This window comes from Zingiber officinale, chromosome 4B (assembly GCF_018446385.1).
Source record: "Zingiber officinale cultivar Zhangliang chromosome 4B, Zo_v1.1, whole genome shotgun sequence".
NCBI lineage: Eukaryota > Viridiplantae > Streptophyta > Magnoliopsida > Zingiberales > Zingiberaceae > Zingiber > Zingiber officinale.
Window position 1 is genome coordinate 138743456 of NC_055993.1, and position 72089 is coordinate 138815544.

A 72089-nucleotide genomic window follows, 5' to 3' on the forward strand; every position below is an offset into this window, starting at 1 on the left:
CAAAAATAAAATTATGAGTACTTAGACCCTAAATAAATAAAATCATACTAATTTTGACTTAATTAATCTTGATTTATATTTTCAACATTCCCAATATTATTAAGCTTCCATCTTCGAGTCTGCAACCTGTCAATATGAGATTCTTGCTTGTGAACAAATGTCCAAGCATAATATCAGACAGGAAGGGGCATCTGCATGCATTAATAAGTCCAAAATATAGTGTCTAGAAAAGTGGGGTGGTAATCTGTATCCAGGCAAACAAGAAACTAGCATTCGAATACATCTCTTTTATGACTAAGTAGTTTAAAGGAAATAACCGCAAAAACTCCATAAAAGGTTCTTTCTCAAGACTGAGTTCTTTCATATCAGATCTTTAGTGTTAAATTTCAGATTCAAACAAATAAGAAGTTAAATAGGAACCAGCCTCTTGTTTCCAAAAACTGCTAGCTACTACTTGCTGATTGATGCAAACTTTTAGTCAACATGCACAATGGTTATTGTGTGTAACTAGCATTTAACTAACATGTTGAAAGACACATCATGACCAGTACAGGCCAAGGCCACTTTTACCAGATGATTGTGGAAAATGATATTTGACAAGAAATTTATGTCACAATTGCTAAGGATCTCCAGACGAAAATATTCAGCCATAGGCTCATTTCACAGAAAACAAAGGAAATGCTACTCAACTTTGTGTTTCTTACTTTCTCAAGAGGGAAATCTTTGTGTTGTGCACTTTCAAATTGATAACAATATCAGTCATGTCAGCCAAGATTCCCTTAGCCATATGCATATCAAGGCCAAGATTCCCTTGCTCTTAGACCATATCAAAATTGATTGGCAAGGGATCCATCACTCTCCACCAATGGCGGAGAGTGGCCCATCCTCTGGTCCACGTTTTGCAGACTAGAGGATCCTGAGCTGTTGTCGGAGTGCTCTTCCAAGTGCAGTATGCTCCAAGTTAAAAAATGTTGTCATGAAGTTGCAAATTCCAATGTTTAAGAGATTATTGACAATCACTTCTTGGCTTCCTGGTTGCGTACAATGGCAAGGAGATAGGAACAAGAGAGATTATATATATATATGTCTGAGAAAAATAATCAATTTACTATTTCATATTATCATTTGCAGTTGGTCTCAAGATTAATTTAATGTTGTTAATCATTTTAAGTGTCACCCCAAATACATAAAGAACAAGCTGGTAGAAAATGTAAACAGATGGAACCTATCAAAAAAACTTATTGCAAACACTTCCTGATTTAATTTTAGTGCTTCAGATCGTGGGACAATCACATGAAGTACTAGAATGGAACAGTTTCCACAAAATCATGTAACTTAATAAAATGCCATTGATCTATATACTTACCAATGCCAAACTTCGAAATCCGAGGAGATACAGATCCAGTGTTTGCCAGAAGAGTTTTAATGGTATTACAGATGTTGCGATCATCTCCAACAGCTCCATCAGTTATGAGAAAAATTTGTGGAACTGAACTATTTGTACTTGATAATAAACCAATTATCTACCAGAAAAGAAACACTAACAGAACAATCCATATTTTAAAAAACTTTTAAAATCTTTTAAAGAACACTAACAGACACACTAACCACCATAAAATCTTTTAAAAAATATTATTAAAATCTTTTAAATATTTTTAATAAATCATTTAAAAAATCATTTTATTTTTTTTAAAAAAACTTTTAAAAATCTTTTTTTTAAAAAAACTATTTTATTTTAAATTAATTAACAGGAAATTAAAAATTAATTAAAACATAAATCTTAATTAACCTTAATTAAAACTTAATTAATTTAAACTTAAAACTTAATTAAATAATTAAACATATAATTAAAATTTAATTTAATTTAACCTAATTATATAATTAATAATTAAACATTAATCTCAACTTAATTGATAACCTTAATTTCATTAACTAAACCTAATTAAACTTAATTTAAAATTTTAACCCAATCAACTTTAATTTTAACATTAATTAAAATCTTAACATTACTTTAATTAAAAATTCAATTTAATTAAAAAAAATTCATTCTAATTAAAAATGTAACATTAACTCAATTTAATTAAAACCTTAAAATAAATTCAACTCAATTTAATTAAAATTTAACATAAATTTTACTTTAATTAATAATCTAACCTTAATTAAGAATTTAGTTTAATATTAATTGAAAACTTAATTTAACTTTAATTAATAACTTAATTTAATTTAACTCAATCAAATTGTTTTATCAATTAACATATAGCTAATCAAAATTTAATTGTAACCTTAATTAAAATCTTAACTTTACTCTAACTTATTTTAAATTAAACTTGATTTTACTTAAAAATTTAATTAAAACTTAACTTTAAAATTTAACTGAAACTTAACTTTAAAACTTTAATTTAAGTTAATTAAAATTAAGACATTAGATTAAGGGGGAGTGTTAGGGGGAGAATATGTTTTTATGATTTTTCAAATTCTAGGCTACTTCCTTAATTATATTTTCTAAAAATCCCATTTTTCCTAGTGTTTAAAAATTTGTTATGGACTTAGCCTAGGTGTTTCCCTTAGTTAGCATGTACCTATAGTTTTTAGGCAGCTCCCATCTCACAAAGCACATTAGGATTAATTTGTTTGCGTATTCAAAAATATAAAATAGTGTGAGATGCATAAGGTGTTGTCGGATACTTATATCTGTTAGAATACAAACAATTTGTTGTCGGAGATTTTTAGGGGACTTAGTTGAATTTAAAAATTACACAGAATTTAAATTCAACTTACAGTTGAGCTGATATGAGCAGATGATTTCAAGCTGCCAACAGAGGCTAATTTTTATCCAAGTGTCAGTGACTGAGTGAGCAAAGCGTCCGAGCAAAGAGGCCGGTCAGATGAGGTAGACAGGCCGAGCAAGAGAGGCCGGTCGAGTCGAGCGGACAGACCGGGCGACAGACAGGTCGGGCTGTCAGAGGGGCCGACCGGGTGGAGCAGACAGGTCGGGCTGTCAAAGAGACTGGCCGACCGAAGATCCCGAGCGGACAGAGAAGTCTGTCGATCTGACAAAGAGATCGATCGAGCGAGCTGACCGAGGCCTGCGAGTCACAGTTTCCTTGAAACAGATTCGCCCACCTCCGGTTGTGCTTCGAGGTTTACAAGGGTCGTCTGAGGAAGGAAAATGGAGAGTCTTTACTTTGCTTGCTATCTATCTTCTTCCTATGATCGGGGCCTCCTTATGTAGGAGCTCGGATTAATGGCTACATGGAAAAATGTTGATTGTTCCACTTGGGTAAATTTTGCCCTGATCGGTCAGGTGTTCGTGTGTGCAGGTCGTGCTCGCACACAAGTCAGCTTGGTTCAGTGAAATCCAGACTCTGGATTTGCATCCCCCTGCGTACCCATGCATGAGAGAGAACCTCTCCCCATGCATTTGTTCACATCCTCAATGTATGTGAATCAATATAAACCAACAAAAATGCCTTGAAACTTTCAATCTGGGACTAAAGTCTCATTCACAATGGAGCCTTTTTCCTCTTCCATTTCTTCTCCATTCACTTATATTTAACAATATATGTGTATCATTATAAGTCTGAACAAAAAATACTATAACACATTGATTAAGTTAAACAATCCTTCTTAATAAATAGTTAGTTGGATTAATTTTTACTTAATTTAACTAACCTAATGAATGCTACTATTTTTTGATAGTTAGTTAGGTTAGATATTTAAGAATAAACTTTTAATGATTATTTTTAAATTAATATTAGATTAAGGGGGAGGATCTATTTTGAAAAATCTTTTAAAAAATTACTTTGAAAACATTCTTTGAAAAATACTTTATAAATGGTTTAAAAATTATTTTGTAAAACTTCTTTAAAAAAACTTTAAAAAATATTTTGAAAAAAGTTTTGAACATTACTTTGAAAATTACTTTAAAAATATTCTAAAGATTACTTTAAAAATATTTTAAATATTATTTTAAAAATTACTTTTAAAATATTTTACAAAATACTTTGAAAATTTACTATGAAAAAGCTTAGAAAACTACTTTCCAAATTACTTTGAAAATGACTTTTAAAAATTGTTTGGAAAATACTTTAACAATTATTTTTGAAAATAGTTTGAAAAATATATTAAAAAATATGTTTCAAAATAGTTAGAAAAGTTACTTGATAATTACTTTGAAAAATCTCTTAAAAATTTTCTTGAAATTTTTTTAACTTATTTTTGGAAATCTGTGCAGCTCTTCCTCAAATAGACCTAAAAATCTTTACTAGATTACTTGATGTATTTACTTATCTTATATTTTGAGTGGAACTTATTTACATGTTTATTTTTTTGTTGAATGTCAAAGAGGGAAGATAAGAGTTTAAGTTACGAAAAAGTAAGAGTTCTATAAAAATTTTAACTTAACCATAAAATGATCAAGTGAATAAACAAAATGTTAAACTATTTTGTTCTTTTAAATTATAATCATGTTCTTTGTTATTGCAAAATTTTCTAACTTTAACCCATATTATCATTGTATTAAAAAGGGAGATTGTTATTGCAGTTGATACCAATGATCAAACTTAGGTTTTGATGAATGATAAATGGTTAAAGTTAGGTTTTGTGTAATCTATTGTTCTTACCAAGTGTGTAAAACTTGATGGGTCTGGAGGACCTAACACTAGGCTGAAATTTAGCTAGGTCTGTTGAACCTAATAACTGGTGGGAAGTCCAGATAAGTCAAGGAGTGACCCGATATCTGGCAGGAAGTCCAGTTGGGTTTATGGGACCCGACAGCTGACCGAAGTCTAGTTGGATTTACGGACCTAATAACTGACGGGAAGACCTGGTGGGTCAAGAGACGAGTCAAGTGACTACATATAATAAGTAAAGGTAAGCAACTGGAGGAGAGATCCAGTGATGATGCATTTTCGATTGAGGGAATAGTAAGCGTCGGCCCGACCTAGGATTTCAGCGAAACTCATGGTCAGGATTGGATAGTCTAGAGACTGCCAAATATGTTACTATTCATTTTTCATATTATTGGTTGTTATGCTAACCTTGTTATGCAAGAAATCATGGGGCTGAAAAAAGGGGGCTCCAGGTGCTTGGACACGGTCTAGGCGCTCGGAGGTCCCAACTCTCGGAGGTAGTCAAGGCGCCCGAGCAAGAAGGTGAAGCAGCGCGCGACTGGCTGAGGTGTCACACACTGGTTGGCTGGTACACGTCATAGTCTAGGTGCCCGGACGGGTTCGGGCGCTCACAGATGGATAAAATTCAACGGATAGAACTTCACTGAGGTCACGCCACGTTAGCATTGTGGGGGCACCTGGGACCACTCCAGGTACCAGGACAAGATTATAAAAAGAGGATTTAACCAACACCTTAAAAGAACATCATTCGCTACAACTTTCGTTCTTGTGCGTTGCTTCGAGAAGGCTCCGACGATATTGAAAGGTTGCTCCAACAATAGATGATCAAGTAATTGTGTTCATACTTCCTTCTTGCCAGTAATTTTTTGTTTTAGATTTAATTTTTAACTGATAGTGATTGCCCAATGAAAGCACTCAATGAGTGTAGGCCTTGGAATAAAAGTCGTCGAAGGCTCTGAACCAAGTAAAAAATACTTATGTTAGTGCTTGCTCTTTTAACTTTCTCTTTTCTGCTGCGTTTGTTTTAACTTGTGATTTTAGAAAAAGTGACGAATGCTATTCTCCCCCTCCCCTCTAGCATATTTTTGATCCTACACAACCTGCACCAATAGATACTTGATTGGGAAAGTCCTAACTAGAGGTTAGACAAGGGTAAAGTCCTAACTAAAGGTTAGATAAGGGTAAAGCCCTAACTAGAGCATTAGGCAAGGGAAAAGTCCTAATTGTAAGTACTCCATGGTAGTTTTGATGTGATCAAACAAGTCAAGTTAGATCTTGTTGTGTTTTGATATCCTTGTGTCTAAGTGTATAGGAACTTAGGAGCACAAAAGGTTGAGCGAAAGATGTAGCTAACGAGAAGGACAACAAGAGAGAGAACTAACGGGCTTAGTGCGTTTGAGGGATGATGCACTGTAGAAGAGTACGCTGGCGGATGAGAAGGAGGTGCACAACGTTTTTGAGAGACAAGAAGCCAGAGCGAAAGGTTGCTAGAGAAGGTCGGAAGATGGGTTCGAGTGACCCCTATTCCGGATGGTTGAAATCACCAAAGTAAGCAGGGCGCCTGGACCAGAAAACTTATCGAAACATGTGCTGTCTATGGGTGCAGCGGAGACCGGCAAGAGGGGGGTGAATTGCCCAAAAATAAAAGTTACCCTCCTCAAAGCTTTTCAACTCTAAAATAAAGCAACACTTAATAACAAAACAAAGTGAGAGAAAGAAAATGAAACTCAGCTATTTGACTTGGTTACAACCGAGACGGTTGTTAGTCCAAGGCGGTGGAAAGGCGGACTAAGAGAGTCTCCTTCTTTGAAGGCGGAGAAGTCTTTTACACTTTGAGAGCACAGAGGTTGCTTAAACAGTAATTACAGAGTTGATTCACGTTCTCATTCGTTGTCTTGAATAGCTAACCGAGACCCCTTTATATAGGGGTTCTAGAGCTTATCAGATAACCTGAACCTTTGTGATCAAGTTTGACTCGAGAGGGATCGGTCGACCGATCCCCAGGATCGGTCGACCGATCCCCAGGTTCGGTCGACCGAACCTGCTGTACCTGCCCAGTCTTCCGTCTAGGTGCAGTCTCTAAGGATCAAGCTTTGGTTCGGTCGACCGATCCTTATGTTCGGTTAACCGATCGGCCAATGGTCTCCAACTGAGTTGGCTCGATCAACTTGCTCGACTGAGTCTCTAGATTAACTTCGGTTCGATCGACCGATCAGGAGGTTCGGTCGACAGATCATCTTTACCAACGGTCAGCTTCTGACGTGGCATTGGCGGTTGGCTGCTGATTGAGAGGGGTTCGGTCGACGGATCAGGAGGTTCGGTCGACCGAACCATTGACAAGTCAACTTCCAGTTGACTTGCTCTGGTTCGGCTTCTTTAGGTGATTTCGGCCATCCGGAATAGGGCTCACCCGAACCCAGTTCCCGACCTTCTCCTCGAGTAGTCTTCCGTCCCGGCTTTACGTCCCTCGAACACGGCGCATGTTCTTCACGCCCACCGGGTGCACTCTTCTGCAGCTTTCTCGTCCTTCGGACGCACCAAGCCCGTCGGCTCCCTTCCTGTGCCGTCCTTCTCGCTAGCTGCGTCTTCCGCTCGACTTCCTGCGCTCCTAAGTTCCTGCACACTTAGACACATGGATCAGACAAACAGGACCTAACCTAAACTTGGTTAATCACATCAAAACTACCACGGGGTTCAACAATCTCCCCCTTTTTGATGTGCATCAACCCAAGTTCAGGTTAGGGTAAAACAAACAGATAGTAATTTAAAGAAATTACTAAATTAACAATTCAGGCATAAATTTGTAATTTTAAAATAAATTACAACATGAAAATTAAAAAAAAAAATTAACTAACTCCCCCTAACTAAACTTATCTTTATTCCCCCCCTTTGATCACAGCAAACGGGGTGAAAACAAATTTCAAAAAATGAGTTAGGTTTAATTTCAAAAATTTCTAAGTTAAAATGAATTTTCAGAATTTTTTAAAAAAAATCTAAGTAAAAATTTCAAGAAATACTTTTTCTAGAGAATTAAAAAAAAATTTAAAGAATTTCTAAGGAAATATTTAAAAACTTTTCAAAGCATTGTTTAATTCTAATTTTTAATGCTTTTATCAGAAAATTAATTAAACATTTTTATTTTGATATTTCGGCTTCCAGGTCGTGGCGAGACACTAGACCTTCTTGGTTATTGGAGCAACAACCACTTCCTTAGACAAACCTTCCATAAAGAACCTCAATGTTTAATTTTCTCACTGTAAGCTTTTAATTAAAAGAGAAATTTAAACTAGTAAAGATTTTGGAACCCAATAAAGGTTCCTACCTACAGGGTTGGTCAAAAACCTAGGGGGTACATAGTTTCTTGGTATTTTCCTAAGTTGACCCTGATGCTTCCTTATGTACCAATTTAATTTTCCATATAACTTTATTTTTGAATGTGGAAAAACATTTTTAAAATATGCATCAGTTTTTAATTTTTTAATTTCTAATTTTAAAGATTCATTTTCTGATTTCAAATATTCATTTTCTTTTTCTACTTTATCTAATTCTTTAGAAAGAGCTTTAATAAAATGAAAGGACTGTTTAGGGTTTAGGGCACGTACCTTACTTACCTCGTCTTGCGATGCTCCCCCTTCATCACAGCTTTCTTCTTCTTCTGTTGTTCCTCCCCTTTCATCTATTCTCATTTCTGAGATAGACGTTTCTTCTAGCTGATGGTTGGCCATCAGTGCTAGTCCCGAGAATTCTTCGACTTCGGATTCGGAGGACGATGAATCATCCCACGTGACCTTTAGGTTGTATTTGGGTCGAGCTGGCTTCTTACTCTTTTCTTTACTTTTACTTTTCAGTTTTGGGCAGTCATCTTTGATATGTCCTTCTTCGTTGTAATTGTAGCAAAGAACCACCCTTTTCTTTTGCTGGAACTTTTTCGACTGCTGTCACGCCCCAGAGGAGTCTTTGTCCGAAGAAATTTCGGCAGCATCTCCCCTGTACGGCGGACAATATGAAACTTTCTACATATCACATATACATCATCCACAAGCGGCTGGAATGATAACAAAAAAATAAAAATAAACACCACGCAGTTTATAAAGATATTCAGCCTCTGGCTGTCACAACCACGCAGTTAATAATAGTAATCAATAACAATAGGACTCTGACTCGAAATCCACCCTACTCCACTACACTCGTAAAGCTCAAATCCAACGAACTCACCTCTTCTGCCGTCCAGGCAGGCACGTAGTAGAATGAAATCCAACATCATATCAAAAATCCATCAAAAGGTATCACTCCATACAATATCCATAGGAAAAATCCAAAGACAATACTAAAACAAAGTCTGATATAGCAAAAGGCCAAAATAAAACAAATAACGAACTAGTAGAGAACTGACTCTACGTGCAGATGGGGGCTAGCGACTGGAACTACTCCGGACAGTCTCAACCTGAAAATATCAACAATGGAGGCGGGGTGAGTCCAACACTCAGCAGGTACAATTGATATACAAAGTAGGGAAACAACACCTAGCACTAATCATGCGTACAGTCTCCTGATAAGAAAGATAAAAATGCATCTGAAGTAAACAGGAGAATACTGTACTAACCAGGTCCTGAGTATAAGGTCAAACAGTCCGAGGGATAAGGAAATCCTGTATGCATGTCAAACATAGGTATCCAAACAATATCAGCATATAAATGCAGCAAACACAAACACAAGCAATAAATGCATCATGCATATGGTGCCAATGATGCGTCCTGGTCACCCCTGACGCTAGTCGATCATCTCACAGAATAGTGAGGCCGAGTGAGTAGGGCTGTGACAACCGTGCACTCTGTCGTCACTACTCCTGATGAGTGACCGAGTGAACGGGATGCTGTCGGAGTACACCTATCCTCCTACCCCAAATCATAAATGGGGGAGCGCAATGCTCTCAACTCCCGGTACACGATGACGGGGAGGAATCCCTGCCGGATAACACGTTGTGTCTCACTACCCATGAGCGGACCAACGGTGCCTAACAGAGTCCCTGCTGCAACACACTCTGCCTGAATCGACCAATAACCCATGAGTGATGGTGTGTGCAGATCCATGTAACTGGCGATGTGCTCAACAATAATGGAGCGGACTATCGCACAGCATGCAATCATGCAAATGATGCATGGTAAATATCCATAAAAACATCCTGGCCTAATCCATATATATAGAAAAGTGCACCCTAGGTCAACGGATCATATCGAATCAAAGGTACACAGAAGGTATAAAAACCTAGGTCCTGAACATGGTGAAGCATGGTATATCACTACCCCCTATAAGCATGTATAAATAAATAAAGTATACATGGGATGCAAATCAAGCAATCAATCAATCAATCATGTATCAGATAATGGGTAGTGACTAACCGAAAGAAATAAAGGACATAATTAATGCAACTTGTTAAATTCACTACTATGTATATCAAATGACATAAGTCAAAAGTACCCGCCTCCAAAAATAGAAAGGTCCAATCTGACTCCAAGATACTCGTCTCGCGTCAAAATCCTGTGTCATGAATAGAAATATATTTTATTTAGCTACAACCATATAAATAGCTAAATAAAAATCCTTTACACTAAATTAGGGCAAAACCTTAATCCATAAACCTTAACCAACTAGGGTTAGCTTCCTAAACCCTAATTCGTTCCACTATACAATTTGATCAAGGTCTATTTATATATATATATATATATATATACATCCGGCCTAACAAAATAAATTCGAATCAAATTCCATTTCTTAACCTTTCCTTCAATTCAATGCATGCTACAACAAAAGAAACCACTGCACTACATCTTACCTCAATTTCCACAGTCGTTCTTGGTTGGAAATCAAAGAATTTTGCTGGAAGCAGTGACTGCCGGATCCAAGAAAAACCCCACAGTAATTTATCCTCTTCTGGAATTCTAGTACCCTGTTCGGACCAAAAATGAGGTAAATAGGGGAGATCACAAATCAGATTCGAGATTCAACCACAGTACAGAATTAAATCACTATAATCTCAATACCAACCATACTTACCTCCAAGATCTGGCTAAAACACAACTCGGTATTGTCTTCGGCACTACCAAGCAGAGACACAAGAAGAACTCGTCACTGCTTGCTCCTGTCTGATACTAAACCCAAACAAATACGCACCGGCAAGAGACCCAAAACCAGATACACTATCCTGATCAAAAACAGAAATTCAAACCAAGAATCCAACAAGGGTAGGCTGCTCACCTCACTACTGTTTTGTTCGGATCCAACAGCAAGAGAAAACCTAGGGCACAATGTAAGAAAACCAGAAGAAGGCGAGGCTAGGGCTCGGCTCTGCCCCTGGTCGAAGATGTGCGCTGGTGAGGAAAGAAATAAGGGGATCGCAAGTCCGAGAGGAGAAGTCAGCCGGAGAAGTAGGACTGAGGAGAACAGCTCGACCAGCGGCGACGCGACAGCAACACACCGAGAGGGAGAGGTCAGGTTGTGCCAGGAGATGCCGAGCACTGCTGGGCGCTAGGGCTTTTTGGACCGGCGGCGCTGGGTGGAGTGGCGTCGACTTCTTCCCTTGGTCATGGATTAGGCACGAGGGAGAGAGGAAAACCGCCGGGGTCGCCGGTTAGAGCTCCGGCGGTTAGGGCTCGGAGATGCCTGGCGCGCGGCGAGGCTCGAGCACTCAGGTTCGGCGAGGAAGAGAGAACGGCGGAAAGAAAATAAAGAAAAGGCAAAATAAATAAAGAAAAGGAATTAAGAAATTCAACTTTTCCTCATTTAAATGGGGTAGCCTAAACAGGCTTTTCCGGACCCCGTTTTTATCCCCGTCAACTCGTCCGTACGAGCTCCGAAAAATTCCCGAAAAATGTCCAAAAATTCTGGAAAATTCCCTTATTCATATTCGCCTATTTCCGGTATTTTACAACTGCGATCTAAATTTATTAGATTTAAAAAATTTATTAAAGCGTCTTACCAGTAATGCCGCTTCGGATTCGTCGATCGAGGCTTCGGAGTCAGAACCGTTTATTCTTACTTTTGAGGCAATGTTCTGACTAGACTTCTCTACTCCATTTGGCTCTGCAACTCGAGATTCGTGAAGTTCAAAAGTAGAAAACAAATGTTCTAGAGTACTTACCTCGAAGTCCTTAGAGATGTAGTACGCATCTACTAAGGAGGCCCACTCGGGAGTTCTCGGGAAGGCGTTGAGCGCGTACCGGATCGAGTCCCGGTTCGTTACTTCTTCTCTAAGATTGGTTAGTTGCGTGATCAACTCTTTGATCCTTGCTTGGAGTTGCGCTACCTTCTCGCCTTGGTTCATCCGGAGGTTCGTAAGTTGAGTCCGGAGGATGTCGCGCCTCGCTAGCTTAGCTTCTGAGGTACCTTCGTGAAGCTCCAGGAATTTTTCCCAGAGGTCTTTCGCTGAGTCGTAGCTTCCGATTCGACTTACCTCTTGTGGTGGTAGCACGCTAAGCAGGTGGAATTCTGTCTTTCCGTTGGCGACAAAATCGGCTTGCTCCTTCTTGCTCCACGTGTTTTCTTCTTTATCTTTCGGCGCTGCAAAACCATATTTCATTGTAATAAGAATATCAAAATCCGTTTTAAAGAATACCTCCATTTTTCGCTTCCATGTAGCGAAATCTCCGTTGAACTTCGGGGGATGAATGTTTGCGCCGGCCATTGTTCTGATCTTTGTGCTTCAGATGACGGTTAGTCATTCTGAGACTGTTAGACTCTGATACCACTTGTTGGTGCAGCGGAGACCGGCAAGAGGGGGGTGAATTGCCTGAAAATAAAAGTTACTCTCCTCAAAGCTTTTCAACTCTAAAATAAAGCAACACTTAATAACAAAACAAAATGAGAGAAAGAAAATGAAACTCAACTATTTGACTTGGTTACAACCGAGACGGTTGTTAGTTCAAGGCGGTGGACAGGCGCACTAAGAGAGTCTCCTTCTTTGAAGGCGGAGAAGCCTTTTACACTTTAAGAGCACAGAGGTTGCTTAAATAGTAATTACAGAGTTGATTCACGTTCTCATTCGTTGTTTTGAATAGCTAGCGGAGACCCCCTTTATATAGGGGTTCTAGAGCTTATCAGATAACCTGAACCTTCGGGATCAGGTTTGACTCGAGAGGGATCGGTCGACCGATCCCCAGGTTCGATCGACTGAACCTGCTGTACCTGCCCAGTCTTCTGTCCAGGTGCAGTCTCTAAGGATCGAGCTTTGGTTCGGTCGACCGATCCTTATGTTCAGTTGACCGATCGACCAACGGTCTCCAGCTGAGTTGGCCTGATCAACTTGCTCGACTGAGTCTCTGGATTAACTTCGGTTCGGTCGACCGATCAGGAGGTTCGATCGATCGATCAGCTTTACCAACGGTCAGCTTCTGACGTAGCATTGGCGGTTAGCTGCTGATTGAGAGGGGTTCGGTCGACCGATCAGGAGGTTCGGTCGATCGAACCATTGACAAGTCAACTTCCAGTTGACTTGCTCTGGTTCGGCTTCTTTGGGTGATTTCGGCCATCCGGAATAGGGCTCACCCGAACCCAGTTCCCGGCCTTCTCCTCGAGTAGTCTTCCATCCCGGCTTTACGTCCCTCGAACACCGCGCATGTTCTTCACGCCCACCGGGTGTACTCTTCCGCAGCTCTCTCATCCTTTGGACGCACCGAGCCCGTCGGCTCCCTTCCCGTGCCGTCCTTCTCGCTAGCTGCGTCTTCCGCTCGACTTCCTGCGCTCCTAAGTTCCTGCATATTTAGACACAGGGATCATACAAACAGGACCTAACCTAAACTTGGTTGATCATATCAAAACTACCACGGGGTTCAACAATGTCATGATCTGATGTGACACGGATAAAATTCTATCCATGTCCAAGCGCCTGAAACTCTTCCAGGTGCCTCGATCAAGGCTATAAATGTAGTCCTGACCTCAGAACCAAAGTACTTTAAATATCATAAGGGCTAAATTAAAAATTTGTCAACAAAATATACTTTAAGAAATTTTTTATTAACCTAGTTGGAAGCAACCTATATTGGGTCTCAAAATCATGATTAAATTAAAAAATTCATTATACATGTTTTACTTTTAACTTGATTTCATATTTTTACTTAGAATTATCAAATAAATTATTCTGCATAATTTTTGTTAAAAATTAATTAAAATTAATTTTTTTTTGAGAAAGAGAATTTCATTACTCATCTATAGAAAAAATTTTAAAATTTTGACTATTGTATTATTTTTCTATGAATTATTTAACAAAATTTGTATCTTCTATTTAAAATATCTTGTAGTGCTATTTTTTTTTTACAAAATTTAATTTTCTGTTAAACTTTCTCCTTTTCTCTATCTATATTTTTTTAAAAAAAAATTTAATCGTTGATGAATTTTCTAAGAATTATTTATCAAAATGTAAATTTTTAACATAATTTTTAAAAAAATTCAATTATTTAAAATTTATTTTTTCTGAAAAATTACTTACTATATTATATATTCTCAGAAAATATTTCATGATTTTTCAAGATTAATAACTATTTTAAATTATTTTTTGAAAAAATATATATTTATGCTAAAAAGAATTTATTTCCGCTTAAAATAATTTTAATCATTTGTGAAAATTTTTATATCTACTTTAAATATGTTTGTTAAACTGTTATAAAACTTTCAATTTTTTTTCAAGTCTAAAAACACTTTTTAAATTATCTTTTTTTTTTCAAAAATAATTTATAAATTTAAAAAATATGTCTTTCTCAATAATTTAAAATTTTATTTTTTTTTATATTAGTCCTATTTTTTTATCCCTTCGACTCTATTTTTTCAAAGTTAAATTCTTCCTTTACCTCTATTTTAAATGTGATCAAAGAGAGAGAATTAAAGGTTAGTCTAAGGAAGGGTAACATTGATTTTTGCATATTATTAAAATTACAAAATTTATTTCAAGTATAAATTTTAAATTACAAAATTTATACTTATTACCTTACTGTTAGTTAAGTTTGATTTACCCTAACTTAACTTGGGTTGTTCATATCAAAAAGAGAGAGATTGTAAGTACACCGTGGTAGTTTTGATGTGATCAACCAAGTCAAGTTAGGTCCTATTGTGTTTTGATATCCTTGTGTGTAAGTGTGCAGGAACTTAGGAGTACAGGAAGTCAAGTGAAAGACGCAGCTAGCGAGAAGGACGACAAGGGAGAGAGCCGACGGGCTCAATGCGTCCGAGGGACGAGGCACTACGGAAGAGTAGGCTGGTGGACGAGAAAGAGGCGTGCGACGTTTCTGAGGGACGAGAAACCGGAGCAGAAGGTTGCTTGAGAAGGTCGGAAGATAGGTTCGGGTGAGCCCTATTCTGGATGGTCGAAATCGCCCAAGTAAGTGGAGCCAGAATGGAAGATCTAGACCCAAACGAGTGGAGCTGGAGCGGAAGTCCCGGATTGAAAAAGTCAACATAGAGTTGACTTTTGGGTCCAAGTGCCTGGATCAAGTCCAGGCGCCCAGACTGTTGGTGCAACCTTAGGTCAAGGTTGACCTGGTTGACCCGACTCGAGGTGACGTGACTCGAGTTGTATTTTGATGTTTGACTTGGGAAGATTGTCGGTGCAACCTTAGGTCAAGGTTGACCTAGTTGAGTTGCATGTTGATGTTTGACACTCGTGAGAGAGTTCTATTCTTGATATGAGACAAGAATAGATGTTTGGGAGATTATTGGTGCAACCGTAGGTCAAGGTTGACCTGGTTGACCTGATTCGGGAAAAAGTCCAAGTATGGAGACTTGGCACGGAGAAGTCCAAGCAGGGAGCTTGGCACGCGAAAAGTCCAAGTGTGGAGACTTGGCACGGGAAAAGTCCAAGTATGGAGACTTGGCACTGGAAAAGTCCAAGTATGGAGACTTGGCACGGAGAAGTCCAAGCAGGGAGCTTGGCACGTGGGAAAGTCCTAACTGGGATGTTAGGCAGTGTGGAAAGTCCTGGTGAGTGAAGCCAGGCAGTGGGAAAGTCCTAACTGGGATGTTAGGCAGTTGGAAAGTCCTGGTGAGTGAAGCCAGGCAGTGAGAAAGTCCTAACTGGGATGTTAGGCAGTGTGGAAATCCTGGTGAGTGAAGCCAGGCAAGGGAAAATCCAGATGGATCAAGGATGATCGGACATCTGGTGTTGGAAAGACCAAGTGGGTCAAAGGGATTGACCGGACACTTGGTAGGGAGTCTTAGCAGGTCAAGGGAGTGACCAGATGCTAAGCATGAGATACCAATAGGTCAAGGTTGACCGGATATTGGTGTGGAAGGCGTGGGAATTGGTTTGGACAAAAACCAAGAGCTGGATCGATCAGTGGATCGATCCAGGTCATCTGATCGGTCTGGAGACCGATCAGAAAGCGATCAGTGTGCCTCTGTGAGCTTACTGATCGGTCTGGGGACCGATCAGCATGAATCCTGATCGGTCTCCACGATCGATCAGAGACGCAGCCACCTCTCTGTAAGAGAGGTGGGATCGGTCCGGGGACCGATCAGACTGGGGCCTGATCGGTCTCTCGGACCGATCAGGATAGCTCCAGACCGATCAGGGCGATGCCTGATTGGTCTGGCCCTAGCCGTTGAGAGACAACGGCTAGGCTATTTTTGGCTCCTGTGTTTCTGGCCTTTTGGCTTGCAGGTTCGCAGGTTATATAAGGGTTCGAGCGACTCTACAAACTAACACTTCTCCGAACCTTCTTCTTCTTTCTGCTGCGGAGCTCTGCTGAGTTCTTGAAGCGTTGAAGCTTCGCGTGAGCTTCTCTTTGGCTGGGTCACCTGCTGTTGTAGGTGCTTGGAGCTGCTGCTTCTTCCAGTCGAAGAGAAGGCAAGCAAGAGTTTTCTTACTGTTGTATTTCTTGCTGTCTTTCCTTGTATTTCTGTACTCTCCTTACTTGCTGTTGTAAGAGTGTGTTGTGGCGAGGTTTCTCCACCCACAAGGAGCTTGTATTAGCCGGTTCTCCGGGGACTCATCCACCGACGGATTGATAGGCTTCGTCCACCTTACGGACACGCCGAGGAGTAGGAGTATCATCTCTGAACCTCGTTACATCGTTGCGTCTAAGGTTTGATCATCTTCGTTTCGTTTCTATTTAGTTATTTCCGCTGCGCTAACCCTAATTGTAGAAAGAAACGGAAGATTTGGGGTCGGCTATTCACACCCCCCCTCTCTAGCCGAGTACGAACGATCCTAACAAGTGGTATCAGAGCCAGGTTTGCTCTTCATCGGATTAACACCCAGGGAGCACGAGCTAGAGGATGGATCTACTCGGAGAAGATGTCACCATTCCACCATTCTACGAATGCGGTGACTTCGCGTATTGGAAGGTAAGGATGAAGTACTTTCTTATGACTAACATAATGAATTGGTTTTGTGTACAAGAAGGTTTTACTCCTCCAGTGGATAAGGAAGGAAAACCTCTTGAGAAGAAGGAGTGGACCAGAGAACAAATTCACAAATCCGAAATCAACGAAGAGGTAACGAGAATAATTGAATTTTCATTGCCTACTAACATCTTGTGTAAGATAGGTTACAACAATGCCAAGGAATTATGGGATAACTTGGCCAAGTACTATGAGGAGAGCTCCACTTCAAATCATGAAGAGGAGACAAGTGAGCCATCAAGTAGCTCACATCATGGAGGAGAGGAATTAGAAGTTGAGGGTTACTCAACATCTAAGGACGAAGAGGAGGAGAGTTCTTCTTCAAGTTCGGAGCAAGAAGAAGAAGCTTCTACCTCCGAAAGGGATGAAGAAGAGAGCTCGCATCCACCCTCAACCCTAGGTAACTCAAGCAATTTAAGTTCAATTAAATTACACATTATGTGCTTTGAGTGTAGGGAACATGGACATTACAAGAGTAAGTGTCCAAAGAGGGTAAGAAAGACTCCACCGGCGCCAAAGGTCAAGGAAGCCGGAGTCCCGAAACGCAAGGGCAAGGAGCACATCGTGTGCTTCCAATGCAAGCAAAGGGGACACTATAGGAGCCATTGTCCGAGGGGGAGGCAACCTCACAAGGGCAAGAGACCGGGCACATCGATAGGGGGAGCTAAGGCAAACCCTAAGGTAACCTCTAAGGTTCATTTTTGCAATTCTAATAAAATGCATGCTAGGAATTTTATTGCACTTGTCGATAATAACAAGCATGATAACCTTAGGAATCAATACATGTGCTTAGGAGCTAAACATGTGAGTCTAGATAAGGATAATTCTAGAAAGGCTAACCCTAGGATCAACCCATCTAAGTCTAAGGATAACCTAGGTAGGAATCCTAAATCAACTAGACATATGCCTAAGAATACCTCAAGAAAGAGTGATAAATCAAAAATTGAGGTATTAGAAAAGGAGAATCAAGTCTTGAGGTCAAGACTTGATACTTTGGAAAAGGCTCTTAAGAACTTGGAGAAGTCATCTCTAGGGTTTAAGGGTCAAAAATCCAAGTCCAAGGACAAGAAAGGTTTGGGTCACAAACCTAAGTCCCAAACGATCAAGCCCACTTATCACAATGTTCCATTTGATTATGGAACAAAACCTAGGGCTAGGAAGACCATTACCAAGGTCACAAGGGAAGTCACCCCTATAGTTGACCTTGATGAGACCCAAATGACCAAGGCTTTAAAGCCTAAGAGGGTCATTAGGAGGGTTGCTAGGGAAGTTATCCCTAGTGAATATTTAGTGAACCCAATGAGCTCTAATAGGTATTGGGTTCCTAGGAGCATCTTCTCTACCCCATAAATGGGTTAGAGAGTGTCAACTCCAATAAGAAGGGTAGTTAACCCAACTTTGAGGAAATTGACACTCAAGGAGCATTTTCAAGGTTTTGTGAACCTTTGAAAATGAAATGGAATTATCATTTACTCCTTGGAAGAGTAAAATGTGCCATTATGGAAAAGAATGATTTTAATTGGCACAATTTGGGAAAATTTAGAGAACTCTCGAGGGAAAATGAAACATGCCAAGTTTTGAGGATAAATTTGATCTTTAAGTGGCATGAATTAATCTAGAGTTCAAGAAGTGTCAAAATTAGGATTTTGGCATTTTAGGGCAATCAAGGGTTAAATTTTAGGTTAGCAAAGTGGTTAAGGATACTTAGATAGGTAATCTAGGTATATTTATTTATGCTAAATCTTGCCATAATTGTTTGCCCTCACATGTCATGATATCATGTTTAGTTTTATTATCATTTGAAATGTCATGATAATGCTTAGGCTAGTTTATATGTCATGTTTATTTAAGTTTCAAACTTTATGCCATGACATCATGACATTGGCACATATTTTCATTTATGATACCATTTTATGCCATGTCATCATCTCTTGCATTAATAATCAATTGAATTGATTTAAGGATGAAAAACACATTTTGATATTGAGATCAAATTTGTGTTTAGAAAATGCATGAGACCTTAGTCTAAGATACCTAAACCCATATCTCACATCAAAATTGCCATGGATGTGTTTTGATACACTTTAGATGTGTGTGAGATATTAGGATCATGAATTAGGATCAAGGTGCATAGTTCTTGTACCTAGATGAGCCTAATTCAAGAAATGGAGGATCATAGGGAAAGCTTGTGTACAAGTCATGCACATTTAGCCCTAAGATTATGGTCCTAAATTAAAAGGTTTAAAATCATTTTGAAATTGATTTGGAAAACCTTGATGAAGCCATCTTAGTGATTGCATTCATCATTGAACATTGTGATACAAAGTTGAGTTAAACTTGAACTATTTCAAAGTTTTTGAACTTTGTATCAAGATTGAAAAATGAAAGTTATTTTCATAGAAAACTATTTTTCCATGATAGTATATGCTATGAGGAATGTATCCTCAAAATTTCACAATTTTTCGAATTTTCTGGAATTTGTTGTGAGTTTCTGAATTTCGGGAGAAGGAAATCAGAACTCGAGGCTGTCCAAGGCTGGATCGGTCACTGGACCGATCCAGGGAAGGCTGGATCGGTCTGGGGACCGATCCAGAGGGGTTCTGATCGGTCCGGTGACCGATCAGGCGTGTTGAATTTACTGAATTTCGACTGTGGTCTGAAATTTCAGCTGTGGGAGTTGAGTTTCGGGTTTCTAAAGGTTTGAAAACTCACCAAGACATTGTTGGTGCAATGGTCGAGGGGGAGTTTTACCTATTAGTCAAGGGGGAGTTGACTTTTAGGGAGAGTTTTTACTCCTTAAAGACTTTTGAGGATTAGTGACATAGGATTGTCACTAAGTTGATTGTTGAGTTTAGTATCAAGGGGGAAATTAAGAGTTTCAATGAAAGGTATGGGACTTTCATTAGGAGGAAACTCTTGACCTTGATTCTCTCTTTTTGATGTGTGTCAAAAAGGGGAGAGTGTTCATTGGAGAATTATTGGAGAACCCAAGTTAGGTTATCGGGTTAACCTAAGCTAGGGGAAGAATGTCAAGGAATGTTCGAGGAAGAACATTGGAATTCTTTTTGATGTGTGTCAAAAAGGGGGAGAATTATTGGAAAACCCAAGTTAGGTTATCGGGTTAACCTAAGGGGAGAATGTCCAGAGAATGTTCAAGGAAAGAACATTGGACATTGGAAGATGTCTAACTTGATTATGGGTTTTGTCAAACATCAAAAAGGGGGAGATTGTTGGTGCAACCTTAGGTCAAGGTTGACCTGGTTGACCCGACTCGAGGTGACGTGACTCGAGTTGTATTTTGATGTTTGACTTGGGAAGATTGTCGGTGCAACCTTAGGTCAATGTTGACCTAGTTGAGTTGCATGTTGATGTTTGACACTCGTGAGAGAGTTCTATTCTTGATATGAGACAAGAATAGATGTTTGGGAGATTATTGGTGCAACCGTAGGTCAAGGTTGACCTGGTTGACCTGATTCGGGAAAAAGTCCAAGTATGGAGACTTGGCACAGAGAAGTCCAAGCAGGGAGCTTGGCACGCGAAAAGTCCAAGTGTGGAGACTTGGCACGGGAAAAGTCCAAGTATGGAGACTTGGCACTGGAAAAGTCCAAGTATGGAGACTTGGCACGGAGAAGTCCAAGCAGGGAGCTTGGCACGTGGGAAAGTCCTAACTGGGATGTTAGGCAGTTGGAAAGTCCTGGTGAGTGAAGCCAGGCAGTGGGAAAGTCCTAACTGGGATGTTAGGCAGTTGGAAAGTCCTGGTGAGTGAAGCCAGGCAGTGAGAAAGTCCTAACTGGGATGTTAGGCAGTGTGGAAATCCTGGTGAGTGAAGCCAGGTGAAAGTCCGGGTGAGTGAAGCCAGGCAAGGGAAAATCCAGATGGATCAAGGATGATCGGACATCTGGTGTTGGAAAGACCAAGTGGGTCAAAGGGATTGACCGGACACTTGGTAGGGAGTCTTAGCAGGTCAAGCGAGTGACCAGATGCTAAGCATGAGATACCAATAGGTCAAGGTTGACCGGATATTGGTGTGGAAGGCGTGGGAATTGGTTTGGACAAAAACCAAGAGCTGGATCGATCAGTGGATCGATCCAGGTCATCTGATCGGTCTGGAGACCGATCAGAAAGCGATCAGTGTGCCTCTGTGAGCTTACTGATCGGTCTGGGGACCGATCAGCATGAATCCTGATCGGTCTCCACGATCGATCAGAGACGCAGCCACCTCTCTGTAAGAGAGGTGGGATCGGTCCGGGGACCGATCAGACTGGGGCCTGATCGGTCTCTCGGACCGATCAGGATAGCTCCAGACCGATCAAGGCGATGCCTGATCGGTCTGGCCCTAGCCGTTGAGAGACAACGGCTAGGCTATTTTTGGCTCCTGTGTTTCTGGCCTTTTGGCTTGCAGGTTCGCAGGTTATATAAGGGTTCGAGCGACTCTACAAACTAACACTTCTCCGAACCTTCTTCTTCTTTCTGCTGCGGAGCTCTGCTGAGTTCTTGAAGCGTTGAAGCTTCGCGTGAGCTTCTCTTTGGCTGGGTCACCTGCTGTTGTAGGCGCTTGGAGCTGCTGCTTCTTCCAGTCGAAGAGAAGGCAAGCAAGAGTTTTCTTACTGTTGTATTTCTTGCTGTCTTTCCTTGTATTTCTGTACTCTCCTTACTTGCTGTTGCAAGAGTGTGTTGTGGCGAGGTTTCTCCACCCACAAGGAGCTTGTATTAGCCGGTTCTCCGGGGACTCATCTACCGACGGATTGATAGGCTTCGTCCACCTTACGGACACGCCGAGGAGTAGGAGTATCATCTCCGAACCTCGTTACATCGCTGCGTTTAAGGTTTGATCATCTTCGTTTCGTTTCTATTTAGTTATTTCCGCTGCGCTAACCCTAATTGTAGAAAGAAACGGAAGATTTGGGGTCGGCTATTCACACCCCCCCTCTCTAGCCAAGTACGAACGATCCTAACACAGACCACCTGGGACAGCAAGGGTGCCCCAGCACGTGCCCTAATTGAGCCCAGTCAGCCTGGTTCGGGCGCATGTACTAGAAAATTTATTGAAACACGTGCTATCATGATCCGATACGACGCGAATAAAATTCTATCCACGTCTAGACGCCTGGAACCCTTCCAGGTGGCCCGATTAGGATTATAAATATAACTCTGACCCCAGAAGCTAAAAATAACACTTGTAATCAATCATAATTGAGTTTAGCTTTGTAACTGTGAGTCTTGACTGCTGTAAGAGGCTTCTCCGCTTGAAGGAGAGTTTAGTGGGCTTTTTAACGTCTTGGATTAGCAATCATCTAATTGCAAACCAAGTAACTCTTTTTGTGCCTCTGTCTTTAGTTTACTACTTATTACTTTTTATGCAAGTGTTAATCAAGTTGTAAAGTTTGAGAAAAGTTTTGTTTGAATTTATTGTGCAGGCTATTCACCCCTATCTAGCTAGCCGCACGGGACCAACACTAACTACACTTAGAAACAGAAAAGTCCACGTGGATCAAAGAAGACAGCACATTGGCAAAGGGAAGTCCTAACTGTGGTTAGACAAAGGAACGTCCAAGTGGGTCAAGGAGGACTGCACGTTGACAAAGAGAAAATCCTAACTGCAGTTAGGTAAGAAGAATATCTAAGTGGGTTAAGGAGGACCGCACTTGGTGATCGGAAGTCCAACGGAAGTTGGCAAAGAGAAAATCCAAGTGGGTCAAACATTGGACGAACACTTGGCGGTCGTAAATCTAACAAGGAGTTGACATGAAACAAGGAAGTTCTGACATAGTAAACTTCTGAAGGTCATAACTTTTGACTTGAATATCGGAACGAGATAATCCTAAATGCAAAATGAAGCTTGTTTAGAGCACTACAATTTTTTACTTCTTAGCAATCAATTAGGAGGGGGGGGGGTGGGGTGGCCAATCAATCAGGTATTTGATTGGTTTATGAAGCATTGTATAGAAGGTGCGTTAATCGATTAAGGTCAATCCAATCCATTGGTTGATCGATTGAAAGGTTTCCCATGACAAACAGTGGCTTTTGATTAGATTGGGTGATTGATTAAAGCCACTCATCGATTAGGTAATCGATTGGGAGAAAAAGTCCGTGACAAAAAGTGAATCGATTGGCTAATCGATTGGGAGAAGTTCGCGAGTGAGAATTAGATTTCTGAATCGATCCAGTGATTGATTGAAGCTTCGTAATTGATTAGGTAATCAATTAAGAGAAGCAGAAAAGAGCCGTTGTAAGGTTTGGACGGCTAGATTTGCTCGAATCTGACATGACAATCGATTGGGGGTAAGACGAATAAATTAGGAGCCCTAATCCATGGATATAAAGACGTTCACAAGGATTGAAATAAACTTCTTCTCCGTTATTCATCACTAGTTCTTGGGTGTTTAGGAGGACAAGTTCTGCTACATTTTCCACTATCAAGAGGCTATGCCAAGCAAGAAGAAAGCAAGCTAAGCAAAAGTTCATGTTACAAATCGTTTTTGATTTTTTTTTGTAACCTAGGTTGCGGTTTTTGTTTATATTTCTTGTATTTGAGCTTGTACGAGGTTTCTCCACCTCTGAATTATTTTTAAGGAGTATTTTTCATAATGGAGTGTATGCAATTTGTGGATCCTTGGATTAGTTACCTCAAGGAGATAGATACCAAGTAAATCCTAGTGTTAGCAATTGCTTCAAGTTTTCCAGTGCAATAAATCATCAACGAACTGATTGGAGCTAATCACCCCCTCTTGCTCCCAAAGTGTCTTAACATCATCAACTCTAGTGGATGTTGCTTTCCATGCCAAAAATAATAATTTTATTAATCTCCACATAAAGTCTACAAATATATTCATGAAATTTAATATTTTTACGTTAATTGCTAAGGAACCTTGATCGACAAATAACTCATCTTTCTTCTTATGAGTCTTGCTAAATACCTCCTAATAAGTGAGAGGTCTTTGTAATTCAGTAGCATATGTGCAAAGAATGTAAATATATTAAAATTAATAAAAAAACATATATAATTTTTTTTATATAACTTAATTTTAAACTTACTAAGTCAGAAGCATGCATCACAATCGAATGAGATCCAGTAGTATACTTTGTAGATCCAGTGCTCAGCCCAGCAGGCTCTGAATTGCGATTACCTCGAGCAATCGTTGAATTTTTCTACCAATGTTGGGCAGCCCAAATGGCTCTCCAAGACTGTCAAACTGCATCAAGGACCTTAGATGGCCTGATGCTCCTCTACCTCCACTTGTACAACATGTCCATGTACAGTTTAGAGCAGTATGTGCTCCAATTTTTTTTTTAAACTCAGCCTCATGATCCTCTTCCCAAACATATCTCTTCTGCAACAATAAATTTTGAGAATTAGTATCATGTTAATTTTTAAACTAAAAATATGCTTTATATTCAAAATACTTATAAAAAATTCACCACAATAAAAGTTCTTGATGTCCTGGTCTATGAGCCACCATGTAGTACTAGCTGGAAACAATCGTTCTCTAAACTTTTTTGATGTGTAGGATGCTACTTGGTGACTATCTGGGACAAAGCTGCATAAAAAAAAATATATGTTTGAGATATGTGTGATAAATAAAAAGAAGATAAATTATTGGAATAATTACTAAATACATAATTACTTATTAGTCACCAACAACTTTCAAAATAGTCTGGTCACCATGTGCTCTATGTGCTGGTTGCATGACTATATATGCAAAATCACAGTATAAGATATACACATTTGAAATAATATTATCTTCTAACAAGGGAGATGAAGAAAATAAAAAGAAAATTCATACATTATACAATGACATTATTAATAATTTTTAATCACATGATGTCATTCTGAATCAACTAAATTAATATTTTGTAAATTCTCATTGCTAGACTCCATTGGTACATCAACCTCCTTATTGCTAGATATCTATCCATTATCTATTTCCTCATAAGTGACATTAACATCTACAAGTAATTGTGATATAAATTATATTTCTGAATCAACTAAGTGTATCTCAACTTTCCATTTTGATATGCATCATGGTTTTGGACATTTATGGTGTTCGATATTTTTATGGTTGATCGAGACTTTATCTGATACACTGCTAACCATTCACTAGGTCTTCTTCTCTTTGTTTGGTACTCAAGATAGAATATTTGACCAACTTGTACTGTAAAAATGAAAGACTTAAACTTGTTGAATCTTTTGTTTGTGTTAACCTCACTAAATTCTAGAAACGATGTATTCTGGTACTTGTTCTTAGAGTTGAGTCATAACATAAACATATGAACAATACACACTTTTTTAAAAGTAAAGCTGGATACTCAACCTTGATGATTTTCTCAAGTCTACCATAATAATCAAATTGAGTATCATTGTTATTTGTTGATTCTTTTACACAAGCACTAGAATTATACGTAAGCCTTTGTGAATCACGTTGGGCCATACAAAATTTGAATCTATTATCATGATAACCTGAGTAGACTGTTATGTTAAGGAGAGGTCTTGATGTAAGAATTTTTAGTCTTTAATTTTGCACATTTGATATTCTATGGTCGTCACCTATAATAATAGTTATTATATAAATTAGATGCATTCCATCAGTTCACTATCTTTATTCCAAAAGATCATGCAATTATTGATACAACAATGAATCTTTTCTACTAACAAACCTAAATCTCTAATCATTTTCTTTGTATTATAAAAGATATCAGTCATGCAGTTATCAACGGAGAGCAACTCTGACATCAATTGACACATTTTCATTGTAACATCGTTCAGAAAAATGATGTTCTGCCTTCATATTTAGTAATTTTATAGTAGCTGATAGTTGAGAATAGTCAGAAGAAAAGTCTTCCCATAATTCTCTTTTACTAACCTTCAATATGTTATACATTTTCTGAACTTCAGGCATAGGTATTTCCTCTATATTCGATTGATCATATGCATTCAATATTGCGTTGTAAATCATTGATTGCATTGTATTCACATAAGTTGATAATTCCTCTGGAGCAATTGGGCAGGATGATGAAGCAACAAAATGCCCAATTTGGTCAAATACATACGACTCTCCATAACAATACCAGCTATAATAATTTGGAACAAATCCATACCTACATATATGTGTTTTCACTATATCTTCATCATGGAAAACTGTATTTTTTACATCTGCATTGATTACATGAACACTTTAACTCGACATCATTCAAATATTCTGGATGAGATTTAGCGAAGTTTACAAACTCTTTAACCCCAGCAAAAAATTCTTGATTGATAAATTCATTATCTAACCTATTATACATCCAAGCCTTTTTCATATATGTTGTATCCTAATGGGAATAAAATTTCTAACATGGTTAATTTTGTCAAACTAAACATGATTATATTTAAATCATTTAGGTCTCATGAAACTATATAAATTATCTATCAAATTATCGAACTATGCAAATAGGATGTCATCCCAAGTTATCAGAAGATATACAAGTCATCAATATGGATAAATATTGAGCATCAACATGTATAAAATTATTAATAGTCTAAATCTAATAAATCAATTAACAAATGAATCACGGGAGTTAGTGTCATTTAAATACACTGGCACTGCTCGACCATTATCGGCAGAGCAGGCTACTGCAGTCAAGGTAGGTCATGATCGAGCATCGAGGAGTGCCGACCGCGATACTTCTTAGAGTAGAGCCTCAATCGACAGAGCAAGGTTGTAACCGACACTCGCCAAGCAGTGCCGGTCGTGTCCTGCTCTAGACGAGTAGTGTTGGTCGCGACCTGCTTTGGGCGAGCAGTGTCGACCGCAACTTGCATGCTCTGGCTAAGTAGTGTTGGCCCTGGCCTACTCTGGCCAAGCAGTGCCCGAGGAGGAGAAGTAGGAGGAGGAGAAGAGGAGTACCTAAATGCTGGAGGAGGGAAGAGAGATCGCTAGAGCAATAGAATCACTGGAACAAGGAAAAGATTGCACGTAGAGAAGAGATCGGGTGCATGGGAGCACTAATATCACAAATTTGGCAACAGGAAAAAAAATTAATCTGTCTCTAATAGCAACGAAAAATAAATTAATCCGTCGCTAATCAGTTGCAAAAATGATGGATATTAGGGTTTAGCACTTCCCAGCGGCTAAATGCAAATGACTAGCGATAGATTTAATTAATCCATCCCTAATAGCAATAGAAAATAAATTAATCTGTCTTTAATGTTGATGGAAAATAAATTAATCTGTCCGTCGCTAATCTGTCACCAAAATGACGGATATTAGGGTTTAGCGGCTAAATACAAAGGACTTAGTGATGGAATGTTGTATTCCGTCGCTAATAGCGATGGATTATATAATCCATCACTTGTTTTTAATGTGAACAAACCGTAATCTATCGCTAATTTGTCATAAAAAATAACAGATATTAGGGTTTAGCGCTTCCCGTCGACTAAATACAAATACATTAGCAATGAAATTTTGTATTCGATCGTTATTTGTGATGTAAACTAACCTTCCGTCACTAATTAGCGATGAAATATTAATGACCGTCATTGATTAGCGATGGACTGTTAATGATCATCGTTAATTCCGTTGATATTATTATTAGTTTTTTTATTGTTGTAGTGGTGGTGGTGGTGGTGGTGGTGGTGATGATAGTAATGAAAGATCCAAAACTTGTTTAACAATAGAAGGATGGCTTTTCTTTAGTGTATATAGTTTGTGCATGATATAACTATCGTTCAAGCACAGGCACACATCTTTTTATAATTTGTGTGTAAATTGTTAACAGTACCTGCTTTGATATTGTTATTTGAGGAATCCCAATTACACTGTAAAATATTTTTCTCCGTGAAGTGAAATGAAAATTTTAAAACATTAGTTGCTAGGTGAGAAATCATTTATGCTTCCGGATTTATCTCTAAACACCTAAATTAACATTACTATTTGGTATATATATATATATATAGTCCACAATAAGGTTGGTACCATCGACAAGTTCAACCATTGCTCAATTTAAAATCATATCAAATGTGAGCTAGTTATCGTAATCAACCACACAAAAAAAAAATTTGACAAATATAATAATCAAAATTTATCACTCACTTGTGACCCATTTTAATTAAAAAATATTGAGAATTTAATGTGACGAGTGATTCAATGATGAATTCAATCGATTCTGTGTTGGGGGCGTAAAAAAATATGCCCAACGATTAACGTTTTGATATTTAAGTTAAATTAGAGACCGAATTGAGTTTCACATGGTCTAGTGAAATAATCTTACCCAATGTAAAAAATTATGAAGTCAAATTTAAAATTTCATGATTAAACTATACAACTCTAGACTCCTATGCGATAGTAAATATGAAAATAATATTATAAATAAAAATATAATAATTTAGTAGAGATTATAATTATAATTTTTATTTATTATCTAAATAGAAAATACTAATTCCTAAAAAACAAATAAATTAAATTTCTAATTAATATTTTTTATTTTTTTATTTATTACATATACTTTAATTTCGAATATTTTTTAATATTTTTTTTTATCATGAATACATTAATTAAAATTGATTTTTAATTTAATTTATAAAAAGCATTTCTCTTCCTGTATGATTGGCTTTCGTGTGAAAGAAAATTTAAAATGGAATCTCTTAACATGTGATAATAGGTGATTCTTTTGTTCCTAATTAATATGAAAAAGATAAATTATAAATAATTATTAGCCATTAATACATATGATAAAATATGGAAGCAGATGATCGGACAATATTTTTAAAACATGAAATATGCTTTTGATGTTGATATTAAAGAGATAAGGGGGCAATTTAAATTTTTGTCCATTTCAAATTGCAATGATTAAATCATTTTTTAAAAAATTTAATTCATACCGGAGTTTTTTTCTCCTCAAGACCTCAACTAACCATATCAAACCGGTATATGAATTTAACGTCCACGTTGCAAATGGGCGTTATATTCTCTTGCTCTTCTCGAGGCGTTGCCACATTTCGTTCCTCTATAAATAGTAAACATGGCAGTGCTCCGCGAAGCGGGCAGGTAGTGGCAGTCTGGCGTAACCGCGGCCCGAACCGTCTGCCACACAACGCCTCTCCTCCTACGTTCCTCTCCCCCCAAACCTAAACCCATTCCCATCCATCTCGATCGCGATGGCATCCACGAAATCCTTTCGCCACCTGCTTCTGAACCTCGCCGTCGCCCTCCTCTCCCTCTTCCGCCGAGTCGTCGCCGCCGCCCGACGCCTGCTCTCCTTCGTCTCCCTGCGCGAGTTGTTGCTCCACCTCTCCTTCCTCCGCTGCGGTCTCCGACCCGTCACGCTCGACCTCGGCCACGCGTCGCTGCACATCTGGGGCCCCAGCCCCCGCCGCGCCCGCCGGAAGCCTGCCCTCCTCCTCATTCACGGCTTCGGCGGCAACTCAAAGTGGCAATGGGAGCGCCAGATCGGGGCTCTATCCCGCTCCTTCGATCTCTATATCCCGGACCTCCTCTTCTTCGGCAGATCCCGTTCCTCCTGCGCCGACCGTTCCGTGGGCTACCAGGCGCGGTGCGTCGCGGAGGCGATGCGCCTCCTCGGGGCCGCCCGGTACTCCGTGATGGGGATCAGCTACGGCGGGTTCGTGGCGTTCCGCCTGGCGGAGATGGAGGCGGAGTCGGTGGAGCGCGTGGCGATTCTCACCGCTGGAATCTGCATGTCGCCGGAGCAGTTGAGGGTGATGTCTGCAAAAGAGAAGAGAGACGTGTGCGAGCTGCTGCTACCGCAGAAGGCGGACGATCTGAGGGCCCTCGTCAGCCAGTCCATGTACCGCCCCCCCAAGTGGATCCCCTCGTTTTTTCTCCAAGATTTCATCGAGGTCGGTAATCTTACCTCGCTTTCGTTCTTGTCCTTGTCACCAAATAATTTATAAATGACATAATAAAAAAAACAGAATGTGCTTTTATGCCGTTATTAACAAAATCAGAGAGGGTAGGGAATCATCTAGGTGGAAAGGATCGCCGTACGCATGTCAACGAATTCTTTAAGGCGGTTAATTATTAGTTTATACCTGATTTATCTTTTCGTGTATTTTTTTTACTGGTCAGAGACATCTTCTGTCGTTTTGATCAGCTTTTATTCCAATCTTCCTTCACTTTATTATTTAACCTGAACTGAAGATTCAATAATCCATCAAATAAGTCATTTCATCGGCCTGCTATAGTGATCGCGGTCCTACCGCTGCTTGCAATATGACGCAGCAGTGGGATACAGCGTTGAAAACATGTATTTATAGTGTCTAGGGCTGTAAATGAATCAAGCGTTTGTGAACACGTTTGATGTTCGGCTTGGTAAAAGCTTGTTTATGTTCGTTCAATATACATAAGATTAATTAAACAAACAAGGTTGAACAGCTCGTTAAGTTAAACAAACAAGCTTGAACACATATATGTTCAGCTTGTTAACATTCGTGAACAACGTTCGTCAACAATGTTCACGAGTCTTATTCATTAATAAAACTTTTTTTAATATGCTAAATAAACAGTAAAATAAATAAATAAATTTAAATTATCAAGCTCAATAACCAATCAAACAACTAAAAGTTTCAAACAATCAAACAAACTTGAATGAAAGCTTGATGATATCTAAATGAACCAAGCTCAAGCCAAGCTTGAATTGAGAGTTTGATAACATCTAAACAAACCAAGTTCAAGCCAAGCTTCAAACAAGCTCAAGCTCATAAAAAATAAACCAAGCCAAGCTTGAACATTCATTTCAAAAGCTTGGTTCATTTTAAGCTCGGCTCAACTTGGTTACCTTGTCAAACAAGCTTGAACACCCCAAAATTCGACTCGGCTCGGCTTGTTTACAGACCTAATAGTGTCCTATTTCGATGATTTGGTTGGGGAGATGTATTTATTAGTTGATTTGGATAGCCTACAAACAGTTTTCCTATTTAAAGCACAAAAAGAACACGGTGAGACAGGATTCACATACACCATTTATTAAATTGATTAGAATTGAAGTGCTTCAGTTTTCAATGTTTGAAGCTGCTTTTGTATCACTCACTGAAATCATCAATCTCTCTAGAAATTATCCGCTGGAGAGATTCAAGTATTCAATAGATATTCTAATATGTAACTTTCAGCCACCTTCCAACCATATGCTGATATTGGTGTATTGAATGCGAGTCAACTCCATTATGAAGAAATGGAGATAAATGCTGATAAATCTTTATCTCCCATATTATAAGCAATACAATACATTAAGTATCTCATGAACAATAGATATTCTAATATGTAACTTTCAGCCACCTTCCAACCATATGCTGATATTGATGTATTGAATGCGAGTCAACTCCATTATGAAGAATTGGAGATAAATGCTGATAAATCTTTATCTCCCATATCATGAGCAATACAATACATTAAGTATCTCATGAATAATCGGGGATATTTTTTTATTAGGATCACAAATGGCTCTAATATTATTAGATAAGGTTGGGGTCTTGGGGGGGACCACTTTATCACCAAAAATAATCGATGCCTTCAGTGTGTACCTTTGTCCATAGAGCAAATCTAAGTTTAATTATATGAACGTGTAATAACAATCAAACAAATTTGCAATTCTAACCTTGTAAAGAGACCATGAAATCCTTTTATGTTTTTTCAATACCGATAGAGGAGAAGGTTGAACACTTCACATCTAGCACTCCTACAACACCAACGAGCTCCCCTGATAAAAAAGTCTACTTTATAAACCTTTTGATCATCACCCACAATCTTTTCACGTACCCCATAATGTTTTCTGGATTTAGAATGCTCCAACAATGAGAAAATTTACAGTCGCAATTGTCCCAATCATTACAATATTAAATTATATAAAGTCCCTTATTGGGTTGTTAGCCATGTATTGATAAGCTAATAATTTCTTCCTCTTTATTGCATCTAGTACTCTAGTCGTCTTATCCACATATGTTATCTACCTCACCCAAGTTAATGTATAAATTATTCAGTCAGTGGTGCTACTTACTATAATGAGAAACCCCTTAGTTTGTTTTCACCTATAGACAATCAACAAATCTTCTCTTTTGCCAATATGACTTATTCACCTAACACTTTGCATGGACTAAGCATCTTGTGTCCTATATATGACTCCAAACATTACAAGTCTTTCTACAGCCTTTTTGTCTTTGGATCCATCTACCATGAATCACCCACAGAACTATACTAGCTACCATATAATGGTGCGTCTCCAAGTCTCTTGGGATCTCCACGTCTTAGTCATCTCTTAAACTCTTAGTTTTGGTCACATAAATGTATTTAACAACTTGCACCTGGTGCAAATGTGTATTGCACCAAATATTAGTTATTGAGGGTGGATACTTTTCTACTGAGATTACAAGAGTAACAATGTCCTCACCTTGAACTACATGCACTTTACCTTCAGTCTCTACCCTTTTTTCAGGACAATTCATTCTGGTATGACTATATGTCTTGCATTTGAATTACTAAATATCCTTTGAAGATTTTAGATTTGAATTTATATCTGTACTTATAGATCCTTATCCCATCTGTTTTGCCCTCACTTTGACTAACTCGTACATATTGTCTCATTTGAATTTAAAATAATAATTTTATCTTTCCTTCCAACAAAATATGCAATAGCTTCACTTTTTGCCTCCTGCATATCTACCTTGCATCTTTTGTCAATTAGAATAGTCTCCTTAAAAAGAAGTAAATTAATCAACCAATAAAATGATTATTTGAGGCAAGTCATCATATGATATGAAATCTTCTTCCCAAACTTAGTCAAGTCATCCACTAAGCTTTGAAAACGTGCTTAAATGTTCTATTAAGTCAAGCTTTGAAAATGTGTTTAGATGCTCTATTAAGTCTCTTTTATAAGTCATATGTAGGCATGTAGCCTGATGGACCTTCTTTTGAGATGGATCTAGTCATTGTTACCATTTACCATATATGTTTTTATGTTGTAGTCTCAGTGACCACCATATGAAACAGTAGTTTTTCCTCCACCATCTCCCAATCATGTTGTTTAATGTATGAGATCTTGCCCTTCTCTTTACCAAGTATCCCAAAGAGCCAGATGCATCATTGTAAGATTTGGGCCCTGATATCACTTGTTAGGATCACAAGCATCTAGAGGATATTGATGATGGTTTGATTAGCCTAGTTAGAAAAATGATACAAGTAAATTGCCTGATCTGCTTCTTTGACTGTGTATAGCGTGCGTGCATGATCAAGGTCACCAAGTAAACGGACTTAGTTGTTGTCTTGAGAACAATAGCAATTATTCAAGATGCTTTCAGGACTAGATTACTTCAGGCATTGGCATTTCATCTATTCAAGTTGCCTACCGGAGACAAAATCATTAATCTCCTTCATTGATGCAGTTGCACACCTGCATGGACCTTTCTTTTGGCAATGTAGGCATATCGACCTTACACTTGTAGATAAAGATCTGCCGGATAGCAACCTTTTCAGTTTAGTTTCTAATTCAATTTTTTGGCCATGCATATTCAACTAGAAAGAATTAAGCATGATATACAATTCAACCAATTAATTTACCGGTTGAATTGGTGAACCATACAACTTTCTAAATTGTCTGTTTCGATTTCCATAACTTTGCGTAGACCAGCTTGGTTTGGTAGAACATTGGATCTTTTCTAGTCCGTTCCTGTCAGCCATTATGTCTTGACTTAACTGCCCAATTTGTCACTTGGCACGGCCAGGCTAGATGACGTTCTGAAGCAAGAAAGGTTCTTCTGCCAAGGTCAATATACCAAACGTCAAATAGTTTGCCCCTGCTTGGCTTACGTGCAAACTAATTAACTATTAAGTGAGTCCAGCACGATTCTCTTCTGTTATCATACAAATGGTTAGGCGGCTCAATTATGACCACTAATTAATTTGACAAATTGATCCTTTTGGATGCTATTGCTTCAATTAATTAAGCTACATTTTAATTCCCATAGATCGGTTTGGATTGTATAGTCCAGTTTTAGTTCATCTGCTTTACATGCTATTCTGTAGGTGATGTACAGAGATCAAAGGAAGGAAAGGGTTGAACTGTTGACAAAACTTCTCGATGATGGGATTGACCAGGACCCCGTTCCAGTTCTTACTCAGGTAGTTTACTTATATAATTCCTGAGTTCGCTATAACAGTTAATGTCGAAGGTGACCTCTATTTTTTTTTCCTCACTAGGACACTTTGATACTTTGGGGCGACAAGGATGCCATTTTCCCACTACCACTCGCTCATCAATTACAAAGGTATTTGCAATATCAATTACACGAACTAATACCAATAATTTTCTGATTTAGATTAGTACAATCTTGTTAATAAAACAAAATCAACTGATTTTTCTATTAGGAAACAAAAATATACTTGCGTAAGGATCATGAAGATAACAAGTTATGGTTCGGTAACCAATATTAAGACTTTGAGAAGCAAAGTTGAAGTTGTATTCTTCATATTATTGCGTACATTAGACTTATTGAAGATGGGGGACCAAACTAATTAAGCTGCATCTTAATTTTCTGAAGTAGTATTTGAGCCGTGTATAAATAAATTATTGACATTCAAGAGGCAAACCTCATCCATTCCACGGCCCTAAGGTGTAGTCGTGATCCCTGTCATTGACTTGATGGGTTGATCGTGTCGTGATAGTTTATGCTATCATCTTATTTTTCAGGATTAGCAATAGCAGACAAGATGTACAAATATATTTCCATCCGTAATCTTGTCGATTTCTGGATTTAGCATTGATTTCTACAACTCCTTAAAAATAGTCATATAATTCAGTTCAGAGAACAGGAGAGGGCGAGATGAGGTGTCGATTTGGTCCCAATAACCTAGGAATAGAGGCTTGATGGCATAATAATGCTGACAACGTAACTATTGAGTCAAAATTTGAAAGTGTTGTGGAGAAAGGAAAGCTGTCTTGCCATCGCTCAACTTGTTAAGTTCTTTTAAATGGTTATATATATAAGATTCATGTAAAAAATAAATAGAATCTTTGACTTAAATTTGAAGGTAGTAACATTAAGTTCACTTACAAAACTATATTTATATTTTTGTTCTTTAACTTTTGTTCAGCGTCAATTATAATATGTTTAATCATGAAATTGGATTCATTAGGAAATAGAATAAATATTCCTTTGGGAACAAATAAGAATACCTACTTCTAAGCATGGTTCATATAATAAAATAGATGATTCATTTGTAGGAAAATTGTAAGTAACGAACATAAATTCGTGATTGATATAATAATACTTTATCTAGCTTATTCAACTCACATGATCGATGTGCTGGATCCACCCAATTTTACTACCTCTTTGTTCTTGTTTAGTATGTTTGGTCCATTACTTAATTGATCTACCTATCTACTTCAGTTAACTCAACTTACTATTGACTAAATATTTTGTTGAGCAGCCAAATAGTTCAGATGACAAATGAGGGAAGCATGTAAAGGGTGTCATAGATATCTTAGAACTGGTTTGTTAAGTTCCATTGCTTACTTGATAAGCCATACCTATAAAACTCTGCTACATGATAATCTCAATCATTTTGCTGTTTAACACGCCTTCGCATAACAAGGTAATGTAATTATAACAAAATTCCAGCCAGTATATAACTATTTTATTTGACTTATTCAGTAAAGATTATGTTTATGGTTAGATTATAGCATGACCAATATTTAACATTTTTTTTTATTATGAAATAGACATTTGGGAGAGAAGGCGAAGTTGGAAGTGATCAAGGATGCTGGGCATGCGCTACAACTGGAAAAGGCCGAAAAGGTGAATTACTTCATTGAGAAATTTCTCATGTCTGAGTCGGCAAAAAAACATTGCAGCCTTTCATAATAATGCAATGCAACATTTATGTACGTTAGGTCATGCAAGAAATTTCTGATTTGGCGTCTCAAATAACATTTCTTTATTTCTTTTATATATATATTGGATAATTAAGAATCTTTTGTGTTCTGTAAAACCGTGTTATCCTTCTACTTCCATTCCATAGTTATGTTAATTCAACTGATTCAATTTTAATGGAATACTATATAACTGATTAAAATTTTTAATAAAAATTGAATAAACTAATCGATAAAATAGATCAAGAATTAAATTAATTGATTTTTTTTAATTAGGACAAAATTTATTATAAATCATGTTTAAATTAAATTTATTATAATGTAATTTTTTACTGGTTTATTTTTAATTTCAATTATTCGGTAATTTTTTTTAAATCAAATGAATTATTTGAATAAATTATTTTTTAATAAATTATTTTTAAAAAAAATCAAACTAAAATTTTAAATTTGATTAATTTATTCGATTTAATTACATTTTTACTATTTTTAATTGAGGGGAAAAGTGCTCCAACTAGAAATTAACACTTTTTTTTTTTTTTTTTTTTTGCCAATATGGCTATATTTTATACTGTCTTCATGATAGTACAACCTTAAAGTCATGTTAACAATGACATAAATGAGCCATTTGAATCAATGAATCATTTCCCAAATCCAAAGGCCATGAGTATCATACATTGTGAACACATAGCTCTTGCGATCAATATTCAAAAAGAATTATTTTAATAAAGACAATTGTTTCTTAAAAAATCATTTCAACTCCAATATACAAGAATTCCCTACAAGTTACACCCGTAATCACATCTAATGATACCCTAAAGATGCTTTCATAACTTTCCCTAAAACATATAGCATAATTACAATTGATACCAACCATTGTGATCTGAAAAGTAATATGGGTCGATAATTAAGATAATGTAACTATCAAAGTTAATGTGAGGTGATAATTAAAGTCAAAATGTACATATTTAAATGGACCATTTTCAATGAGGCTTAACTTTTTATTCATAAGTATGACTCTCAGTATAAATTTGATCATCCCTAGAGTCGATCGGACCTCCAGGGCTCAGCTTCCCACTTCTCATGGGCAAAATTCACAACGTAAACCCGATCGACTCCAGGGCTCCGCTGTCAGCATAAATCTGGTTGGCCTCAGAACCGGTCGGACGTCCAGGGCTTAGCTCCCCACTTCTCATGGATATGACTCCCAACATTAACCCGATCAGCTCTGGCCCCAGAGCCAGTCAGATCATAAGGGCTTAGTTTCCCATTTCTCATGGGCATGACTTCTAACATAAACCCGATCGGTCTCAAAGTTGGTTGGACCTCCAGAGTGTTAGGATCGATGATCGCTGCTAGAGAGGGGGGTGTGAATAGCCGACCCCAAAATCTTCGTTTCTTCCTACGATTAGGGTTAGCGCAGCGGAAATAAAGCGAATAGAAACGAAAAAGGAGAAGCAAACCTCAACACGAAGATGTAACGAGGTTCGGAGATGATACTCCTACTCCTCGGCGTGTCCGTAAGGTGGACGAAGCCTATCAATCCGTCGGTGGATGAGTCCTCGGAAAATCGGCTAATGTAAACTCCTTATGGGTGGAGAAACCTCGCCACAAAACTTACAACAGCAAGAAGGAAATACAAAGAAGAGCAAGAACAAAATATACAATGAATGTACAAATACTCGCTTGCCTTCTCGTCGACTGAAGTCCCGGATGAAGCACCCACTTCACGGACGAATGCCAACAAGCAACTCAGTCAAGGAAGCTCCCCCGAAGCTTTGGAGCTCAGCAAAGCTCAAGCACAGCTTTCAGAAGAACAGCAGTTCAAGGAGGAAGAAGAAGAGAGAGGTAGTCAGCAACCCTCGATCTCTTCTTATATCCCCTGATATCCTGGCTAACCTGCGAACCTGCAAGCAAAAAGACCAGAACACAGAAGCCCGAAATAACCTAGCCGTTGAGTCACAACGGCTAGGGCTGGACCGATTAGGCTCCACCCTGATCGGTCCAGAGTGCTGCTGATCGGTCATGGGGAGGACCGATCAGCATGCTTTTCTCCCGAACTTCTTGCCTCTGATCGTTGTTTCCTGATCGGTCTGCAGACCGATCAGATAACACTCAGTAGGCTACTGTTTGGTTACTGATCGGTCACCAGACCGATCCAGATACCCAGTGTATCACTGGATCGATCCACTGATCGATCCAGAGCTTGGTTTTTGCCCAAACCAAGTCCCAAACCTTCCAAACCAACATCCGGTCAACCTTGACCTGTTGGTACATCATGCTTAGCATCCGGTCACTCCCTTGACCTGCTAAGACTCCCCACCAAGTGTCCGGTCAATCCCTTTGACCCACTTGGACTTTTCTCTTCGTGTCAAGTATCCGATCACTCCCTTGACCTACTTGACCTTCTCAACACCAGATGTCCGATCACCCTTGATCCATCTGGATTTTCCCTTGCCCGGCTTCACTCACCAGGACTTTCACCTAGCTTCACTCACTAGGGTTTTCACCTGGCTTCACTCACCAGGATTTCCAATCTGCCTGCCCACTGGACTTTCCATTGCCCGGCTTCACTCACCAGGACTTTCCAACTGCCTGACTTCACTCACCAGGACTTTCACCTAGCTTCACTCACTAGGGTTTTCACAACTGCCTGGCTTTACTCACCAGGACTTCCCACTGCCTGGCTTCACTCACCAGGACTTATCCGTCTGCCTGGCTTCACTCACCAGGACTTTCCACATCCGGTCCAGAGAACGAGCTCCCGAGCCCTCTCTGACCACAGTGCGGAGAACGAGCTTCCGAGCCCTCTCCGACTTCCCATGTGCCAAGCTTCCATACTTGGACTTCTCCGTGCCAAGTCTCCATACTTGGACTTTTCCCGTGCCAAGCTCCCTGCTTGGACTTTTCACCATGCCAAACTCCCTGCTTGGACTTTTCCCGTGCCAAGCTCCATGCTTGGACTTTTCCCAGTCAGGTCAACTCACCTCGGGTCAACCAGGTCAACCTTGACCACGGGTTGCACCCACAATCTCCCAAGCTTGTATCCTTGTAAAACATCAAGGTACAAACATTGTCAAACATAACTCGTCAAACATCAAAACACAACTCGAGTCAAGTCAACTCGAGTCTGGTCAACCAGGTCAACCTTGACCTAAGGTTGCACCAACACAGAGCTCAGCTCCCCACTTCTCACGGGCATGACTCCTAGCATAAACCTGATCGGCCCCAGAGCCAGTCAGATCTCCGGAGCTTAGCTCCCCACTTCTCACGGGTATGACTCCCAATATAAACCCGATCGTCCCCTAGACCCGGTCGGATCTCTGGGGCTCAACTCCCCACTTCTCATGAGCATGACTCCGCACATAAACTCGATCAACCCTAGAGTCAGTCGAATATCCGGGGCACAGTTTTCCACTTCTTATGGGGCATGACTTCTAACATAAACCCGATCGACTCTAGAGCCGGTTGGATCTTTGGGGCTCATCTCCCCACTTCTCACAGGCATGACTCATAGCATAAACCTGATCGACCCTAAAGTCGGTCAAATCGCTAGAGCTCAACTCCTTATTTCTCATGGGCATAACTCTCAACATAAATCCGACCGGCCTACACCGATCAGACTTCAGCAGGACTTGGCTCCCCACCTTATATGGGAATGACTCCCAACCTAAACCTAGCTAGTTCCAAGATGATCGAACTCTCTATAGGAGACAACATTATCAGAGAATCGTAGCCACATGTCAGAGAATAATTGCTATGTAGGATCATTATGCACGTGAGAGAGGGGGATGAATCACATGGTTTTAACAATCTACCTTTTTCAATTTTTAAACACGAGTATGCAGCGGAATAAAATAAAGTAGAAATCGAAAAACATAAGTACACGAGGAGTTACTTGGTTCAGAGTCTTCGACGACTCCTACACCAAGACCTACGATACCTCGGACTGTAATGACGGGTAATCCACTTTAAGCCTCTTCTGGAACCATTGGAAAAGGAAATCGAATACAAGTACGAAAAATGGGAAAGTATAATAGCCTACACTTTCTTTTTGCAAGTATAAAAAAGTACAAGAATATTAAATTGTTACTAATGTAGGTGCAGTAGAGGCCGACAAGAGGGGGGTGAATTGCTTCTGAAAAATTAAAACGATACCCTCCTCGGATCTTTCAACTCAAAAGTAAAGCAACTATAATAAAAGTAATAGCAGAAATAAAAGGAGACAGAAATTAACCTGGTTACAACCAAGAGGGTTGTTAATCCAGGGCAGTAAGAAAAGCGCAGTAAGAAAACTCCTTTGCTGAAGGCGAAGAAGCCTTTTACACACTTAGAATGCTCACTAGTTGCTAGGAAGGACTACAGAATTGATTGCTTGAGTTGTTGTTTCTTTCCTAACTCCAGATGCCTTTATATAGCTCCTGGAAAGTCTATCCCGAGGGTTGAAGGCGCCTCTATAAGCCTTGAAGGCGCCTCCATGGCTTTTGACCGGATAGAACTCTATCCGTGCTCGAGCGGCTCTTTTGACCAGGCTTGAGGCGCCTTAAACATACTTGGAGGCGCCTCAAATGTTTGAGGCGCCTCCAAGCTTGATTGAGGTGCCTCGAAGGTTTGAGGCGCCCGCCTTGAGCTGTATTTCCAGCACTTCTTCTCCTTTGCTTTGACTTCCAAAGTTTCACTTGATTGGGTGATTGCGGTCAACCGAAATAGGGCTCACCCGAACCCAATTTCCGGCATTCTCCTCGAGCAGTCTTCCGTCCGGCTTCTCGTCCCTCGAACGCCGCGCACGTTCTTCTCATCCACCGGAGTACTCTTCCGCAGCTCTCTCGTCCTTCGGACGCACCGAGCCCGTCTACTCCCTTCCCGTGCCGTCCTTCTCGCTAGCTGCGTCTTCCGCTCGACTTCCTGCGCTCCTAAGCTCCTGCACACTCAGACACAGGGATCAAACATAAAGCAGGACCTAACCAACTTGGTTGATCACATCAAAACACCCACGGGGACCAACAATCTCCCCCTTTTTGATGTGCATCAACCCAAGTTCAAGTTAGGGTAAAAATAGACACAAAATAGTAATTTTAAAGGAAATTACTAAACTAGCATGTTAAGCATTAGTTTGCAATAAATAAAATTGCAACTACTAAATTAAGAGTTAACCAGAAAAAAATAATTTTAATTAAAAAACTCTTCTCTCTAAACTTGTACCTATCTCTCCCCCTTTGATCACAGCAAAAAGCAGGGTAACAGAAAAAAATTTTAGCAAAATTTTAAGTTAGGAAAAAAAATTTGTGTAATAACGAATTTTCCAAGAAAAATTTCTATGTAAACATAATTTTTTAGAATTTTTCTAAGTCAGAAATTAATATTTAATTTTTAAAAATGTTTGAAAAAAACTTTCAAAGCATTATTTAATTATATTTTAATACTTTTTCAGAAAGTTTAATTAAATATTTTATTTCAATATTTTAGCTTCCAGGTCGTGGCGAGGCACTAGGCCTTCTTGGTTATTGGAGCAACAACCACTTCCTTAGACAAAGCTTCATAAAGAAATTTTAACATTTAATTTTGCTTTTGAAAGCCTTAATTAAATAGATTAATTTAGTACAGATTTCGGAACCCAATAGAGGTTCCTTCCTACAGGGTTATTCAAAAATTTTGGGGGTACGTAGTTCTTGGGCACTCTTTTAAGTTGACCCTGATGGTTTCTAGTGTACCAATTTAATTTTTCATAAATTTTTAATTTTGAGTTTAGAAATTTATTTGTTTTTAAACATGCATCAGATTTCAATTTTTCAATTTTTCAATTTTTCAATTTTTCAATTTCTAATTTTAATTTATCATTTTCTGATTTTAGATGATCATACATTTCTAACGGGCATGCTTTTGCTAGGTTCAATTTTAATTCAGTATTTTCTTTTTCTAATTTGAATAAGTCTTTAGAAAGAGGCTTAATAAAGCGAAAAGATTGAGTCGGGGTTAGATTGCGTACCTGACTTACCTGACTCGGTGAGGCTCCCCCTTCATTGCAGCTTTTCTCTTCTGATGTTCCTCCCCCTTCATCGATGCTCATCTCTGAGCTTGACTCTTCTTCCAGCTGATGGTTAGCTAGTAGAGCTAACCCCGAAAAGGCTTCGACGTCTGATTCGGAAGACGACGAATCTGACCAAGTGAACTTCAGGTTCTTGTGCTTGGAGGATTCTGGCTTCTTGTACTTGACCTTTTCTTTCTGCTTGCTCTTTAATTTCGGGCAATCATCCTTGATGTGCCCTTCTTCGTTACAGTTGTAGCAATGAATCGTTCTCCTTTTTCGCTCATGCTTCTGCGATCTAAATTTGTTAGATTTAAAAAACTTATTAAATCATCTTACCATTAATGCAATCTCGTTTTCGTTGATCGAGACTTCGGAGTCAGAACCGTTTGCTCTTGCCTTCAAAGCAATGTTCTGACTTGTCTTTTCTACTCCAATGGGCTCTGCAATTCGAGATTCGTGAAGTTCAAAAGTTGAAAATAGATTTTCCAGAGTACTTACCTCGAAGTCCTTAGAGATGTAGTACGCATCTACTAAGGACGCTCATTCTTGAGATCTCGGGAAGGCGTTGAGCACGTATCGGATCGAGTCCTGGTTCATTACTTCTTCTCCAAGGTTGCTTAATTGCGTGATCAGTTCTTTAATCCTCGCTTGGAGTTGCGCTACCTTCTCACCTTGGTTCATCCGGAGTTTTGTCAACTGGGTCCGGAGGATGTCGCGCCTCGCTAGCTTCGCTTCGGAGGTACCTTTGTGAAGCTCCAGGAATTTTCCCAGAGATCTTTCGCGGAGTCATAGCTTCCGATCCGATTTACCTCCTGAGGTGGTAGAACGCTGAGCAGGTGGAACTCAGCCTTTCCGTTGGCGACAAAATTGGCTTGCTCCACGTGTTTTCTTCTTTATCTTTCAGCACTGCATATCCATATTTCATTATTAAAAGTATATCAAATTCAGTTTTAAAAAAATACCTCCATTTTTCGCTTCTATGTAGCGAAATCTCCGTCGAACTTTGGGGGATGAATATTCGCTCAGGCCATCGTCTTGATCGTTTGTTCTTCAGTCGGCGATTAATCATTCTGAGGTGGTCTGACTCTGATACCAATTGTAGGTGCAGCGGAGGCCGGCAAGAGGGGGGTGAATTGCTTCTGAAAAATTAAAACGATACCCTCCTCGGATCTTTCAACTCAAAAGTAAAGCAACTATAATAAAAGTAATAGCAGAAATAAAAGGAGACAGAAATTAACCTGGTTACAACCAAGAGGGTTGTTAATCCAGGGCAGTAAGAAAAACGTAGTAAGAAAACTCCTTTGCTGAAGGCGGAGAAGCCTTTTACACACTTAGAATGCTCACTAGTTGCTAGGAAGGACTACAGAATTGATTGTTTGAGTTGTTATTTATTTCCTAGCTCCAGGTGCATTTATATAGCTCCTGGAAAGTCTATCCCGAGGGTTGAAGGCGCCTCTATAAGCCTTAAAGGCGCCTCCATGACTTTTGACCGGATAGAACTCTATCCATGCTCGAACGACTCTTTTGACCAGGCTTGAGGCGCCTTAAACATACTTGGAGGCGCCTCAAATGTTTGTGGCACCTACAAGCTTGATTGAGGCGCCTCGAAGGTTTGAGGCGCCTCAAACACTACTTGAGGGGCCTTGAGCTGTATTTCTAGCACTTCTTCTCCTTTGCTTTGACTTCCGAAGCTTCACTTGATTGGGTGATTGCGGCCAACCGAAATAGGGCTCATCCGAACCCAATTTTCGGCCTTCTCCTCGAGCAGTCTTCCTTCCGATTTCTCATCCCTCGAACACCGCGCACGTTCTTCTCGTCCACCGGAGTACTCTTCCACAGCTCTCTCGTCCTTCGGACGCACTGAGCCCGTCGGCTCCCTTCCCGTGCCGTCCTTCTCGCTAGCTGCGTCTTCCGCTCGACTTCCTGCGCTCCTAAGCTCCTGCACACTCAGATACAGGGATCAAACACAAAGCAGGAGCTAACCAACTTGGTTGATCACATCAAAACACCCACGGGGACCAACAACTAACACTTTAACGATATATAATATGAATGGGCTCGTATGTCAGATTCAATTTATTGGTAGTAGTTGGATGTCCTTAGAGTAGTAAAGCACTAGTAGAGTGAAGTCGAAGCAGTAGAACATTAGATAAAGCTCCTAATTGAATTGATACTTGAATGCTACTCAAACAGGGCTTATATAAGTTATTGAGGGTGTCTTTAGCTTTGTCTGAGGCGCCTCTGGTAGCAAATTTGATCACCTTATCTTCAGAAATGATAACCTCTGCAACCTGTGGATTTTATTTTCTGGAGGGCGCCTTCAAAGCTCTCCGAGTCACCTCCGAAGCACTTTGAGGCACCTTCAGTGCTCTCTAGGGTGACTACCCACAGTAAAACTTTATCTGCAAAGTCTATCCGTGTGAGGGAGCCTCTATAGGATCTAGGGCACGTCCGTGCCACTTCGAGGCACCTCCAAGACCCTTTGAGGTGTTGGTTGCTACTCGGAAAGCCTAATGGTTCCACTGTACAAAAATTTTGTACAAAGGTCTGAACCTTTTCCTAGCTAGCATGTGTTCTTTTAAATTAAACTTGGATCGCCTGCGGAACTTAACACATTTGATCCAAAGTTTAATCTATTTGTTCTTTTAGGTTTAGACTTGGATCTCCTACGGAACTTAACACGTTCGATCCAAATCACCTAGGTTATTAATTCCATTAAATATTAATTTCCAAAATTGACTTCCAGGACTGCATGGCGAGGCACATGACCTTCTTGGATATGAGAACAACCACCACCGCCTAGACAAAGCCTTTTAAGGAAAGCTAATATTTAATTTCCTTAGATAACTTTAGGTCAACCAAAAAGAACAATCAAATTACAAGGAAAAGAAAAACAAAGAACACAACATCGAAAACAAATTCGAAATACTAGAATCGCATGCCTCTTGTATTTGATATTTTTACATGAAGATAAAACTAGTATGATGCAGAAATTAAATACTAGTGTATACCTTTTCTTTTGCAAGCAAAAACCTCTAGGTCTTCTACCGTATTCCTCTTCTAACCTCGGACGTTGTGTGGGCAACGATCTTCCGAGATGAGAAACCACCAAAGCACCTTCTTCTCCTCCTTGCAAGATTCGGCCAAACCAAGTGCACCTCCAAGGAAGAAGAGAAACCACCAACCAAGCTCCAAGGGATGAAAGCTTTCTCTCCTTCTTCTCCAAGCTAGAATCCGGCCACCACTTGATCTCCAAGGAAGATGCGAGGTTCAGCCATAAAAGATGGAGAGAAGAGAAAGGGGATAGCCGGTCACACTAAGGAAGAAAAGAGGGAGAAAATAATAGAGGTTGTTCACCATCAAGGCTCCCAAAACCCCCTCTTTTATAATCCTTAGCTTTGGCAAATAAGAAAATTTAATTATAATAAAATTTCCTTAACTTTCCTTGACATGAATTAATTAAGAAAAATTAAACAAAATTTCCTAAACCTTCATGTCATGGGCGACCACATCATTAAGAGCAAACAAGGCAATTTCAATCAACAATTAAAATTCCTTATTTATCTTGGGAAATTTTAAAAAATAAAATTTCCTTTTAAAATCCCTTCATGGTTGATAAAAAGAAATTTCTATAATTTTAATTTTTCAACATGTGAATAATTTACAAAGAAGAAAAATAAAATATCTTTCCAATCTACAAATAAGGAAAGAGATCTAATCTCTTTCTTTAATCTTTTGTAGATCTTAAAAGAGATATTTTAATTTTTAATCTCTCCAATAAATTATATCTTTCACATAAGAAAAATTTAAAATTTAAATTCTTTTTAATTTAATGGGGGCCGGCCACCTAAGCTTGAGTTCAAGCTAGGGTCGGCCACCCATGAACCAAGGCTTGGCCGGCCCTAGCTTGATCCACAAGCTAGCTTGGCCGTCCCCTACATCATGGGTATGAAGGTGGGTATAGGTGGGTATAGTACTCTATAAATAAGAGGCTACGATAGGGACCGAGAGGAGAAATTGGTTTTGGTCTCTCGATAAAATTAAGCATCCCGTGTTCGCCCCGAACACACAACTTAATTTTATCAATAATAATTCATTTCACTAGAGAACTATTATTAAACTATCGCACCAATCCCAAATTACATTTTTGGGCTCCTTCTTATTATGAGTGTGTTAGTCTCCCTGTGTTTAAGATGTTGAATGTCCACTAATTAAGTGAGTTACTAACAACTCATTTAATTAATATCTTAATCCAAGAATAGTACCACTCAACCTTATCGTCATGTCGAACTAAGTACACCTGCAGGGTTTAACATGATAATCTTTATGAGCTCATCTTGGGGACATTATCAACCTAAATCACTAGGACACAGTTTCCTTCTATAATCAACAACACACACTATAAGTGATATCATTTTCCAACTTATCGGGCTTATTGATTCATCAAAATAAATCTCACCCATTGATAAATTAAAGAAATAAATATCAAATATATGTGCTTGTTATTATATTCGAATTAAGAGCACACACTTTCATAATAACTAAGGTCTTTGTTCCTTTATAAAGTCAGTATAAAAGAAAACGACCTCTGATGGTCCTACTCAATACACTCTAAGTGTACTAGTGTAATTATATAGTTAAGATAAACTAATACCTAATTACACTACGACCTTCCAATGGTTTGTTCCTTTCCATTTTAGTCGTGAGCTACTGTTTATAATTTATAAGGTACTGATAACATCATCTTCTGTATGTGACACCACATACTATGTTATCTACAATATAAATTAATTGAACAACTACAAATAAATGTAGACAATTTGACCAAATGTGATTCTTTATTCAAAATAAATGTTTACAAAATCTTAGGCTTTCAGTATACACTCTAACATGAGGCACCTCAGATACTATTCATCTGAGGCTTAACTTGATTTTTGCTCATGTAAAAATGTGTTAGACTAACAGAAAAATATTTAACCTACAAAACAAAGTTAGTACAATTTATATGAGTATTATTAATTAGATCTTGTCTTCCCGAGATCAGGATCTAGTTACGGTCTCAGTCTAGGTTACCAAAATGGACATAGTCTGGATCTGCATCTAAAGTCCTTAATTAAGGCTTGTTCTCATTGGAACACTCTCCTCCAGTGACTTACCTTACTTACCATACAGAATTGCTTGACTTTACTTTGGTCCACCAGGTCTTCCCGCTTGTTATTAGGTCTGTAGACCCAACTAGACTTTGGCTAACTGTCAGGTCTTGCGGACCTAGCTAAACTTACCGCAAGATATCATGTTACTCCTTGACCTATCTAAACTTCTACACCAGCTATCAAATCCTCTAGACCTAGCTAGATTTCATCCTGGTGTTAGACTCATCAAGTCCTACACACTTGTACAAAGGTTAGATCACACAACATCTAACTTTAATTTATTTGTCATTAATCAAAACTTAGGTTTGATCATTGGTGTCAACTGCACCAACAATCTCTCCCTTTTTGATGTAATGACAACCTAAATTAAAGTTAGAAAAATATGCAAAAAGAAATAGCAATAAAAAATGATTCAAGGGAAAAAAATAAATAAGTTCAATTTCTGTTTATTCTCTTAATCATTTCAAGGTTAAGATTTTTAAATTTTCAGATTTGCCTTTAGTTTTTCTTACTTAATCATTGTTAGAGCAATTAGTGTGACCCTAGATTTTAATGTTTGGGCAAAAATTTAAGTTAGGCTATTTATTAAATTTAATATGCGCTTGTGAGTGTGTAGGATATAGTTACAATAAGGTAAAGTCTAAGTGTGATATTGGCAAAGGCAAAGTCTAAGTATGGAGGTTTGGTGGTGTAAGTCTAAGTGTGTAGTCTTGACAATGTAAGTTCAATTGTAATTTGGCAAGGTTGAAGTCTCGGAGCAAGGAACTCTTGGCAATGGAAGACCCGACAACAAAGGATAAGGCCGAAGAAAGTTCTTGAAGGCAGAACATGAAGAATGGGAAGCATCCGAGGGACGCAAGGCTGATAGAGGATGCTTGAAGGCAAGGTTAAGGTTGTGCGGGCGAGGACAAGTGCATAAGAGATTGTACTTGGGGTAAAACCCTAGGTTTAGGGTTTACCAATCAACTGGTGAGAGTGAATAAAATATTTCTATTCTCTCAACCGAAATGGACCAGTCGACTGGTCTCGGTACCAGTAGACTGGTGTCGAGCCGTTGGGGTATAACGATCGATTTTCCGCAGAGACCAGTCGGCTGGTGACTTTACCAGTCGACTGGTAGTGGGAAAACATCTTGGATATTTTTTCCCAAACTCTATTTAATTGAGCTTCGGATGGCTGGCTTTGTGACGAAATTAGAGGTGGTTAACTCCTAATTAGAGTCTCCAAGTTCTTGTGATCCAAGTGTGCGTGATTGAGTTTGTGGCAAGATTTTTGCACCGAGAAGGAGTCATTCATTAGCCGGAGTTTACCGGAGACTAATCCACCAACGGATTGAGGGATCGCCCACCTTATAGACATGTCATAGAGTATGAGCATTATCTCCGAATCACGTTAAATCAATGTGTTAGGTTTGCTTTCTTGTTTTAGTTTAGTTTTTGTATTTGTATTTCCATTGTACGCTAATGGGTGTAAGAAACAAACGAATGATTTGGTGTGGATCGTCTATTCGCCCCCCTCTAGCCAGTGTTAAAGGTCCTAACAACCCTTACTTTCCCCCTTTGACATTCATCAAAAATATGCAACTAAGTAAGAGAAAGTATGGAACAGGTAAATAGATGAAGTAAGCACATCAAGCAATAAACTCTTCAAATGTAAGATTTTTCATAAGAAAAATTATTTTCAGGGAGGATTTGCCAAGTATAAAAATTTCAAGTGTTTTGTAAGGTAGTTTTCAAAGAACAAGTTTTAAAGAATTATTAGGGAAGTACTTCAAAGAAATTTTCAAACCACTTTTCAAAATAATTCTTCAAAATAGTGTTGTAAAGTAATTTTAAAGTTTATTTTCAAAGCAACTATTGAAAATTAATTTTTAAAATAATTTTTGAAGTATCTTTGAAAACATCTTTCAAAATAGATGTCAAAGTATTTGCAAAAAGAAATTCAAAGACTTTACAAGAATTTTGCAAAACTTTTGGCAAAGTGTTTTCAAATAAATTTTCCAAAGCAAAATAATTTTGGAAACATTTTCAAAGAAAATTTTGAAATCTTTGTACAAAACATTTTTCAAAGTAAAAGTTTGAAAGGATTTTGTCAAGACATTTGTCAAAAATATTTCAAACATTTTTCACAAAAAATTTCAAATATTTTCAAAACATTTCAAAGTATTGTTTAAAACAATTTCAAAACAATTTATCTCCCTTTAGTTGACACGTTCCCTTAATTTGATACTAAGGTTTGGGTTTGTAATTTGCTCAACATATTTTCAAGGTAGGACCTCCCCCTTAACCTAATACCTCCTGGTTATCCTTTTTAGTTACAAAGAGACCCATGGTTTGCAAAATTGCGATCCGGATAGTAGGATCGTACGATCCTACGATCCAAAAATCCAAAATTGATCCAGGATCGTGCAGAATCAATTTTTGCAGTAGGATCATAGCAAAATCGGTAGGATTAGAACAGAATCTGTAGAATTGTAACAGGATTGGAGCAGGATCGGTGGAAGCTTTGAGAGGTCATAACTTTTGATTCGGACCGAACGTATAATATATCAAATCAAAACTCGTTTAGAGATCTTTAATAAATTTCAAAGTTTATCCTTAACCATCCTATTTCAAACCCCCAAAAATATCATTTAAATCTTTTTCGGATGCCCATAAGATTTTATCCTTTTTTATTATCTTTTTTCGTCTTATTAGGGTTTTAAATAATTTAAACATATGTTTAATTATTTTTTAGTTAGTTTTTTTATCAATAATATTCTATGAAAATATAAATATTATTACAATACGAGAATGGTAGTTAAATTACTAGTTAATTTAAATTTGTACATGTAGTAATGTAATATGAGGTGTTGAGTGTAAATGATTACATATACATGCAAAATTAGTTATCTATTTATATATAAATAAGTGTTTTAGATATTTTTTTCTAATTATTAATCATGTATGATAAGATTTTAAGGATTTTTGGTAAGATTGTATGATTGTACGATCCGATCATGTTTGATCCGATCCTGACCCTAAATCGATTCTACGTAGAGTCGCGATTCTATAAACTATTGCTCTACTTAAGTGTCTAGGGGACTTGGTGTTGGGAATACTTAATTTCATAAAAATAATATTGTTTGAAAGTTATAGGTTATTTTACTTAATCAATCATAAATCGATTTTAGCTTAAGTTGATTAAGTCTATGTAGTTTAAGTTTTAATTAGATTTAACATACATTAAGTTAAATTATTAATTAAAGATAAATTAAGTTAAATTAGGACTGACTAAGTTGAAGTAAGTATTAATTTAGAGTTAATTGGATGGCAAGTTTGACTAAGTTAAAATTTTATTAAGGTTTTTATGGTAAAGTAAGTTTAATTTAAAGTGAGTTAGAGTAAAGTTAAGGTTAGATTATTAATTAATGTAAAATTTAAATTAAGTTTTAATTAAATTGAGTTGAATTTAGTCTAATTAATGCTTTGAGTTTAATTCACATAAGGTTTAATTGTTTATGTATTAATTATTAATTGAGTTTTAAGTATAAATTAATTAAATTTTAATTATTTGTCTAATTAAGATTTAATTGATTAATTACATTTAATTAATTTAGGATTTAAAGTTTTTTTTTAAAAAAAATTTCTAATTAAAGTTTTTTTTATTTTACAGATTTAATTGAGGTTTAAACTTAGGTTTTAACTACGTATGGTTGATTAGATTTAACTAATTTTAGGTTTAGTTAAAGGTTTAAGTTGGTTTTAAGTTTAATTTAATTTTGGAAGAATAATTCATAACAAATTAATTTTAGGTTTTATTTAAGTTAGATTTAAACTTTTAGTATAAGTTTTAACAAAGTGTTCAAGTTTTAACTGTGTTTTCAAAGATAATAATATTTTAAAATATTTTTTTTAAAAAAAAATTTTAAAAAGATGTTTGAAATAATTTTTAAAATAAAATTTTTAAAAGAATTTTTTTTAAAAAAATTTGAAATAAATTTTAAAAATTTTTAAAAATATTTTTGAAAAAATTTTAAAATAGTATTGAAAAGATTTTTAAAATAATTTTTAAACTAATTTTAAAATAATTTTTAAAATAATTAAAATAATTTTTAATAGTTTTAAAATAATTTTGAAAAGATTTTAAAAATAATTTTAAAAATAAATTTAGAAGATTTTTTTAAAAAAATTAAAATAATTTAAAAAAAATATTTTTAAAATAATTTTAAAAGATTTTAACAATAATTTTTTTAAGAATTTTAAAAATAATTTTTATTTTCTTTTTAAATTTACCTTAATTATCTCACCCGGTTTAATTGTTCAACCAAAGTATTCCTATCGTTTTGTAAGATAAGTTATGTTGAAGTTTTAGTTTGACCTTATGTTAGATTCAGATTTAACTGTCAGTTAATTAAATGTATATTTCAAAAATTGGTTCCATGATGTGGCGATTCACAAGGACATTCTTGAGTATTGGAACAATGACCACTTCTAGACAAAGTCTTTTTAAGAAATTAGACATTTAATTTTCTTATTGATAAACCTTGGTCTAATTAGTTTAAGTTGTTACGAGATAGCTTCGATTAGCTTCACTTAGCTAACTAGACCAAGTAGGGTATGTCTTACCCTACTTGACTCCCTAGATCAAGTTTTTCTAATGTACTATTATCTCGCCTCACCCTGGTACTAGCTAGGTTGGACAAAAGTCAAATTATCTTTTTAGTCTAGTCGTAATTACCCACTTGGGTAAACTATATTTAGATGTACCAACTAATTTGGTACCTCCCCTGTGTTAGATTATATAATTAGAATTATTTGTTTATAGCCTTGAGGGCAATTTAGTCTTTTACCTTTTTAATTTAGGGTTTAGGTTTTCTGATAATTCACTATATAAGACTTTGTACTCGTTATTTTCTTACAACCCTTTTTTTATATTCATCAATAAAGATGGCTACTTTTCTTTGGCATCAATTTCTACATGGTATCAGAGCCTTTATCTCTATATTTTTGATAATTAGATTGAAGAATTGTTAATTCGATCCATAGTTGGTGTAACCGTACAGTTTTGATTGAGTTTCTTTTGTTTTCGCAATACTTGATTTTGTTTGGTGTTCGGTTATTTGTGAACACAATTTGTTCTATCATCATGAGTGGCCATACAGAAGATTCGCTTCAATCGATTAGTGTCTGATTGGATGGAAAAAATTATTTGTATTGGGATATGTTATGAAAATTTTTTTACAAGGAAAATCTATATGGGGATATGTTTCAGGTGTGCGAGTTCAACCTACGGACATTAATACTGATGATTATGCAAAGTCATTGGATGTTTGGGAGACCGATAATGCGAAGATTATTACATGGATCAATAATTCTATTTCACACTCCATTGGTGCTTAGTTGGCCAAGTACGAGACAACCAAAGAGGTTTGGGATCATCTGGCAAGATTATATACACAGTATAACTTTACCAAATAATATCAATTAGAAGCAGATATACGTGCATTTCGATAGTAAGATATGGGGATCCAAGATTTTTATTGTGTCATGTCGGAACTATGGGAGCAGTTAGCACTCACAGAATCCTCAGAATTGTGAGCATTCCCAGCTTATGTCACTTGTAGAGAAGAGCAACGTCTGGTCCAATTCTTGATGACTTTGAAGGATTGCGTGGAACAATTTTACATCATAGTCCTCTCCCTTCCGTTGATTCAGTAGTATATGAATTGCTAGCTGAGGAGATTCGTCTTAAGTCTCAGGTTGATAAGAGGACTGTTGCACCATCCACGCCATCTATTTTTGCAGCACCATAGCAGTCTATGCCGCATAATCAAAGTAGGTTGACTTCGAAGGTTTCTAGTGATGAGTGTGCTTATTGTAAAGAAAAAGGGCATTGAAAGTCTCAATGTCCATTATTGTTGAACAAAGGTAAACTACCGCAGTAGCAAAAACGACCACCACAACAACAATATCAGCAGCAACGACCTCAATAACCACCATTGCTTCATCAGAATGCTTCATGGAAATCTAGTAATCAACCACAACAGTTACCAAATGAACTATCTCAGTCTAGTAGTGCAGTGGTTGCCCCCTCTTTAGATCCTTATATGCTTGAGCAGTTTCAACAATTCCTTGCTTCACAGCCCTCTGCCATGTCCGCTTCTTCTCATATAGGTTTGTCATCCTTCGGTACATCAGGTATATCTTCCTCTTTATGGATCTTAGATTCATCATATGTCACCTAACTTATCATCTTTTATCTCCTTATCTTTTAATTCATCTTTATCAGTTATGATAGCTGATGATACTCCAATGCCATTATTATGTGTTGGTTCTGTTGTTACAACTTACTTGTCTCTTCCTGATGTCTATTATATTCCTAGTCTTACACTTAATCTTATTTCTGTTAGTCAATTGTCTAAGTCTGGATATTTAATATCTTTTTTTTTTATCCAATTGTTATGTGCAGGACCCGCCATCTCAGAAGGTGATTGGGATAGGCCGTAGGCAAGGGGGACTCTATGTCTTGGATAAGCTTCATGTACCAGATGTTGCAGCTTCTAGTGTCAATTTGTCATCTTTTTGATTGAGTCGTGCTTCTTCTGATTTTTACTTGTGGCATACTCGTCTAGGTCATGTTTCAGCCTCTCGTTTACAATTTTTAGCTTCGTCTGGAGTATTAGGAACTTTAAAAAGTTATGATATTTCATATTGTAGTGGTTATAAACTGGCAAAATTTTCTGCATTACCTTTTAATAAAAGTCTATCTTTTTCTCCTAATCCTTTTGATCTTGTTTATTCTGATGTGTGGGGGTCTTCTCCTATTACTACAAAAGGGGATCAAGATATTATGTTTCTTTTATTGATGATTGCAATCACTATACTTGGGTTTATCTTATGAAACATAGATCTGATTATCTTACCATTTTTAATAACTTTAAAGCTCTTGTCAAAACTCAACATTCAGCAATTATCAAATATTTTCGTTATGATTTGGGGGGCGAATACACTTCCAATAATTTTTCTCATTTACTTGCATCAGAAGGTACTATACATCAAACCTCATGTCAAGAAACACTTGAACAAAATGGGGTTGCAGAAAGAAAACATAGACATCTTGTTGAGACAGTCTGCTCATTCTTATTGTCTACAGATGTTCCTAGTAATTTTTGGGGAGAAGCAGTTCTTACTGCTACTCATGTAATTAATATGATTCTAGCTTCTCACAATTCAGGTTTGTCTCCTCTTCAAAAACTATATGGTCATGCTCCTGATTATTCCTCTTTACATGTTTTTAGTTGTATCTGTTTTGTTCTACGACCACATGTTGAGCGTGATAAGTTATCCTCTAAGTCTGCTTTGTGTGTCTTCCTTGGTTATGATGTTGATCAAAAGAGATATCATTGTTTTGATCCAGTTAGTAAAATATTGTATGTCTCTCGTCATGTTGTATTTTTTGAGTATATTCCTTTCTTCTCCATACCTCTTCTATCACATGACATGACTCATGCAGATCTTATTCACATTGATCCCTTCAGTACCGACACCGACGAAGCCTCCCCCACGGCTACTCTTCCACATGATGACTTCACTAAATCTGGTATTCTCGAGACATCTCCTCCATCTCCACCTCCCCCTTCTACGACTGTTCCTTCACCTCTAGAGATTGCGGACAATCATATTCGTCGATCTACACGTCCTCGTAAGTCTACTAAACTACCTGATTTTGCTTATTCTTGTTATTCTACTTCCTTTGCCTCTTTTTTTGCCTCTATTCATCATCTTTCTGAGCCTTTGTCCTATAGAGAAGCTGTTGGTAATCCTCTTTGGCAGATTGCTATGGACGAGGAATTAACTGCTCTGCATCATACTCATACTTGGGATTTGGTACCTCTGCCACCAGGGAAACGTGCCATTGGTTCTCGTTGGGTCTATAAGATCAAAACTAAATCTGATGGTTCTATCGAACGGTACAAAACTTGTCTTGTTGCTAAAGATTACTTTTAGGAGTATGACATGGATTATGAGGAAACTTTTGCCCCTGTTGCTAAAATGACCACTATTCGTATGTTAATTGTTGTTGCCTCTGTTCCTTAATGGAAGATATCTCAGATGGATGTCAAAAATATTTTCTTGAATGGTGATCTTCAAGAAGAAGTGTATATGATGCCTCCTCTTGGAGTTGCTCACCGATCTGGTGAAGTTTGCAGGCTTCGCAAAGCTCTCTATGGACTCAAACAAGCACCACATGTTGGTTTGCCAAGTTCTCTACGGTGGTTACTTCGCTTAGTTTTCATCCTAGTAATCATGATTTAGCTTTATTTGTCAAGTGCATGCGTGCATGTTGTATACTTTTATCTTTATATGTGGATGATATGATAATTACTAGTGATGATTTTGAAGGAATTGAGTCTTTGAAGTTTGAATTAGCTCGTTGTTTCACTATGAAAGACTTGGGTTTACTGTGCTATTTTCTGGGGATTGAGATTGCTTCTTCACCTAAAGGTTATCTCTTGTCTCAGTCAAAGTACATAGCTGATCTATTTGAGCGTGCACGTCTCACTGACAACAGGGTAGTTGATACTCCCCTTGAGACTAATGCTACGTGCTCTCCATCAAATGGTTCTCCTTTGTCAGATCCTAACCTCTACCATACAGTTGTGGGAAGCTTGGTTTATCTCATTGTGACTCGTCCTGATATTGTGTATGCTGTACATGTGGTTAGTCAGTTTATCACTGCACCCACCACAGTTCATTGGGCTGTTGTTCTTTGCATTCTTTGGTATCTTTGGGGAACTCAGTTTCAGAGCCTCTTATTCCCTTCTACTTCCTCATTAAAGCTTTGTGCATACTTTGATGTTGATTGGGCGGGTGATCTTACGGATTGTAAGTCAACCACTGACTTCTGTATTTTTCTTGGAGATTCTCTTATTTCTTGGAAAAGTAAGAAGCAAGATGTTATTTTGAGATCCTCCACAGAAGCTGAGTATCGTGCCATGACTACCACTACTTGTGAGATTGTTTGGCTACGTTGGTTGCTTACAGATATAAGAATTTTTCTTCAGGAACCTACTGTTCTTCATTGTGATAATCAGAGTGTCATTCAGATTGCGCGCAATACAGTTTTTCATGAGAGAACGAAGTATATTGAGATAGATTGTCATTTCACTCGTCATCATCTACAGATTGACACTATCACATTGCCTTTTGTTCCTTCCTCACTACAGATAGCTGATATGTTTATCAAGGTTCATTCCGCTTCGCGCTTCCGATTTTTATCTGACAAACTCTCAATGCTTCTTGTTGTAGCATTGTGAGTTTGAGGGGATGTTATATTATATAATTAAAATTATTTGTTTATAGCCTTGAGGGTAATTTAATCTTTTATTTTTTTGATTTAGGGTTTAGGTTTTCTGATAATTCACTATATAAGACTTTGTACTCTTTATTTTCTTACAACCCCTTTTTTTTGGATTCATCAAAAAAGACGGCTACTTTTCTTTGACATCAATTTCTACACCCTGAACTATTGAACTATGTTTTATTAAGTTTAATTTAGTTTAATTAGTATTTAATTAATATTTTAATTAATTTAAATTTAAATTTTTAATTTTAAATTAATTAAATTGGTTAAATTATCCTTCTTAAAAAATATATTTAAGATTTAAATTTTCTTTTAATATATTTTGAATTTATTAAATTATCTCTGTTTAAAAGATTATTTTTATTATTTAACTTTTTATTAATTTTTAATTTTTAATTTATTAAGTTGTTTGAATTATAAGGTTTATCTTTCATTTTTGAATTTTTATTAGTTTTTAATTTCAAATATATAAGATTTGGTTTTGATTTCATCCTTGTGTTTGAATTTATCCTTAAATTCATATTTTCTTTATCTTTTAAGTTTACATTATTAGTTAAATTTATTAGATTAGTTTTATCTATATTATTATCCTTAAGATTTAAATTTTTATTAATTAAATTATCTTTATTTTGGATAGAAATTTCTAGATTGACATTATCTTGATTATCAAATATTTTATTAAAATATTTATTAATTTATCTAGATTTATTTTATTATTTTTAAGTTCTAAGTTCAAATTTATCTTAATGTTTGAATTATTTATTATTTTTGAATTTTAAAGATTTTTATCAACTAATTTATTTAAATTTGAACTCGAGTCTGAATTCGCTTTTGACTTGATCCCTCTAGCTTCAACGACTCCTCGTGAAGCTTGATCAACTGGGTACAAAGCTCGTATGCATTTTTAAACTTTTCTAATCTGCATAATACATTGTTATGTAAAATAGTACAAATTAACTCAGTTACATTTTTGTTCAACTCTGAGTCCCGAGAAGTTTTTTTCAATATAAACAAATAGTCAATATTTACACTTCCTAAGAAGCATTCTATTGTTCGCTTCTAGTAATTGAAATATTCTTGATCGTATGGTGGTTGTTCGTTGATATTTTGCTCGAGCATTTCTTTGTTCACTATTTTTGAACATTGAATAGAAAACTCACAAAGATTCCAAGACATGTATTGGGGTACATAGTGTAGGAGATAAAGAAATAATACTCGAGTGGTATTGTACCAATTTCAAGAAAAAATATTAAAATAATAAAATAAAAAATAGTGGCAGATTTTGTTAGAAGAGATATTGCATCAATTTTGACTAATGGTGAAAAGATGAAAAATGCAAACAAAAAAATGCATAAGAATATTTTTTTACTCAAAAACAGTGTATATATAATTTTTTTTTTAAAAAAAGAACCTGCACGATTGGTGGTTTTACCAATTCAGAGCGACCTTACTCTGATATTACTTGTAGGATCGTTATGCACGTGAGAGGAGGGGGGTGAATCACGCGGTTTTAAAAATCTATCTTTTTCGATTTTTAAACGCGAGTACTCAACAGAATAAAATAAAGCAGAAACTGAAAAACACAAGTACACGAGGAGTTACTTGGTTCGGAGCCTTTGGTGACTCCTACTCCAAGACTCACGATCCCTCAGACCTTAACTATGGGTAATCCACTATAAGCCTCTTCCGGAATCGCTGGAAGAGGGAATTGAATACACGTACAGAAAATGGGAAAGTGTGACAACCTATACTTCCCTTTTTTGCAAGTATGAAAAAGTACAAGAATATTAAATTGTTACCAACATTTTAACGATGTAGAATCTGAATGAGCTAGTGTGTCAGAGTCGGTTTGTCGGCAGCGGTCGGATGTCCTCAGAGCAATAGCGCACCGGCAGTGACAATATTCAAAACGCCTTGTGATCTTCAACCAATTTTGTGCTTCAATATAATTACTCGGACTAACCACTATAGCTTGTTTACAATACTCAACAACTTGATTTGACCAAGCATTTGCAATTTTAGAATCACCTTGTAGAATGGCTTGTTCTCTCTGGTCGGAATACGTAGCTCCTTCCCTTCGAACCGTACTTGGTAGTTTCCTACCTCATACGGCTCAACAATCGATTCTTTTTGCTTGTGCCCCATCTTAATCTACCTTATGTTAATTGAATTAAATTTGTCATATTATCATAAAAGTATCCCATTTTTGTTGGCTATCGATAGCAAGGACTTCGCTGAGGAAAAAAAGGATAACAAAACCCTAGCGCCTAAGTGCTCGTTGTCGTACTCAATTAGGATCGGGAAAAAGAGGGCGTTGGGGACAAAACGAGGCCAGCTGGCGCTGTCGATCGGAGAAAAAGAGAACACAACCTTATGAAGTGCGTAGGGGGAAACCTCACTAGATGAGGAGGGGGGGGGGGGGGGGGGGATTAGCAAGGAATGGAAGAATTATAAACAGGTTTAGTTTATCATGGGCTGAAAAAATATTTTTACCTTTCAAACTTAATACTTCAGCAATTAGACATATCAATTTTATTTTGTAACTTAGTACTTCATCGAATAAATATTACAAAGTAAAATATTAGATAAAATTAGAAATGAAGCCGTGTTTTTTAATGTACGAAGTCTAAAATAGTATTTACTATATCAAATTTATTACCAAAGTTGATTATCATATATTACTTAGTAATTTATAATTATTGAAGTAAACAGTGGCGAAATCTATCAACAAAATTCACATGGTATCATGCGCACTCCGAGGCACCTCCAAGACTCTTCGAGGGACTTCAGACATTGTTCATCCGAGGTTTAACTTGGTTTTTGCTCTTACAAAAACGTGTTAGGCTAACAGAAAAATATTTAACCTGCAAAACAAAGTTAGCACAATTTATATAAGTATTATTAATTAGATCCTTTTTTTGTAAGACTAAGATCTAGTCACGGTCTCAGTCTAGGTTATCAAAATGGACCTAAACTGTACATGCACTTAAAGTCTCTAATTGAGACTCGTTCTTATTAGAATACTCTTCTCCAGTGACTTACCTTACTTATCATGCAAAATCGCTTGACTTTACTTTGGTCCACCAAGTCTTCCTGTCAGTTGTTAGGTCCATAGACCCAACTGGATTTTGATTAGCTATCAAGTCCCGCGGACCTAGCTGGACTTCCTGCTAGATATCGGGTCACTCCTTGACGTATCTGGATTTCTAAACCAACTATCAGGTCCTCCAAACCTAGTTGGATTTCAGCCTGGTGTCAGATCAAGTCATACACACTTGGTAGAAAGGTTAGATCACACAACATCTAACTTTAATCTATTTGTCATTTATCAAAACTTAAGTTTAATTATTGATGCCAACTGCACCAACAGGCTACTCACGATAGAATGTTCTACTACTCTGACATATACATGCAACGTAACCTTCCTCTTCCTAGGGGAAGACTGTTGTACATCCTCCATTACCCGACATGACATTAGACATTTTCTAACGTCTCAGTATTGTGAGGATATAAAAGGTGGTATAAAAAGAGAGGGTCTTCGTTGGTTAGCGACGCACACACATACACATCCACACTACTGTTCTACTGTTCATCTTCTTCTCCATTTTTTACAAGGGTTACGGTTTTGACTTGAGGGTCGAAGTGCCTGCACTAAGGACCCCGTCCCGGGTTCTCGCTTTAACGTTCCTGTTTATTCTCTTTGTGGTGTGTGTAGGTCCGCGACTTCCAACTCCAAGTCATTCCTCCGTCAACATTCCTACCTTCTTATCGGTCGCTCATCTACTCACCTTTCGGACGAGATCAACAATGATCATCAATTAAATATACTTAATTTTAAAAGGATAACATAGTACATGAAGCTTCCGTCAATGCAAAGGTTTGAAGAAAGATTGGGCCGCATTAGGTCCATTGTATGTCATCTTACTTTACATTATAAGAGATTATTTTCATAGTTTAAATATGTGAATACAAGATCACATGATAACAATTTTACCTATATGTAAAACTCTCCTTCCCCTAGCCTTAAATCAACTAAATCTTCATTATTTGTATTGCTTGTATTTTGACTATCTTCTTAAGAGTGAATTTATTACAAATGTTAAAAGTTAACTCATATTAAAAACATAGGTTTTGATTAAGATTCGACTCAATCTCAAGTGAAAATTTTTATATGAAATTGAATGATCTCGGCAATAATTAGTAAACATGATGATTTAATATGACAACAACAACATTATCTCTATCATTGACCACATCAACTGATCGGGGAGGGGTGAAGTAAAAATATATCTGAAATGTCTGGAGTAAACTATAAGAAAGCAACGTAAAATATTTCCAGGGTGAAAATGAAATTTTAATTAATTAAGGTGGATAGGAGTACAAAATAGAGTCGCCGCCGAGGCGACATTGGCACGGCAATTTCGAAGCCCTCGCCGGCCATCGCCGTTGAAGACTCGTCAGTCCTCCTCAAGCTGCATCACCATGGAAGCCTCCAATTATCCCGATCCCCTCCTCAAGCTGCATCGCCATGGAAGACGGTCACTTCCGCGTCAAGCGACGGGCCCTCGAGGCTGTGCTCGAAAATTGCAGGGTGGCCATCGAATTACTCGACAACCCCGATCGGGACCCCGGCCCCTCCGTCCTGGTGGATCATGGAGAGCGCTCGCCTCGGCAGTCGCAATCTGCCACGGATTCAGGGGCCGATGAGGTATCCGAGAGATCAGTTTGGAAAATTTTAATCCCGAAACTAAGATGATTGAACAATGAACGCTTATGAATGTTTTTCTGGTTTTGTTGGAAGTTTTTCTTTATGGCACACAATTATCTTTATGCTTTTGACTTACTTATTGTCTTCATTTGCTAGTACTACAGTCGAGAACTAGATTGCGTGACCTTTGATGCAATTTGTTCTGATTGAACACCTATCAAGGATAGATTCGTTTGGAAATTCCTGCAATGTTTATAATCATTGTCTTGGAACTTTGTTCAACTCTCCAACAAAAAAAATATAGTAATAAAGACCATTCAACTTTCTGTTGAGAGAAGAAATGTATGCTTCAGACTGCTTACCTATTGCTGATTTACTTCTTTATTAGTATTATGCCAAATCAATGCAAATCATTTCTTGATATAGAAGCATCACTTGTTTCTATTATAAATCCTTGACGTTTTGTTTGATGATCAAATTTTAGCACATACAAATGGATAAATGTGTATAGATATTTGCAAGGTGGAGCACTTTTACAAAGTTCATCAAGGAATATTTTTTCTTTTTTCTTTTCTCTGTTTTTTCTTTTGAGAACAACGGTTTGTTCTGTCTATTTGTTTTATGAAAATGTCATTCTTGCCTGTATGTGTTTATTCCTTAACTAGTACTTTTATTTCTACATCATTAGACTGTTTTTTTTTCGTAGCTTATCTCCATTGTAGTTTATTTTTATAGTCTTTGGTGTCTGTTCTTTGTGCAGCTATGTTCCCTTCTCAAATTGAAGGTAGAATCACCGAACTTCCTAGAAAAGCTTGGAAATATCAGATCTTCAGTTTCTCAAAATATCAAGGTATGCTATGTTGTGCTTTCTCGATCCAACATGCTAGTTTATATGAATGTTGCATTATGGAGAAGTAACTATTGCAGTAGATAATCTCATGGTTAAAAGATTTTAAGGTTTTGAGTTGTAAACATTTGTTATTAGCCCATTACTATGGTTTTAATAGGCATTATAAACTGGGAAAAGTTAGATCATATTTTAAGAGAACTATTTCTTTTTTTTGAAAAAAAAGGGGGACTCTCAACTCCTCATGTAATTTTTCTCTCCAATTTTAATACAATTTCCTCTTTGTGAGATTCTCATGGGGTAGATTTGTTCCTAGGGTTACATCAAGTGGTATTAGACATTCTCATAGTGTCTCTAGACCATGGTAGTCTGACTTATACAGTCTTGATCTTAGATTGGATTTGAATTATACTACTATTTACAAACTTATAATCCAGTCCTATGTTTATTCACTTGGTTGACATAGCATAACTTGTTGCCACTGTATCTCATTAACACCTATCCTCACCTATTCTCCTCATGCTTTGAAAAGTTTCCCTTGCTCATGAAATGAATAGAATATGTGCTCTCCTTTGTTCCTCATAGAGATATCTCTTTGTTTCCGAGTTTGCACATTCTTCTGTTTGGAGATTTCAAAGTAGTTTAGAAAATGAATACTGCTTTACTTTATACCCATGTCCATGAAGGACTCTAACTCATATGTTTTCTTGGAAGCAGATGATAATGCATCTTGGAACATTATTAATGCTACAGACTCATGGGAGGATAAGCTTATTGACGGGGAGAATGGCCCAGATGAAGATTATGCTCTTGTTAACCAAGAGGATTTTGTCGACAGCATAGCAAATTTCATGGCAGCTTACCTATTATCTCTGGAGAAAACTAAAGTATGTCTCATCTCTTACAAAATTAGTGTGAAAACTAAAGTATTGTTAATGTTTGCTTTTTTTACCATCTGCCTATCTGTTTCTCTGATTGTGATTTGGTTCATCAGTTACAGTCATTGCAGTAATAGATTATCGAGAAGCTAGTGCTGTTTATCTTCATTGGGGTTTCCCTTTATTCTTGGCTATTTGTCTATAAATTCAATCTTGTTGCCTTATTCTGCAGGAATTAACTCCTGATCAACTCCAAGAAGGTGAGCTATATTAAAGTTCCCATGGCATCATAAGAACTATTTGAGTGGTAAATTGCTTACGATTCCTTTTTTTTTTGTTGTTGTGCAGTTCTTTGCAAAGCATTTTCCGTAAAGAAAAGGAAGAGCAGACTCTGGAAGGCATGGCAGGGAAGCCAAATTATTTACAATGCTGCCTCTTGGAGTGCCACTGCCATAGGGTAGATATCTCCTAAACTAAACACTAGTTTTTTTCAAGTCAGACGACATTCCTTTTCAACCATAGGAAAATGCACCTGAGTTATATGCTGCCATTTTTTAATCACTTTGTAGAAAATTTTTCCTAAAAGAATAGTCGATTGTTTGGTAACATTTGTTGTATTTGGACATATCATTATCGAACACTTTTTGTTGGGTATTTTCAATTGCTATCTTTCAGTTTCTAGGAACATTTACATAGTTTGATGTCTCCTGAGGCTGAATTATACCTTCTCTTTACGTAAATGAATTTGGAATCCAACTAACATAGGCAGTCTTTTAGATGTTATGGTTGGCAATTATATTGTTTGAACGACCTTTATGAAACTGGGCTGCATCAATTACATGTTTCTTTCCCTTAATTTACAAAGTCAAATATCGATTTGTGTTATGTGATTGCCATTTATCGTTTGGATCTTCAGGATTTACCAGAATCCAGCAATACTCGAGTCAGCCAGTGTTGCCATCTGGTCTTCTTGCAATGCTATATCAAAGTTATTTTGAGGCAAATCTGGAGCATGCATAAGTTGAAATTTGACACGATAACAACACCTATAAACACTCAAAATGCTCCAAAAGAACAACGGGTAATTCTTCTTCCCCCGGTTTGCATCTAAATCCACCGTCTGCTATACGATTATTGTTTGTTGAATGTACAGAATCAGATACTGGTCCTCATTTGCTTTTCTACTTCATAAAATATTTTGTTCCAAACGCAAACACTTGCAGTAAATATGGCTGTAACTTAAATAGCTTCGACATTTCCTGCCCGTCTCTAGATCGTAAGATGCCAAATGGTTAGTCATATTGGTTGCTATTAGAAACTGCCCATTTCCCTTTGTCAATCTCACAATAATAAATCATGAAGAATACTTAAAGAAAAGGTTTAGGGAATCTTACAGAGCACTAACACATTTCACTTTACCACTAAGTACCTAAACATGTAGATATTTAAATCTATCGAGAATCAACCGGACCGCAACACTTTTCTACCTGGAATGCAGTTCCCGTGTCCAAGGCCGGGGCCATCCATGACAATGCTTGAACAATCTTAGTCATCTTCTTGAGCTCTGGCTACTGATCTCCGGCGAATGTAGTAGCTTTGCCAGAGCTGATCTCACTGACCCCTGTTCTGGCTTTCAAAAACTTTCACTTTGTGCAATCTTTTTAATTATACACACGATTTCAGTAGCATAATATTAGTCAAAAGAAAATACGGAGATTTAGTTGTAAATCTCAATTTATACTCCAGATTCACATTGCCATTCATTCAAACCTTACAAGGAGAAGCATGAACTGCAAGGTTTAATGTGAGTAAAAGCTGTAGAACAACTCTTAATTATTATGATCACGAAGATAGTTAACATTAGAGATTGGATTACAGGAGAAATGGCTTGCGGTACACATCGAACATATCTGAAGAAGACAGCTGAGGCTCCTGCAACCCAAATGAAGCATAAGTTAGACTCATGGAAGTAGTAGAGAGCAAAAAATGTGTTTCAGTTAAGAAGCATAACCTGTGTTAGACCAGAATTGAACACTCGCCTCATTAGGGCAGCGATCGGGCCATGGAGACTGATTGCCGTGCCGTTGGTTCTACGGATCACTGAGCGCATGTTTATCAACAAGCGACCGTAGGTAGGGCATTGTTCGCTTTCGATGGCCTGAATGAAGCTGTAAGTCATAGCACCTGTCGACGTTGAGCCCGCTAAAGCCTGCACACAAGCTCAAGGAAGAGTGTCATCAGATGATGATACCTCCTTTAATTTGTGTTTGAAGATTGATAGAACTTTGTACTCACTGAGGTATCTGCAGAGGTCTGATGGTCGTCACAACCACTGATCAAAATGGCCAATCCTCCGCTCGTGCCTTTGTATGCACCTGATTGTGGCGTGTGATTCTCCCATTGCCAAGATCCTGCTCTGGATTCCAAAATAATTATTTGCAAGTACGTAGAAAATGAGAATAGATGAGCCTCTCCCCTAAATAAAATATTTTCTCCTCTTTATTTAGAGTTTACTTCTCTATAATCTTGATCTGTTAGAAGTTTTTTAGTCAGACTTTACCTTTCATAATATTCAATCATCTTTAATCGTTTTATCAACTTCTCAATTCTCAGTCTTTAAATAAGTGGGGTTCATTCAAATCAAAGATCCACATGTAGTGGATCATTCCCTGGTCCACAATTTACGGACCAGGAGATCTGCTCTCATCTTGATTATACTTATAATCAAACAAATTGCAATCATTTTATCAAATATTAAAATTCTAAAGGTAAAATATAAATAAAGTTCATCATAAAATTCCGGTATTGCCCTTGGCACTTGAAAAAGTTTTCAGACTTGACATGCTGCAGTTAATGGAGTACCTGGAGAAGCGGCAGAGGTAAGGGAGGTCGAGGATGGTGCCGCTGTGGCAGGCGTCGACGAGGGCGTGCAGCTTGGCGCCGCGGGGCAGCGGGCGAACGAGCGTCTCGTTGACCTCGTCGTCCACGATGGTGCCCTTCGACTTGAAGTCCACCGGGCAGAGCGCCTCGTCGAGCCCGTCCACCTCGTCGCCGCTCGGGTCCAGCTTCTGCACCCCGTGGCCGGAGAAGTGGAACACCAGCGAGTCCCCCGCCTCGCATCCCTGCACCAGCCACCGCATCGCCGCCCTCAGGTTCTCCTTCGTCGGGATCCGCTGCGGGTCGCTCTCCTCATCTGCAATTGCAATAATTGAGAATTAGCGGGGAGATGAGCTCGCGCCCGCCCTCGAATCCGACGCACGGTGGCGCTCGATTTCCTCACCGGTGAGCACGACGATGCACGCCGCGGGGTAGCCGAACTTCTCGGTGAGCAGGTACCTGACGCAGTTGACGTCGTTCACCGTCCCTTTCAGCTCGCACGGCTGGCCGGCGTAGCTTATCCCGACGAGCAGAGCCCTCTTCTTCCCGTGCGCACCGGGGAAGCTTGAAGGCATCTGGGCCGCCGTCGGGTGGCCGTAGTAGTCGGAGTAGGAATTCGATCCGCCGGTCGCATTGGAGAAGTTCCTGACGACAGACCTGAGGAACCCCACCGCCTGCCTGACAGGGTCCTGGTAGTCCTTGACGCCGGTGACGGCGAGGCACACGGCGCAGCGAATGGACTTCGCTTGCGGCGGCACTTCAAGCAGGCGGCTGCAACCGCGGCACCTGACCGTGCCCTTTCTTCTCCGGCACATGGACATGATCCTAGTTGATCAACCCCGGCCGCTCCCTTCCCTTCCCCTGTCTGCGAGGAGAGCCATCAGGCATCGGCCATGGTCTCTGGCTAGTTCTAGGTCTTCACCCCGCCGGTTGATTCCGTGCTTTCTGACTTTGCCATGGCATCGATGCTCTAAAATTTACAAAGAAGGTGAGAAGGGAATCGGATTCTTGCTTCCTACTTTTCCCCCGCACCGCACTACCTTCAAGCTCGCGTCCATAGTTTAAAAGTCTATACCCTATGGAATAAAACGACCAAAATTTTAAATCATGTCACCATCCATATAATAATAATAATAATAATAATAATTTATCATGTCTGAAAAATATGAAGATAGAATGTTGGGTACAATGGATTGATGGTTGATCGAGAAAAAACCTTTTACTCCACAGAATAATCTGTTGGATCGGGTAAATAGTATTTATCATTTTTTAGAAATTTAAGAATATACAACAGAAAGAAAAATAAGAAAGTACATACGCTAACATAAGTATTTTTTTTTACTTAGTTCGGAGTCTTCGATGACTCCTATTTCGAAATCTATACTCGTTGAGTATTTCGTTGGGCAATCACTATCAGTTTGAAAATGAATTGCGAAGATTGAGTATAAGAACTAAAATATAAATGTTATTGACAAATAGAAAGAAAATTGAAGAAGTCTTCATTCTTCAAACTTTGGAGCAATTTTTTGGTGTCGTCGGAGCTTTTTCGGAGTAGCACGTGAATATAAAAGTCGTAGCAGATGTTGCACAGAAGCTATTGGTCGAAGACCTTTAAATAGACCCATTCTGAGTACTTGAAACCCCTTCGGGTGCCTGAACCATTGTTGATGTGGTGATCTCTCGTCGAAACTTGATCCTTCAAGTTTATCCACCTCCGGACGCCTGGATCATTGACGTGGATTTGACCAGCGTCATGCTCCAACTCAGCTTCTCGCTCTAACTCAACTTCTGAAAGACTTTTTTGGTCCGGGCACCTGGACCAACCCCCGGTGTCCGGACCACCCGGGTGCCTAGCCAAGCTGCTCGGGCGAAGCTAGTCCGGGCGCCTAGACTAACTCCAAGCACTCTGAGTCCGGGCGCCTGGACGCCTTGTTTTCATCCTTTTCCTTTTTTTTTCTTGCAACAAGGTTAGCACACAAGCAATAATAGAAAAAAAAAGTAGCAATTTAACAGTCTCTGAACTGTCCGGCCCTGACCTTCGATTTCACTAAAACTCCGGAGTCGGACCGACACCTATTACTTCCTCGATTGAGAACGTGTCTTATAGAACTCAAAATGAATAACCCAACAAATCAAGTTAAAATTTGAAGCCAAAGTAAGAACATACGTTTCCCACTTGCAATCATTAAAAGAAACAAATTTTCAGCCAATATGAATTGTGAGCACTGTAATCGAGGAGGTATATTCTTCAAACAGAATCAACTGCAAGACTTTGTTTTTTTAAAGGAAAAATTGGGAAAATTAGAACCAGCCGAAAGGCTATTCTTTTCTCACTATCTCTAACAATCTGACGGCAATATCAATTATTTATATGACCTAATTTATCCAAAAACTAAAATAGTAAATTAACCTAATACAAATAAGAAATTACCCAAAAGCCAAAACTCAAAACTTAGTTTATTTTTTTCAACATAGTCTCCCTTAAACTAAGTTTGTAACATTTTCCATGCCAAGTATTTTTTTTCAATTTCATAAAAGTCTCCATATTCAACCCCTTGGTGAAAATATGTGCCACTTGATCTTCACTCTTGCAATAATCAACTGCAATCTTATTCTCATGAACCAAGTTATGAATGAAGTGGTATTTGATATCAATGTGCTTAATGCGACCATGAAAAATCAGACTCTTAGTGAACTCAATAGCTGATTTGTTATCGCAAAATATCATTGTTGAGTCATCTTGCTTATGTTGAAGAAATCCAAGCATATGTTGGGGTAGCGGGCCGGTAAGAGGGGATGAGTGAATTGCCTGAAAAATAAGAAATACCCTTCTCGTTCTTTCAACTCTAAAAATGTAACAGTAAAATAATAAAATGATAGAAAATAGAGAAAAAACTCAAGAAATTGACTTGATTACAACCTAAGTGGTTGTTAATCCAAGACGATTAAAAATCTCAGAAACAATCTCCTTCTCTGAAGGCGGAGAAACCTTTTGCACACTAAGAAAGCTCAAACGTTGCTAGGAATTGAATACAAGAGTTGATGCTTTATTTCCTAGCTCTAGGGGTTTTTTTATAGCTCTTGGAAATTCTATCTACAGCGTTGAGGGCGCCTCCACCGAAGCATTTGGATAAATCTTTATCCAAATGCGAAATGGTCATATTGACTGCTTTGAGAGCGCCCTCAACGGCCTTGAGGGCGCCTTGGACGCTATGGAGGGCGCCCTCCCGCCTGAAGAGGTGGAGGCGCCTTCAACACTGCGTTGAGGGCACCTCCAGCTTGCTTTTCAAGCTCCTTTTGACTTCTTTTCTTCTTCCGAAGCTTGGATCGCTTGGGTGATTTCGACCAACTGAAATATGACTCACCCGAACCTAATGTCCGGCCTTCTCCTCGAGCAGGCTTCTGCTTCGACTTCTTGTCCCTTGAACGTCGCGTACGTTTTTCTCGTCCACCGGTGTACTCTTCCGCAGCTCTTTCGTCCCTCAGACGCACCGAGCCCGTTGACTCCCTTCCCGTGCTGTCCTTCTCGCCAGCTGTGTCTTTCGCTCGACTTCCTGTGCTCCTAAGCTCCTGCACACTTAGACACAGGGATCAAAACCAAACAGGACCTAACCTAACTTGGTTGATCACATCAAAACAACCACGAGGTCCAACAATTTCCCCTTTTTTGATGTGCATTAACCCAAGTTCAAGTTAGGGTAAAAAAAAACAAACAAGTAATTTAAAGAAATTACAGAACTAACATTTCAAGCATAAAGTTTGCAATTAAAAAGAAATTACAATACTAAGTATAAAATGAATTGATCTATTAAAATTCAGAAAAAAATAATTTGACAAAAATTACTCCCCTTAAACTTATACTTATCTCTCCCCCTTTAGTCACATCAAAAAATAGGATACAATTTTGAACTATAAAAGCATGTTTTTAGGTATAAAACCATTTTGAGTTAAAAAAAAATTTAGCGCAATTTCTAGGTAAAAAAAAATATTGACAGGGAAAAAACATTGAAAATAATTTTTGAAAGAAATTCTTAGTTTGTGAAATTTTCAAGTAATTGACAATTAAGTATTTGAAAAAGCATTATCTAAATTGCTTATCAGTTTGTCAATTAAATATTTAATTCGATAATCGGCTTCCAGGCTGTGGCGAGGCACTAGGCTTTCTTGGTTATTAGATCATCAACTACTTCTAGACAAAACCTTTTAAGGAATTTAAACATTTAATTTCTTCTGAAAGCCTTAATTAATAAAAAGGTTTAATCTAGATAAGATTTTGGAACCCAGTATAGGTTCCTTTCTACTGGATTAAGCAAAAACTTAGGGGGTACATAATTTTTTGGAATTTTTCTAAGTTATCCTTTGTTGGGAGAGTGTTGGTGCAATATTCCCCAGGTCAAGGTTGACCTAGTTTGACTGAACTTGAATTGGGTCAAGCTCGAGTCTTTTAGTGTTTATGTTTTGATGGTTTGACAATACAGGTTGACAATACATGTTGATGATACATGTAGACAACACATGGAGATTGCAGGTGCAATTGTTCATGTGTGGAGATTGTGATGGAGAGTCAAGTAGGTCAAGGTTGACCGGATACTTGACTTGAAAATCCTGGTGAGTGAAGTCAGGTGAAAGTCCTAATTTGGAGGTTAGGCAGACTGGAAAGTCCTGGTGAGTGAAGCCAGGCAGAAGAGAAATCCTAGTGAGTGAAGCTAGGTGAAAGTCCTGGTGAGTGAAGCCAGGCAGATTGAAAGACCTAGTGAGTGAAGCTAGGCAGAAGGAAATCCTGATGAGTGAAGCCAGGTGAAAGACCTAGTGAGTGAAGCTAGGCAGAAGAGAAGTCCTAGTGAGTGAAGCTAGGCAGAAGGGAAGTCCTGGTGAGTGAAGCCAGGCAGAAGAGAAGTCCTAGTGAGTGAAGCTAGGCAGAAGGGAAGTCCTGGTGAGTGAAGCCAGGCACGGGGAAATCCAGATGGGTCAAGGTTGACCAGACATCTGGTGAAAGTCCAAGTAGGTCAAAGGGATTGACCGGATACTTGGCACGAGGAGAAAAGTCCAAGTGGGTCAAAGGGATTGACCGGACACTTGGTAAGCGGGTTCTAGCAGGTCAAGGGTGACCAGATGCTAGGCATAATGTACCAACAGGTCATGGATTGACCGGATGTTGGTTTGGGGGCTTTAGACTTGATTTTGGGAGAAATCATGAGCTGGAGCGATCTGCCGATCGATTGGCTCATGCCCAATCGATCGGCCGATCGATTGGGTGAGTCTTTGCGACAAGCTTCCTCCCAATCGATCAGTGGATCGATTGGGGCGAGTGCGCGATCGCACAGAACCGGTCTGGATCGATCAGTGGATCGATCGAGAGCCCCCAATCGATCAGTGGATCGATTGGGGAGTGCGATTTCGCACGATAAGCCTTGGATCGATCAGCCGATCGATCCAGGCATTTCCCGCAGAGCACAGAGGCGCTCTGGATCGATCAGCCGATCGATCCAAAGCCTCCCCGATCGATTGGGAGCAATCCAATCGATCGGGATCCGACCGTTGGCGCAGATAAAGGCCGCAGGCGTGCGTCTTCTTAAAAAAGAATGTATACGATTCATCTCAGATCATCTCAGCACCTCCACAGCTTCTCCACAAAGTTTAGATCGCCAGTTCTTGAAGGTTCTTGGAGGTTTTCCAAGTCAAGAGGCGGATCTACAGCTGAAGAAGAAAGCTAGGGTTAGGGTTTTCTGTACTCATTGTAAGCTTTTGCTTGTATTTGTGTATCCTTTCCCTTTCTTCTTGTAGAGAGAACTTGTAGGGCTTCTCCGCCTTTGGTAGTTACCATAAAGGAGTGTTATTCATAGTGGAGGTATGTGTGTGTGTGCGTGGATCCTTGGACTAGTCACCTCTTGTGAGGTGGATACCAAGTAAATCCTTCTTGTTAGCGTTGTTTGTTTTTGTTTCTTGTATTTCCGCTGCATATCTTTGAAGAAACAAGCAACGAAGCACACCGAGCATGAACCGAGCTATTCCCCCCCCCCCCCCCCCCGTCTAGCTACATTTCGGTCCTAACATCCTTGATGTTTTCTTATGTACCAGTTTAATTTTTCATAAATATTAAGTTTTGACTTTTGAAAGTTTGGTTTTAAACATGCATTTGTTTTCAAACTTTCAATTTGTAATTTTAATTTCCCATTTTCAGATTTCAAATTATTTAACATTATGTTTAGGTCAGCAATCTGTTTTTCTGATTTCACTAAGTCTCTTGTAAGAACTTTGATAAAATGAAAAGACTGTTTGGGGGTTAGGGCACGTGCCTCACTTACCTCAATTTCTGATGCTCTCCCTTCATCGCAGCTTTTTTCTTCTGATCCTCCCCCTTCATCTATGTTCATCTCTAA

General features: G+C 38.1%; 3 protein-coding genes across 3 annotated transcripts; 2 read left to right on the forward strand and 1 right to left on the reverse strand.

Moving 5' to 3' along the window:
- The first annotated feature begins 29044 nt into the window (after positions 1-29044).
- Positions 29045-35929, forward strand: LOC121978033 (lipase 3-like). The gene is made up of 4 exons (XM_042530427.1): positions 29045-29856; positions 34031-34126; positions 34205-34272; positions 35727-35929. The coding sequence occupies exons 1-4, from the start codon at positions 29155-29157 to the stop codon at positions 35866-35868; spliced, it is 1008 nt and encodes a 335-aa protein (XP_042386361.1). The 5' UTR covers positions 29045-29154; the 3' UTR covers positions 35869-35929.
- Positions 35930-60769: 24840 nt separating this feature from the next.
- Positions 60770-63913, forward strand: LOC121977061. Its single transcript, XM_042529565.1, has 6 exons — positions 60770-61107; positions 61868-61957; positions 62672-62841; positions 63065-63092; positions 63181-63289; positions 63749-63913. Exons 2-6 carry the CDS (start codon positions 61870-61872, stop codon positions 63828-63830), a joined length of 477 nt encoding a protein of 158 aa, XP_042385499.1. The 5' UTR covers positions 60770-61107; positions 61868-61869; the 3' UTR covers positions 63831-63913.
- A 635-nt stretch (positions 63914-64548) lies between these two features.
- LOC121977060 (metacaspase-1-like) lies at positions 64549-66746 on the reverse strand. Its single transcript, XM_042529564.1, has 5 exons — positions 66113-66746; positions 65695-66025; positions 65128-65248; positions 64844-65041; positions 64549-64764 (listed from the first exon to the last, which is right to left on the reverse strand). The coding sequence occupies exons 1-5, from the start codon at positions 66528-66530 to the stop codon at positions 64705-64707; spliced, it is 1128 nt and encodes a 375-aa protein (XP_042385498.1). The 5' UTR covers positions 66531-66746; the 3' UTR covers positions 64549-64704.
- Between the last annotated feature and the right edge of the window lie 5343 nt (positions 66747-72089).

Excerpts from the sequence above, each read along its gene's own strand:
- LOC121978033 (XM_042530427.1), top strand. The coding sequence starts at position 29,155 with ATGGCATCCACGAAATCCTTTCGCCACCTGCTTCTGAACCTCGCCGTC. Across the intron at positions 34,127-34,204 it reads CCGTTCCAGTTCTTACTCAG|GACACTTTGATACTTTGGGG; the intron begins GTAGTTTACTTA and ends TTTCCTCACTAG. Across the intron at positions 34,273-35,726 it reads CTCGCTCATCAATTACAAAG|ACATTTGGGAGAGAAGGCGA; the intron begins GTATTTGCAATA and ends ATTATGAAATAG.
- LOC121977061 (XM_042529565.1), top strand. The coding sequence starts at position 61,870 with ATGTTCCCTTCTCAAATTGAAGGTAGAATCACCGAACTTCCTAGAAAA. Across the intron at positions 62,842-63,064 it reads TATCTCTGGAGAAAACTAAA|GAATTAACTCCTGATCAACT; the intron begins GTATGTCTCATC and ends CTTATTCTGCAG. Across the intron at positions 63,290-63,748 it reads TGGAGTGCCACTGCCATAGG|GATTTACCAGAATCCAGCAA; the intron begins GTAGATATCTCC and ends TTGGATCTTCAG.
- LOC121977060 (XM_042529564.1), bottom strand. The coding sequence starts at position 66,530 with ATGTCCATGTGCCGGAGAAGAAAGGGCACGGTCAGGTGCCGCGGTTGC. Across the intron at positions 65,042-65,127 it reads AGACCTCTGCAGATACCTCA|GCTTTAGCGGGCTCAACGTC; the intron begins GTGAGTACAAAG and ends GCTTGTGTGCAG. Across the intron at positions 64,765-64,843 it reads TCAATTCTGGTCTAACACAG|GAGCCTCAGCTGTCTTCTTC; the intron begins GTTATGCTTCTT and ends TTTGGGTTGCAG.